This window comes from Solanum dulcamara, chromosome 4 (assembly GCF_947179165.1).
Source record: "Solanum dulcamara chromosome 4, daSolDulc1.2, whole genome shotgun sequence".
In the NCBI taxonomy this organism is placed as follows: Eukaryota; Viridiplantae; Streptophyta; class Magnoliopsida; order Solanales; family Solanaceae; genus Solanum; species Solanum dulcamara.
Genome location: NC_077240.1, coordinates 17,644,813 through 17,705,760, shown reverse-complemented (window position 1 = coordinate 17,705,760; position 60,948 = coordinate 17,644,813). Strand labels below are relative to the sequence as shown.

The 60,948-nt window shown below is 33.0% G+C and overlaps 3 protein-coding genes and 1 non-coding gene across 4 annotated transcripts; 3 read left to right on the top strand and 1 right to left on the bottom strand.

Annotated features, from left to right (window-relative positions):
- The first annotated feature begins 2,490 nt into the window (after positions 1–2,490).
- LOC129886720 (uncharacterized) lies at positions 2,491–30,741 on the top strand. Its single transcript, XM_055961532.1, has 51 exons — positions 2,491–2,702; positions 8,495–8,792; positions 8,944–9,169; positions 9,269–9,608; positions 9,704–9,817; positions 10,212–10,340; positions 10,421–10,612; positions 10,700–10,894; positions 12,275–12,412; positions 12,553–12,672; positions 12,754–13,010; positions 13,513–13,616; positions 14,851–14,945; positions 15,018–15,257; positions 15,435–15,638; positions 15,730–15,811; positions 15,910–15,977; positions 16,344–16,489; positions 16,647–16,755; positions 16,849–16,995; positions 17,064–17,111; positions 17,223–17,351; positions 17,429–17,668; positions 17,746–17,877; positions 17,972–18,057; positions 18,157–18,262; positions 18,377–18,472; positions 18,609–18,761; positions 21,970–22,152; positions 22,235–22,464; positions 22,583–22,715; positions 22,961–23,086; positions 23,441–23,485; positions 23,947–24,024; positions 24,109–24,225; positions 25,530–25,656; positions 25,730–25,830; positions 25,929–26,066; positions 26,921–27,004; positions 27,159–27,305; positions 27,389–27,514; positions 27,604–27,651; positions 27,735–27,881; positions 27,961–28,022; positions 28,299–28,452; positions 28,546–28,737; positions 28,819–28,923; positions 29,075–29,209; positions 29,466–29,702; positions 30,262–30,363; positions 30,443–30,741. Exons 1-51 carry the CDS (start codon positions 2,604–2,606, stop codon positions 30,587–30,589), a joined length of 7,257 nt encoding a protein of 2,418 aa, XP_055817507.1. The 5' UTR covers positions 2,491–2,603; the 3' UTR covers positions 30,590–30,741.
- A 2,308-nt stretch (positions 30,742–33,049) lies between these two features.
- On the top strand, positions 33,050–33,122 carry TRNAF-GAA (transfer RNA phenylalanine (anticodon GAA)). The gene has a single exon. It is a non-coding gene; the product is annotated as a tRNA-Phe (tRNA).
- Positions 33,123–39,552: 6,430 nt separating this feature from the next.
- LOC129884055 (uncharacterized) lies at positions 39,553–41,878 on the top strand. The gene is made up of 6 exons (XM_055958431.1): positions 39,553–39,667; positions 39,726–39,856; positions 40,062–40,268; positions 40,425–40,616; positions 40,905–41,490; positions 41,535–41,878. Exons 1-6 carry the CDS (start codon positions 39,553–39,555, stop codon positions 41,876–41,878), a joined length of 1,575 nt encoding a protein of 524 aa, XP_055814406.1.
- Positions 41,879–47,203: 5,325 nt separating this feature from the next.
- LOC129886719 (transcription factor UNE10-like) lies at positions 47,204–52,621 on the bottom strand. Its single transcript, XM_055961531.1, has 6 exons — positions 52,259–52,621; positions 51,492–52,140; positions 51,020–51,127; positions 50,625–50,690; positions 47,884–48,267; positions 47,204–47,483 (listed from the first exon to the last, which is right to left on the bottom strand). Exons 1-6 carry the CDS (start codon positions 52,357–52,359, stop codon positions 47,397–47,399), a joined length of 1,395 nt encoding a protein of 464 aa, XP_055817506.1. The 5' UTR covers positions 52,360–52,621; the 3' UTR covers positions 47,204–47,396.
- Between the last annotated feature and the right edge of the window lie 8,327 nt (positions 52,622–60,948).

The following is a 60,948-nucleotide window of genomic DNA, read 5'->3' as shown; positions in this document are numbered from 1 at the left end:
GAACCCAACACTCCTCATGACAGTTTCTATAATTATATTAAATCGATAAATATCTTCTGATTGAAATTCCATACTAAGTTAATTGTAGATTCAATGGCTATGAAAGGAATCCCTAAAACACTTTGATTCAACTGAACATTTATATTCCCCCTTCCCCTCTATCTGTCTTAAAAGATACATAAATAACAAGATTAATTAATAAGATATTACTTTATTATTTGTCTAATTATTATTAAATATATTTATTTTAAGAATCTATACATTTAAAATCTTAGATCCGTCTCTAAATGTTTAAACATTAATTTTCTTCTGAAAGTACATGGCATCGTTATAAGAATTATCCCGAATATTGAATCTATGGGAACTCTCGATTAGGCAAAGAAGGTGAACTCTCACCAGTTCGAAACCTAAATTTTATATTCAATGAACTTTTATGGACTCGTAATAACAAGTTCAAGACAATAAATGTTACATTTATATATCTCCTCAACAAAAAGTGTTTATAGCCATAAAAATGTTATGGCATATTTACAAACACAATTTTTTAAAAATACTTTCATATTGAACGCATCACCAAGACAAATAATGACTAACAAAATAAGATAGACTAACATTTACACAAAAAGAATATAAGAAATTGACTATGCATTGCACCTTGACAATTGAAAGAGGACAAGAAAGGTCAATTTGCTCCGTGCGTCGAGAAAAATTAATACAAATTTTTAATCCCACAATCTTAAATTTCAAAATTGAAATTGTTAAGTGCACACATACGCAACTCGTATTCTTTATGCTACTTCAATAAATATTATGGCATATTTACAAACACAATTAAAAAAAGTAAAAAAATTTCTATATTAAACGTATTACCAAAATAAATAAAATAGAGTAACGTTTACACAAGAAGAATATCAGAATTTGACTATGCATTACACCATGACAATTGGGAGGACAAGAAAGGCCAATTTCCCCTCCGCATTAAGAAAAAATAATAGAGATTTTTAATCCCACATTCTTAAATTTCAAAATTGAAACTGTTAAGTTGCACACATATAAAACTCGTGTTCTTTATGTTGCTTCAATTTTTTCCTTTATTTATATAATATATGTTGTAATATAAATTTTATATTTGTTTGATTCAATTAAAATGAGAAGTCAATACTTATATATTATTATTGTATTTAATAATCTATACTATATTAAAAGTGTGAAGATCCTTAATAATGTCGTTTGAACTTTTTGATATTCATTAAAAGCATTTATTTTAGATAAAATCGTCTTTTTATCACTTTACTTTGATTATTATACCATTATTTTAATACTATATATTAAATATTGATGTTAATAAACATAAATCATAACTATATGAGGATATATGTATATAAGGTAGTTTATTGACTATAATAAACATAAATCCTACCTATATGAGGATATACACGTTACTAAATGTTAATCCTAACTATATGAGGATACATGTATGCGTGTAGTTTATTTTAAAGAATCCTAAAATAATGCTAAGAGGAAAATATATACTAAGAATGAGTAGTAGAATCAATAATTAAGGAGTTTTAAATATATGGTAAGAGATTAAAAGTAAAATATATTTTAAAAATAAAAGATATAACATAATATTAAGGACGGTTTTGAGCAAAAGTAATACTAAGAAAATTTTGAGATAGATATTAAGGTAACAACAATACATGGTATTAAATTTTTTTACTTTTAAACTCTTAATATTTATAATAATTTAAAAATAATTATTTTTGGCAAAGTAAACAACAATAGGACTCCTACCACTTCGTACTTATTAGTTTTGGCCAAGTAAACAATATTAGGAATCTTATTCCTAACACTGGAGTTTTAGCAAAATAATAGCTATAATAAATCTTTCAAATCAGTCACACTTTTGTCCACTCCAAATTATAATTATTAAATTTTTATTTATTTTTAATAAATAAGAACTCCTAATTTAGTCTTGAATTTATATAAGGAGATTATTCACATTTAGAAAAAGAAATAATTTTAGTTGAAAAAATAATAATAGAACAATGCAAAAAAAATCGATTTGCGTACAAAGAGGACTCAACTTGACTTTACTATTATAAAACTATGAAAAATTTGATAAAATAGACATTTAAAATAATAATTGACATACGAGGGTGAGAATATCGTATGTTCAAAGTTCAGGAGTCAGTTTAATTTTTGACACAAAGTTAAGGGTGTAAATAATTTTGATATTTTTCAACATAATTTACACGTACAAAATACATAGTCTAAACTAGTTTAAAAAATGCATCATAATATTTATATATCTTTTTTGATAATTTGAGGTGTGTAACTGAAAGTTATGACAACTTTAGGGGCTGATAAAGAAAAGAACAAAAGGGCAATTTGGGTAACTCAGATTTTATAGATGTCCAACCCGTGCTGGTAACTATTAGCCGGGCACACCGAAATCATATAAAAACCCTTGCCAAGTAGACCATTTGCTCTCACCCTTCTTTTCGATCATTCAGCAAATCTCTCGCTTTCTCAGACTACCTCGCTCTCTGCTTTTCTCTGCTCGTTGAAAAACCCTAGTGTTTACTGCTGCTCTCTTCGCGATGATTCCATTCGGCTCCGCTGCTTCTACACAGATTCGGTTTCTGTTCCAGAGCTTGAACGGTTCTAATTCTGACACTGTTTTCCATGAGCTCCGTCAGGTACAGTTAACCCTCCTAACCCCAATCCTGTTTTTGGATTATACGGACAGCCTTGAATGTGTGGTTATATGCGTATCTAGAGTCAATTCTTGGTTGTTTCTTTCACAGATTGGAATAATCTTGGAAAGAACGATTTTCAAGATTATGTAGTTGTTATTAATTCAGCTTCAAATACCCAAAATTGTTTCGTTTTTGTTTATTAGCCACTACTATTAGTAAAAATTATTTATTTAGATTTCACTTATAATTCACAAGATAGGAACCAATCTAGACGTTGTACACTCATTTATAGTCGGATTCTTTAGTTGGTTATTTCACAGATTGTATTTTTGTTTCCTCTATGTAACTTCTTGTATAGTAATGTTTGTAGTAGTGCTGTGGGTAATTAATTGTTAATTAGAAGGCATCTTCATGGTGTCTGAATTGTCCTTCTTTGTAATTTTTTTGTTTGAATATCCACTATTAGAATTTAATGGGGCTTCATGCAGCCTTTTTAATGAATATAATCTGTCAAAATTGCTGCCATGTGACCATGATGTCACGTTTTCAAGCCTTGGAAACAGCCTCCGGCAGAAATGCAAGGTAAGGCTGCGTATAATAGACCCTTGTGGTCAGGCTTTTCCCCGGATCCCGCATATAGCGGGAGCTTTAGTGCACCGAACTGTCCTTTATAATCTGTCAAAATTCCATAAATTGTGTTGCCTAGGTCTGTCTTATAACGAAAAGTGAATTAACTCTTCAGATGCTCTCTTCCCATGGCTGGTTAGGTTAGGTAATGCCATCAGTTGGCTTGGTACGGGGCTTTATTTATGGGTGTAGTGGGACTTTATTAAGATAAGGAATGATTGATAGAATCAACATTTTATAGAAGGAAGATGTAGTTTATAAAATCCTTTCATACTTGCACATGTGGCTGGATATATGAAGAAGGTTACACACTTCAAATACTTTTAATAATTTTACTTAAGTGGACGATGTGCATAATCCAGATATAGTAATCCGTGATTGTGAGTATACATACATTTATCGGAAATTTCACGGTTGTTTCTATCAAATATTGGATTTTTGTTTCGTCTTTGTAGTTCTGTTGTTGCATTGTAATAGATATGCTTGCGCTGGGGTAGTGAGTGAGTATGTAGTTACTAGAGCAATGACCATCAAGATTATGTAGTTGCTTAAATTGTCCTTCTTGAGTAGTGGGCTTTGCTTCAAATATCCAAAATTGGAATTTTCATTTGCAAATTCTGCAAGTAAATTTATGCTGAGGAATACAAGAAGTTACCAATTTCAAAGTAAAATAAAATATTGCAAGTAAATTTACGTAATTGAACTTTATGTATTTTTATGCATCAGATGGGAGAGAACAATAGAAAACACTATCTGTAGTTGCGCTAAATCGACTACATGTTTGGATTTCAATCGTGAAAATTGTTATTAAAATTTACGTAATTTGACTACATGTAGCATAGCAATTTGACCCTTTTTGTGAATTGCGTGCGAGATAACTGTTGGTGATTTCTAGCGTGTGGTTGTGCAAAATTGTCCCCCTTGAGTAATTGTTTTTCTGCCAGATATTCCTTAATATTTTAATTGGATTATATGTAATTTGTTTTAGGGGAAATAAAAGTACCTTTATATAGGGGTTGCATAAATTTTTACAAATCTGGTGCAAGATAATTGTTGGTGATTAAAAAGCATGAAATTTGGTTATTGGATAAAAGGATTACTAAATTTTTGGTAACTTAGTGTAGTTTCAATAGGGATGCAGATGCATTTGACCACCATGAAGGGTTCTTTTGCTGTTAAACCTCGAATCGATTGGGATAGTATTGGTAACTGACATGACATCCTTTTGGTTTGGGTAATTAGAAAGAGGATTTGTATTATAAAAGAATAAGAAATAAGGATTCAAAATGGTCTTGCCTATCCAGAAGATATTTAAACATTTCTAGCATAAATGAATAGTGGATTCCTTTTCCTTTATTAAGTGATATTATTCATGAGGATCACTGTAGTTTGTATATAGAGTATAAATATGAGATTTGATTCCCAATTGTGTTTCCCCCCCTACATTTTATTTTTTGATTGGTGAAATAAGAGATTAATATGTTTCCTGATTTTATATATGGTGTGTCAGTGCATGCTTCTTCCCTTTTGGGTAATAATAAGAAGGGGAAATCAAGTATAAGCTAACTACTAAATCTGGACACCTGTCTCAGAATGCTTCTTAGATAATTGTACAATAATCAAGAATATAACTTTTGAAATGGGAGATGCATTGGTGGAAAAATTGTAAAATTGTCCTTTTTAGTCTGTATCATTAGTTTTTTTTCCCTTGTCTTTCTTGGACTAGGTTCCTTTGATTCACTGATCATATACCATGCATCATGCTGTGGTATCATTGTTGCCCTAAACTATTAGAGCTGTTCTTTGTTATCACAACAAGCTTGAGGTGCTTAATGCTCAGAAGTTGGATGCAATATAGGCTAGATGTTTCCTCAATGCTTTAAATAAGGATCAAGATACTGAGGTGCACACTTGATCCCTGAAATTGGTATAATTCAGACTGGTGACTTAGTCTTGTTAAGTGGTGCTACTGTGCTGACATGAAGCCACTAAAGCGTGTGCCTCATGCTCATTGAGTGTCTTGAAGAGGGTGGCAATAAACGACCACATCATTGTCTAAGAGAAGTATTAACTCCAATTATAAAATGTTCAGATAGATGTGTTAAAAAGTATGCCAGTGATTATCAATATAGTATAAGAAAATTAGTAACTGAATTTGAAGTTTTTAACTAACAATCAGAACTAGATCTTTGCATCTGAATCAAATTTTTAAACGGATTTGAATTTGATTGGTCTGATTTTACTCCATATATTTCACTTACTTGCAATTTTCATTTTCCTTTGTTTATTTTTTTTTTGTGTGTGTGGGGGGTCATTACATTTATGCCTTTTTCCCAATAAAGCGCCTGTTTTAATTGTACCTTGCACTTAAATTTCTAGCAGAAGCCTGTTTCCTTCGACAACACTTGGTTAGGTGTCACTATCCTTTCTGGTTTCAGACCCAAGCAATCTATTTACTATATGTATGATATGAAACCTTCTATAGATTGCTCTTACGTAATGGTGTCTTTGGAATGTAAAGATGGCGTAATTTCCAAAACTCAACTTAAACGAGATATGATAGCTTCTCTATGATCTGGCATTCTTGCCAATACATTATCTTCATTTTGCTCTGGATTATACTATTTGATGAAGAATAGAGCTCCATGAGAAAAACCGAGCATTCTTCTTTCCTGATAACCTGATAGGTTTAAGGTGATACTTTTATATATGATTTATAAAAGCCTACAGAAGTATTGGATAAATTAGTGAAATTATTTGGAAGATACATCATAATTTCACTCGATATGTTGTTGTATTTGGGAAATACATCATAATTTCCACCTCGAATGAATATTTGCCTGATACACTGCATTTCAAAATCTGAGTCACTACTATTCATCTTAAGGTGGCTTTTGGTTGTATACTTTTTTCTTAGATCTTGCTAAAAGTCTTTCCAAAATATGTCTCAAACTTTTTTTTCCTTTCAAAAAGTTTCTCCAAAAAAGTTTATAATGTCAAAGACGGTTTTTTTTTTTAAAATTCAATAAAATCAGTTAAAAGAACTACATCTATCCAAACACAACTTTTTGCTCAAACATTTCTCTCCAAAGTATGTTCTTAATTTCTTCTCTCGAAGTGTTTCAAACGACTCTTATGAGAACTGTGTATTGCATTCTTTCCGGAATGCCTATTAAGTGAATGCATGATTGCTTTTGTTTTTCTGGATGAGGTTACATCAATAGTAGCGTCAGTGTTTTCTGTAAACGCAAAAACTGCAAAGAAGAGTAAGGTTCATGGACGTTGAATTGGAAAGCAAGACTGAATCGCACAATAAATTACAAAATTTAAATAGCAAGCATATATTAGTACTATAATATTCAAACTGCAATTTAAATAACTAATCAACATCCAACGTTGACTATTAATTCAATTCCTCAAAGTTGAGATTAAATAACTACTTCTCAATGGAATCACTTCGGGCGTCATTGTTTGTAGCTCACACTTCTCTAAAGTGTAATGCGAAGAATTGATAGGTGTTAATAGCATTGAGTGCAACATAGTAATGAATTGAGTAAGACATAAGCCAAATATTTTGAGCAGTTTCAATTATGAAACTGGCAATTGACAGACCCATTCGTTCTAAAGGTAATAGCTATTTGCCAACCCTCTTACGTGTCATCTCTATTAGATTAACTTCCAAATTGGGAATCACACCAGAATTCCCACATGCAGAGGTACAATTGATTTTCCAATTGCTTTATTGGGAAAATGCAAGTTGTCTTTGAAACTATGCTGTTGATATTTCAGTATGAAATTGTCTTATTCTCTCCTCAGCACAGTTATAATGCTTCAAGTGCTTTCACTTTTTGTTCTTTCCTTTTAAAAGAAAGAATAACCCTTTAGTTTTGAAATTCCTGTTAAAATAAGCCTTACTGTTTAAATCCCCATTACTGCTTGATACAATCAGAAACAGAGTTGTTTTCGAAATGGTCTACTTTGACTTTGTCACTTGACGGCGTTTCACTTTTTTTTTGGGATAGAGTGGAAGATTATGTGATTTTTTTTTTGACATAATCCATTAAGGAACTGGGCTGTTTCATTTATCTTTCATTCTCAATGTTATAAGATGTGAATTTTGCTCTTTGCTGACGTTCTTCAGTTAATGCTTTTCTCTCGGAAGTTATCCCTCTCTCTTCTCGACGTTACTGTAATCCATAAGCAGATAAGGTCAGGTGAAGGTAGTAAGCTAGCAATTGAGATTGCATCTTGGGTTCTCTTCTTCACCTTCTGTGGCATGCTACCAAGATCTACCTGGGTGCTCTAGTTCCATCTGTTACTCCATAGCACAGAGGGTAGGGCAGGAGAAGTAGATTTTCTTAAGAGAGAATTCCCAAGTATATCTATCTGATCTTTTATTTTATTTTCCCCAACCATTGTTGAACTGAGCGTCTAGACCTAACCTCTAAATGATGTTCAATTTTTTGGTTGCTTTGGAGCATTTGTTTTGGTGTTCTACTATTTATCTTAGCGGAAGCGCTTTTCTTTTTTCTCTCCATGTTCCTTCATCTTTGTTGGGGAAGTATGTTGTTGACATTAAACTGGTATCTTCTTTTTGTTACTGCATGGAAAGCAGGTTGAATTTTGACTGGTATTGCAACTTACTAAAATGATGTTTATAGTTATAAATTTGGGATACATAATTGGGAAGCCAACAAGCATTAGGCTCCTACTTCTGCTTTGCATTTGTAGGAGTAAATTTTTTATTGAAACTTACTTTTATAAATGGCTTAAGTTGATCTCCTGGAATGTGTAGTTTTTTTGATCTCGTAATTGACCATATAGTGGTATTTTAGAAGTTATAACTTTCCAATTTAGGGATGCTATTTTTTTTTTGGGTCTTTTGGGCTCTACCCAATTGTTAAGACTATTCTGCACGGTTTTAATGCTCCGTGCTAAAACTTGAGATTGTTTGTGGGTATTGCAATCCTCAGCTATATTTGAGTTGAATGAAAAACATTATCTTTAGGATATAAGCAGGTAATACTGTTGCAATCAGAGACTGTTTTGATATGTTGTAACTAGATGGATATCAATATTTGTCAATTGTCAGTCCCAGGGAAAAAATATTAAAATAGCACCTCTATCCTCTCATTTTGTTTTCTTTGACATTTTTCTCCTTGCAGTATCTGTCATATGGAGTTGAAAGGAGCATATTGCTGCTTCGGACCTGCATCGATCATCTGAATGTTTATGGGAAAGACTCGAAGAACACACAGCTGGATCCTGTATATGCGTCCATTTTCAGATGCATCCTGGACAAGCCAAATTTCAGCACTGTTTTTTCTGAGTCCCTCAAGGACACTGTAATCAGTGAGGAGTTTTTAGTGAATCTATCAAATGCTTTGCACTTGGCAATATCTGAAAAAATTGGAGTTGGCCTTGCATTGTTAGACTCCGAAAATGTTGATGTCAAGAAATGTGGTAAGCCCATCTTTTTCCTACAAATGCTGTTAATAGTACTTGGGTCCTGATTTGATCTTTCATGTGGTGGAAGAAAGGAGGTAAAAAATATGTGTGTTAAATTGCTGTATTTCCTTTATCCAGATGTGTTTTTGTTGCTTCTATTTTGCAGGAACCAACTATTGCATGGGTCAGATTGCGGAGTTATGTTCCACCAACTCTTCTTTAGATGATGTCAAGCAAATTCAGAATGTCCTTTTGTTTCTGGATCAATCTGAAGGTCTCTCTAAGCATGTGGACTTGTTTATGCATATGCTATCACTCGTCCAGTCAAAAGAAACCCAGTTCATTTTAACTCCATTGCTCTCTGACGAACTTCGCGAAGCTAATTTTTTGAGGTATGATTATTTAAATTTAGTTGTAGTTCTTACATCTCTTTTGTCTAGAAACTTGTGCATTAACGTAAGCATGACCTGACCCTGTCTTTTTTGTGGCAGGAACTTAGATTTCTTAAATGACGACGGTGAAGATGATTTTGATGCTCTTTTGGCAGAAATGGAGAAAGAAATGAGCATAGCGGACATAATGAAGGAACTGGGTTATGGATGCACTGCTACTATCTTGCAATGCAAAGAAATGTTATCCTTATTTTTACCGCTGACTGAAGTGACTGTTGCTAGGATACTTGGTATGGTTGTACGTACCCGTTCAGGCGTCGAGGATAACCTTAACATGTTCTCAACGTTTCGTACTTCTCTTGGTAGCATCTCTGCAGCTGATCCATCACCATTGAGTTCCTGGAATGTCGACGTCCTTATTGATGCAATTAAGCAACTTGTGAGTTCCATCACCTTAAATATTTACTAGTTAGTATTTTTTTGAATAGCTTGATGACAGGGAACATTACTAACTTTCAATCTCTTTGTGTGCAGGCTCCTGGACTAAACTGGGTAACTGTTTTAGAAAACCTAGATCATGAGGGTTTCTATATTCCCGACGGGGCCGCCTTTTCCTTTTTGATGTCCATTTACAAACATGCCTGTCAGGTACCTCCCTTCTTCCCTCTATACAATGCATGCATCTGTGAGGCTTTTTTTAGTGTCTTTAAAAAAAGGGCACATGGAAGAAGGAAAAAAATTTGGTGGAAACATTTCTAGACTCGAAACAGGGGGATTTGCACATATTTTGTGTAATGGAACATGCAATTTAATTCAGTTACTTATCCATTTCCTCGTTTCTAAGTAGGATAATTTGTTCTGCTAGATTTTTCTTTGGAACTTACGGTTTACGGTTCTGTTTTTGTTGTTTGATGCGTTTATTTCTTGCTCTCTCGTTCTTGTTAAAGTATGCTCTTTCAATGGACCACTTACATTGTACCATGATCAACAATTTTTTTTTTCTCCTTGACATATTTTTGTTGTATATCATGCCGGACTGTAGGATCCTTTTCCTCTTGGAGCTATTTGTGGTTCTATCTGGAAGAATGTTGAGGGTCAGCTTTCCTTACTCAAGTATGCTGTGTCAGTGCCTCCTGAAGTATTTAACTTCGCGCATTCTGGGAGGCAACTGGTATGATGCTTTTAACATTTAGCTTATCTACAACCTCATATCTTTTATGATTGGTCTGAAAAGACGCTGTGTTGGAGCAGGAGTATGTTGATGCAGTGAATGACCATAAAATCCAAAATGGACATGCAAATCATGCATGGTTGTGTCTTGACCTTCTCGAAGTTCTTTGCCAGCTGGCTGAGAGAGGTTATGCAAGCTCTGTGCGATCCATTCTGGAGCACCCTCTGAAGCACTGTCCAGAAGTCTTGCTTCTTGGGATGGCCCACATTAATGTACCGAGCATGGACACTGATTATGAATCTTTCCTTTTTCTTAGTTTATCATCTTTATTAATCAAAATGCCTTTGAATATTTTGTAGACTGCATATAATCTCGTCCAGCATGAAGTTGCCACTGCTGCTTTTCCTGTTATGCTAAAAAATGCTGCTGCTAGTGGTATGATTCTTCATTTGTGGCATGTTAATACTAGCATCTTGTGTTGGGGTCTTGTAGAAGCATTGAACGTTGATCTGGACAACATGCACAAAGTTTTGGATGCCTGTCAAGAGCTTAAGGTTGGATTATTTCCTAAATTAAGTATTTAACAGTGATGCAGAAAATAGATACCATTAGTGTGTTATTTGAAATGATCCATTGTTGTATTCAGTTCTGAGCATTTTCACTTGAGTTTGTAACCAGTCATAGTTGTGGATAGGAAGGAAGACTTCTAGTATGTTAATTTCTTCTGTTACATGCATCAGGATATAGTAGGCCAATAGTAATATGGTAAAGAATGTCCTTTTGCATAGTTATCTGTTGCAGTCAGTATGAGATGAAGCAATGCAAAGTGAGTTGTCATCGATTAGTGGATTCAGCGATGTACTTCACAGACAATGAGGCACAAAGTGATTCCACTGAGAAGCGGTCGATTTCTTTGACTATCAATGTAGAAGATAAAAAAGCAAAAGAGAAAAAGAAGGGGAAAATAACATTGGGCTATTTGAATATTAAATTTTGTCTCCACATATGCTTCAACATTCTCTTTGTTGTCCTTATCTTCTTTGTCTTCTCGATTTTGTTATGCCTATTTTTGAACCACCTTGTATTTCTTAATTACTTTTGATATACTCTTTTTTTTTCCTCTTTCAAAGAAATGGATTTCCTTTTTATTTTATCCAAGTCCTCTTAACCTGCTATTCCTGATCTTCTTTTCTTCTTCTCTTTTTCTTTTTTAGTACACTTGCTAAAATGATCAAATATGAAATCGAGTGTTGCAGATAGTTCTTTTTCTGGTTGATTAGTTGAAAATGGAAAAATGTTTTGTGATTGAAGTTTTCATTTGATGGTCTTGCTGAAATTGTATTAGTGTTTACTTAAGGAGCTGGGTTAATATTATATTGGATACTAAGTTAGTAGTTTTAGTGCGCTTTGATTATTAATTTATATGTAATGAATCCATATATGTAAGTGGTATCTTATTTTCTGGAAATAGTGTGCTTCATTTCCACGGAAATCTGGGCTTCATTTCTCACTTATCATTTAGCCTGTGTAGATCTTATCACTTTTTTGCACTTTATGCTTTAAGAAACCCTGGTTGCAGTTTAAATATATTCTGGATGATTCTAGTATGCCAGGTCCTTAACCCCCAAAAAAGTTCTAGTGTGGCAGGCGTAATGGCTGAATAATATTTGTAAGTTTGTTGTTCAAAGAAATAGAAGTATGATTTTGTTTCATAGTTAATTCTTCTATTTCTTTTATTATATATTATTTATTTGAGGAATGGGTGGCATTAAGACCTTCCATTCTCCTTGCTTATTCGAGGAATTTCTTGTACTGTACCCAGTGGTTGATTGAAATATATATTGATCTCTTCATGTAAATCTTCCCCTGTTTTGCATATTCTACCATTGGTCATCTTTCCAGTATGTGAACTCATGATTTTTTGTGTGTTGCAGATTCTATCATCAGTACTGGATAGGATTCCTTATGCTTTCGGCATCAGACTTGCTGCCCTTGCTTCCCGCAAAGAACTCTTGGATTTAGAGAAATGGTTGAGCAATAACTTAAACTCATATAAAGATATCTTCTATGAGGTTTGTTTTATCTACAAATTATAATTTCAAAGGTTCTACATTGTTGCTGTTCTTAACATTTAGTCGGTGTTCACAATGTTGGAGAAAATTTTACTCTGCCTTGTGTTAAGTGTCGTGCTGAACTCTATATGTATTTGCAGGCATGCCTAAAGTTCTTGAGGGAGATTCATCTCGCTGCTCAAGATGTTACTTCCAACCATTTTGATCCTCCCAATGCCCTTTGGACTATTTATTCAGAAACTTGTCCTACCTTTTTAAAGGTCCACTTTTGAGATTGATTAGTTTTGGACAACATGCACTTTAAATTTCATGTTTGCTCATCTTTGAATCTTGTTGGGCAGGTCCTTAAGTCTCATTCTGGCTTAGTTTCTTCCCGCCACTTATCTGAGGAGCTGGACAAGTTGCACATAACATACATGGATGCTAATTCAAGGCTTAAAAGTGTTGGTGGTGCTGATTCATCCATTTCTGATGGTGGTGGTTCTGATGATATTGAAGCGGAAGCAAACATATACTTCCATCAAATGTTCTCTGGTCAGCTGACTAATGAAGCAACAGTTCAAATGCTTGCTCGTTTCAAAGAATCAACTGAAAAGAGGTCAATTTTGCAAAAATCCACTTATACTTTTTTTAAATTGCCTGCACTGGGAAAGTGGGTCATGCATTTGCTTTTCGCTTCTCTGCTTCTTTAGTGCTGACAGAGTTGCAGTTGCTTTTCCGTTGGCATTTTGCTCTTTATGCTCTAAAAGCCCACGTGGCTGTTAATACTTGTCATTCTTCAATGTGTTATGGAAGGTGGCATGTGATCATTGTTGGGTGAAGTGAGAATTCATCTATTTCCCTCATTTTTCTCTATAGTTTAGTTTGGTATGCTCAAAGTATTGAGAGTTCCCATCCTAAACACAGATTCTTATCTTATTAATATTGTTATATTGCAGAAAAGAAGTAAGATTTGGTTCTATCAATTTAATTTTTTCAAGTTGGCGTGAAAACTGATGAAATGGCTCTAGTTATTCCACTCAGTTGTTTTAGTCTACAATCATGATTCATTAATACTTTATAATTTTAAGAGATATTGAAGTGATCGTTGAAATTTGCAGGGAGCAAGCAATTTTCGAGTGCATGATCGGTAATCTGTTTGAAGAATACAAATTCCTCTCCAAGTACCCAGAAAGGCAGCTCAAAATTGCAGCTGTTCTATTTGGTGGGTTTCTTAGAGTTCATCTTTCAATTTGTCCAATTTTCAGTTAGATTTGCGATAAATTCTGCTAGACTTTAAGGTGTTTTCAAGTGTGCTTTGTTACCTATACACCATGCACTTTTTATTTAATTTTAAAAAAATATAAATCTCTTTTGGTTGTTTAATTAAATATGAAAAGTTATATTACCCTAGTAAGTTCATAAAGATGTTAGTTGTGCTCTTATGTCCTTTGAGGCGAGTTATCTTTGTTTTCTAGTTTGCATCCAGTATCCTTATCCTTCAGTTTTCTGGTACTGACTAAGAAGGTGTTAGGTATTTGTAGCCTAATGGGTTCTGTTGCAGCTAATAGCAGCAATAAGAGGTCATTTTAACTGCATATGCAAGAGGAGGGTTAAAAAAGAATCGGATTATGTAACTGTTGGAATTGAATATCCACGGTCAATTTCTTCATATGAACTACCTTGATCATAGTCAAAGCCCAATGGTCTGGGGGTTGTTTATCAAGAGAAGGTAAACAGTTGTCAGTTCTGATGGCTTGTTCATCAGAGTGTAGTTGGGTTTGACTTGATTCTCTGTGGATTATTATACACGAGAAGAAAAAAGCACTAGTCAAGGTCACATTAAATATGTTGATACTCTTATTTGGTGACCTAATTAGATGTTACACTTTTTAAGTCTTAAGTCGTCTAGACATCACAAAATGAAACAAAGAGCTATAGTATCCCAGATGAAACACTTGGGGAACATCTTAATATGGAGGCAATACTCATTTTAACTTGATACAAGAGTAGCTTTGATTTTTACTTTATAATGTGGATTCTCTGTTAACCCACAAATTCTTGTTTTAGATTATTTTAAAATGAACCATACAATAGTTTTCTTCTTTGATTCAGTTGAACAGAGCGATACTGTTGAAACTTTTATCTTTCTACAGTAACTTTGAGATTGAGCTAAAACAGATGATTTATTGGTGGTCAAGCCAAGGGTCCGTTGTAATTTCAATAAAAGAACTACATGATTTTGTTCTCTCTTATACTGCATTGAAAAAAATGAGATTCTAGATGGTGGCCCCCAGAAATAGCTTTTGAAATTTAGTACACGATTGATGAAAGGATGGTATTAGTATTACAAGGTCCAGCGACAACTACATTCCCAGTGTAGTCACACAAGTGGTGGTTGGGGAATTATCTTCCTAGTTGGTTATAATTCTTGTTGTGGTGTGTATTTGCTTTTGCAGGGTCACTTATTAAGAATCAGCTGGTAACTCATCTTGCACTTGGTATTGCCTTGCGAGCTGTCTTGGATGCATTGCGCAAGCCTGCTGATTCAAAGGTTTATTTTCAGTGATTACCCTTCTTAAATGAGATTTCTGGTTCATAGTATTGATAGCTTTTCTGCATGCAGATGTTTGTTTTTGGGATTATGGCACTTGAACAGTTCGTTGATCGTCTGATTGAATGGCCGCAATACTGTAACCATATCTTGCAAATATCTCATCTCCGAGCAACTCATTCAGATCTTGTTGCATTCATTGAACGGGCACTTGCTAGGTTATCACTGGCACATTCTGAATCAGAGGTAGGCCACAGTCCTGCTGTTGATCAATTCCATGGTCCTATCCCATCTTCCCCAATGAATACCGAGGTAAGTTATTATTCTGGTCTGATTATTATTCATTTTAAAAAGATTTTAGAAAAAAACATTTTGCCCAATGGATAAAGGTTTAGTGCTTTGTTTTGTAGGTGTTGTTTCAGAGTGTAGTTTTATGACTATCCTGGGCTAATCAAATCACTTTTCAATTTATTTTTTTAACTTCTTCAGGGTCCAACATTTCCAGTGGTTGGACAGGGTGGCTTGCAGCAAAGTATGCAAGGACCCTCTTCAAGTCAGCTTCCTCAGAGGCAACAAAGCTCCTTAGAGGAGAGGAAACCCTCTGCTGCTCTCTCTAGCTACTTGAAGCCAGCTTTATCACCTGCAGTGCAACCTGCTACAGTTCCTTCAAGTGATAATGCTGGCATTCAGAAGGTATACAATGAGCTTGCGTGACGTGTCTTTGGCCATATTATGATTAGTCTGTTGCAGGTTATGAAGTGACTCTTTTCTTGTTAAATTGTAGCCACAAGGTCCAAGCAGTACTTCAGCAGTACTGACATCTTCCCCTGGTTTTCTTCGCCCGTCTGGAGCCATTACCTCTGCAAGTAATACTTGGCCTGTCATAGACTCATTTTTATTTTTTATTTTCCCTGCTGCTGTTGTAGATAGAGGCGCTGATGGATGTGACACTGATTTGTTATAGGGTTTGGTTCTGCATTGAATATTGAAACACTTGTTGCTGCTGCAGAGAGAAGAGAAACACCCATAGAGGTATTCTTGTTTCTTATCCCTTTGGTGACACTGCATGTTTCTTGTACCACCATGTTTTAAATGGGTTAATGTCCATGTTATTGCATCAAAATATGTGTTGCTCTATTGTGAGCATATCCCTATCAATTGGTTCTAGGATATACTATTTTTGTTTTCTATTTTGGTCAAGACACACGTGACATCCTGATGTCTTTACAATGGAATAAGTGACTTTTTCCTTGTACATATCATGAAGTTTGGTAGCTGTGTCTAGATGTATCGGCGAGTCTTTTGGATTACAGATGGCATGGTTAAGCTGAAGGGACTAAGCTAGGTCCTTGTAATATCGTCTGTCAATTTTTAAGTGAAGTTTCATTATTTTCACAGGCTCCTGCACAAGAGATACAGGATAAGATTTCATTTATTATAAATAACTTATCTGCGGCAAATATTGAGGCTAAGGCAAAAGAGTTTACTGAAGTTTTGAAAGAGCAGTACTACCCGTGGTTTGCTCAGTATATGGTGATGAAAAGGTTAGTTTACGTTATATTTCTTGTGTTTAATATATTTATTTTTCGATGAAGAAAGATCATGATAGTGGGCCCGGCTTTATTTTGTAATTTGAATTTGCACTTTTTCCTTCCCCCTAACTTTGATTGCTCCTTTATGCCTTTGCTTATTCTTTGACAGAGCAAGCATTGAGCCAAATTTTCATGACTTGTACCTGAAGTTCTTAGACAAAGCAAATTCAAAATCTCTGTTCAAAGAGATTGTTCAAGCAACCTACGAGAATTGCAAGGTCTTATAGCTACTGCTCGTTACTTGAGTCAGTGCTGCTGAAGCCTGAAAGTGATATTCATTTGCTTCATATCTGGTTTCGATTTTCTTTCAGGTTCTTTTAGGGTCAGAGTTGATAAAGTCAAGTTCAGAAGAGCGTTCTTTGCTAAAAAACCTTGGAAGCTGGCTAGGCAAAATCACAATTGGAAAGAATCAAGTCTTGAGGGCGCGGGAGATCGATCCGAAGTCATTGATTATAGAGGTTTGTTCAGGTTGTGAATTAATGCATCTTTATCTTATGATTATTTATTTATTCTCTTTCTTATGCAGGCATATGAAAAAGGTTTGATGATTGCAGTTATTCCTTTCACGTCGAAGGTTGTCTTACTTGACATATCTTTTTGTACCCCCCTCCCCCTACCCAGTCCCCCTCTTCCTAACGACTTCTTTGGATTTTTGGTGACATTGAGTTTGCGTTGTGAGCTGCAGATTCTGGAACCATGCCAAAGCAGTCTAGCATACCAACCACCTAACCCATGGACCATGGGCATTCTTGGATTACTTGCTGAGATTTATGCAATGCCAAATCTTAAAATGAATCTCAAATTTGACATTGAGGTTTGTGTTTTAACTTGTGGCTTGTGACCTTTCTGTTCTGTAGTTAAAGAAGTATTACCTATTTATTCACTTTCCAGGTCCTGTTCAAAAATCTTGGTGTGGATCTAAAAGAGGTAGTTCCAACTTCTCTTCTTAAAGACAGAGTGAGAGAAGTGGAAGGAAATCCCGACTTCTCAAACAAGGATGTTGGTGGATCTTCCCAACCACAGATTGTGGCTGATACCAAATCTGGCATTATATCTTCACTAAACCAGGTTGAACTACCACTTGAGGTTGCCAGTCCTCATCCTAGTGGTCCTTCGCGAATTTTAACTCAGGTTTGGGCTTTATTTGGTTTGTCGTGTCAGAATGTATGATAATTAAGTTTCCTGAATTGATTATGTGGTGGATTCAGTATGCTGCTCCGCTTCATCTTCCATCTGCTCCAATGACGGAGGATGAGAAGCTCGCAGCACTTGGGCTGTCTGATCAGCTTCCTTCTGCTCAAGGTCTTTTACAAGGGCAATCACCATTCTCTGTCAGTCAGGTTTGTTGGCAGTGGTAGTGTTTTACTTATTTGACAATTTTTTTTGAAATGGTTCTTGGATAACTTCTTCTAACTTATAATTGTTCTCTTATAGCTTCCTGCAACTGCATCTAATATAGAGCAGCAAGTTATTGTCAATCCTAAGCTTCATGCTCTGGGTCTGCAGTTGCATTTTCAGAGGTTCGAAACTGTAATAGCAGTTGTTGCCCTCTTGGGGGTTGGTTCATAACTTACCAATTTTATTGTAACCCTCTTATCATGTTTGATTCCTTTCTGCAGTGTACTTCCTATTGCTATGGATAGAGCTATCAAAGAGATAGTGTCCAGCATTGTGCAGCGCAGTGTTTCTATAGCAACTCAGACTACAAAGGAACTTGTTTTGAAGGTTTTTTCTTCTGATACATCCCTTACATAATTTTGCACCTGCTTCAAAAAAGAAAGGAAAAATAAACAGAAAAGTTCAATTGTTTTGTTACCTGATTAAGATGACACATGACAGGACTATGCCATGGAATCGGATGAGACCCGCATACGTAATGCTGCGCATTTGATGGTCGCTAGCCTGTCAGGAAGTCTTGCTCATGTGACATGCAAGGTAGATGGATACATTTTTACCATTCTCAGTGTCTGATTTAGACATCAGATCTTTCTGATGATATCTTGATACTGCGGAATTTCCTAATTTTTCTTCTTTTTCTATTGGGTACAATTGTGAATTCTTTTTGTTTCAGGAACCTTTACGTGGTTCAATATCAGTTCAGCTTCGCAATTTACTTCAGGGATTGGGCATTAATAGTGATCTCCTTGATCAAGCCCTTCAGCTTGTTACTAATGACAATCTCGATCTTGGCTGTGCCATGATTGAACAAGCAGCAACAGAGAAGGTATGTTTCTGAATCTGCCTTTTCTTATGTCTAGGAATTTGATGGTAAAATGCCATCCAGGACTCGACATTCTGTGTTTTGTTAAAGTTCTGGTAAATCTTTGTTGTGTCATTTCTAACACTCAACAATCCTGAACCTTGTCCAATGATTGTTTGCTTCATGTCATTTTACTTCAGTTGCTTTTCTTTTCCGGATCCAGTGTCTCACAGATTGGGCTTGTAGGTGATGTGAGTTGTTGGTCGTTCCATTTGGAAAGCATGGAATAGAATCTCAGTGGTTAACTACGTTTCTCCATTTAATTATTAGGCTTTTGTCAGTGCCCATGTTTGGACCTTGACGTGTACCTGTACCACACATCATGTGCTACACTCTCACCACTTGATCAAAGCCCTGGGGGCACTTCTTCCACCTATCCTCTACCTTCTAATTTCATTAGTTGCGGCTACTGAATATGGGAAGGATGAATCCCTTGTGAGATAATGATGATTAAGCAGAATACATTTAGAGATTGCATGGGGGCAGGGTGAAACTTTTTTTTTTTGGGTGTGTTGTGCACGGAACCTAACTTTAGAAAAAATATGTATTGTGGCATGAGCAGGGCTGTTGGTTATTAAGTGAGTTTCAAGCCAACCATTCAATTTTGTATGGCAGGTCAGCCAGTTTAGTTCTTTTACTTTTGAGTCTCCCGGCTTTATCTATAATATGAAATCATGTCTGTGAAAGAATAGGAGGGTATCTGAGTGGTTCTGGTTGTTGGAAGAATTGATAGAGAGGATAAAGTCCACGTGATTGATACAACTCTTTCGATGGAAAAAAAAAGATGCTTCCAATCCCATCAAAAACATTGATGTGATTTTGTTCATTTTTTCTTTCATTAAAATTTCTGCAATTAGACCTGAAAGATCAGGATGTCGTTGGACTTGCTACTTGCTATTGCGGATCCGATGTTAATTTTTAATCCGTGTTTAGATTGTAAATAAAATGAAAAAGCTTAAAAAGAAAATGCTGGATTCTAAGAAAAAAATGGAAAAAAAGAAAAGAATAGGGCTGGTGGTAAAATGGTAAGGTGGGCAGGGCTTGGCTGGTTTGCCGCATATATCTATACATGAACTATTTTTTTATCGCACATAGTTGGCAGTTGTAGTGATCTTAGTAAGACTAATCTATAATATGGATCACAAATTTTGCATTAGAAAGCACGCTTGAAGCGCTCTTAAGCCTAAGAGTCGGGGCGATCGCTGGTACTTCCCTTAGCTTATGAGGCGTTTAGTGAAGATGCCAATATGTTCTGCGCCTTGGCAAAAATCAACTTTAGATTAGATTAATTTGTAAGGTATATAGGCTCGATCCTTTCTTTCCGTTTTTTTAATAGGTAGGTCAACATGCTCTATATTGAAAATGGTGGCACCAAACAAGAATAACTGGTTAAGTGATGGACTAATTGATGCTCAAACTTTATGAAAAAATATGTTGGTGACGAGTTATACACAGAGCCTTAAACACAAATGTATTTCTTTGCTAGCCTTTTGGTGCAATATGGCCTTTGTAAATGTAGATTACATGTTAGATATGTTTGGGGCTTTAAACACTTTGTAACTTTTACTTCACTGTCTTAATGCTGTTATACCATTTATGAAATATCATCACTTGGAGTAACTGGTAAAGTTGCTGTCATGTGACCAGGAGGTCACATGTTCAAGCCTTGAAAATAGCCTCTGGCAGAAATGCAAGGTAAGGTTGCGTACAATAGACCCTTGTGGTCGGGCCCTTCCCCGGACCCTGCGCATAGCGGGAGCTTAAGTCCACCGGGCTGCCCTCCATCACTTTTTAAAAAATAGATATTAAAGAGCTTATTACGTATTATAAATTATTTTTTCAATAGTTAAAATGATATAGGAAATAGTTGGAGACACTGTAGGAAAAGAGCTGTTGATTCATCAAATAATGAAAGTGCCAACCCAAATTGGGATATTGGACTAATCATTATACCCGAGCTAGAATCTTAAATTTGTATCTTCACATTAAATTAGAAATCTAAAATTGTTTTTGAGGTGATACATTGTTTTTACTTTTCATAATTAAAGTTAATATTACGATTTTGCTACCCATATTATTGTTGTTTATGTTTGTATTCATGTTCTGCTTGCTTGTCTTCATTTATTTCTTCAATTTTGAGCCATCTCTTTATATAGCTCATGCTTTAATTGGGCTTTGCACTTGAATCTCATAAAACTTGGTCTCATATGGTTTTTACAACATCGGATAATAATTGATTTCCAGATGTCTAATTACATCTATAATACATAATTCCTAAATTATCATCCCTTTCTTTGGATAGTGCATGAGGCATGATTCATGCCTGGTTGAGAAGTTACGTTTTTCAGTTGTTTTAAATTGACTAGTTTTACACTGTTTGTCAACCTGTGACAACCCCCTTCCTCTATCCTGACTGGGACTGGTAGCGTGAGCATGCTCTCACAGGCGAAGTTGTGTGGTTTGCTTCAAAAGATTCTTTTATCTGCTGAAGATGAGCACCTGCTAATTTAAAGATAATGTACAGAGAAGATTTGGATTCTCTACAGTGGCCCATGAACTTTAATCCATCTGGTTTGCTATTCAACTTGCTTTTCATGCAGTTTCAAGCAGTCGGTCTCGAGATGTAGTTGTACGCTTACTTGATGGTTTTGATTTAATATGGTTAGCGATACAAGATGCCGGGTTTTGTTTAGTTGCCTTGCTTCTTTCTTTGACACACAGCATGTCTCCCATGGTTAACAGTTGACTGCAACATCACATTTTCATTGTTTTGATGTTTTGATTGTTGATGTTAACACCCTTGATAAAAGGGAAATATTAGCACCATGTGATAGATTTTGGATTGGAAGTTGGACTCTTTTGTATCATGGAGATATCATGCAACTTGCTATTGTCTTTGTTTACTGTATACTTCTAAGTGCTGGAAAAGGTGTTAGTTGATATTAAACATAATGCTAATCCTAATCATGAATCTAGTTTTGACAGGACTTTTGGTTAGTGATTCAATATTTGATAAACTGCAGCCAATATAATCTGTATAACTCATGTATTTACAGTGCTAGTAATTTCCTTGAGTATAAAAATTTGATTGTGCTTCTGCTGGGTCTAAGTTCACTAATCCTCTCTGAACCATTTTCCATGTCTTGTTTTTGTCTGGGTAATGCATTTGCAGGCTATACAGACTATTGATGGAGAAATAGCTCAACAGCTTGCCATAAGGAGGAAACATAGAGAGGGTGTCGGTGCCTCATTCTTTGATGCAAGCCTTTATACACAAGGACATATGGGTGGGTTACCAGAAGCTCTTCGCCCTAAGCCTGGCCGCTTATCCCATTCTCAGCAACGCGTTTATGAGGTGCTTGTTTTCTGTTGCTTCCTCTGTAAGAGGTTGGCTGATTAACGTGGACACATAAACTCACCTTCGACTTGTCTCACAGGATTTCGTCCGCTTACCTTGGCAAAATCAATCAAGCCAAAGCTCAAATGCTGTGCCTGCTGGTCCTTCAACTTCTTCCAGCAGTGGTGGTGTCTCCAGGGCGTATATGTCAGGAACTGGACAAATGAACCCCAACCTTTACTCGTCTGGCCTTATGAATGCAGGAATAAGTGCTGTTCCGCAGCCACTGGAAATATCAGAAGAGATAGATACTTCGTCTCAACTTAATAGGTCTTTTCCCTTTTCTTGTTGATGGCTTCTTCATTTACTTGTCTCTTAAATACTCTTCCACAACTAACATGGTAATTTTGGATTTCTTGTTCCTATCCTCCTGTCTGTTATATCTCAGTGCTTCCTCTCCTCATCTTGGGATGGGTGATAATGTCACTTCTAGCAGTTTTGAAACTGAGGCTATTGCTGAACCATTCACATCGGTCTCAGCTCCTGAATTGCATCCAGTGGAACCATCAAGTCTTGCAAAGGTTGGTTATGGTTTTTTCCCTTTGTATGCCGTAGGCTCATGTTCTTTTCCTGTGTATTGGAATGAAAAGCCCCCAAGTTGAGAGGAATGGATATTGAGGATTCAGCCAAACACACTAGATTTAGTGCACCGGGCTGCCCTTTTTAGCCAAACACACTAGATTGGGATTAGTGGTTCTAGTTGTGTAATGCATTTTGGCGATTTAACAACCTCCGTGATCAACATTTTTTTAATTATTTCTTACAGGATTCGGGAGCTTCCTTACAGCCATCAAATGCAACAGCTATCTCTGAACGTGTTGGAAATAGTATCTCCGAGCCATTGCTGACTACTGGTGATGCGTTGGATAAGTACCAGATTATCTCTGAAAAGGTTCGAGACCCATTCTTCTGTTCTTAATCTGTTTCATGTTTCTAGAAATCAAACCCACTGTGTTGATGACAGAGGTTTGTTTGTTTCCCTACAAATTCTTGAAGACTATTGTCAGGATATGTCTTGTCTTTGGAGTTATGCTGATAGCTTGGTTGTGCATAATGCTATTTATGTATTTCTGTATCATCTTTGTGTCCTTATAGTTGCCTTCTTATTTCCTCTCTTATCATTTGATACTTTAGGCTCATTCAGTTCTTGGTATAATTCCTTCTGATTGTTTCCTGCAGATATGTTCTCATTTTTGTTTCATGCTAATGTACTATAGCTAATATATCTTGTTTGGTACTTGTACAGCTTGAAAGCCTGGTGAGTGAAGAAGCTGAAGAGGCAGAAATTCAGGTATCCTCTTTTGTTTTGTGAAGAAACCTTGAATGCTGTTACATTGGGTGATTTTGCACTTATTATCCCTGTGTTCTTTATATTAGAAGTATTCTCGGCAAAAAACTTGGTACTTAAGTTGTTTTTAAAGAACTATGGGGGGGGGGGGGGAATTCCCATATGTTCATCTGGTTTGAGCCTTATGCCAAGTGAACTAAGATTAGTATCTAAGTGGAGAAGGTTAGAGGGGTGGGCCCATCATCCTGAGTTTCGAAGGCTGCAGTTGGTCCTAGGGTTGGCTCCAGACAGATCTCTGTATAAAGAAAATCCCTGTAGTTGGAGCTAGGAGGGAGCTATGACTTGAGATTTTTTTTTTATAGACTGTGAAGATGGCCTAAGTTCAGCCTTTTTGCTACACATGTATTATTGGTACCATTCTCAAAAGTAATTAAAATCTCATGTGTTCACATGTTTGTTTGCAGGCACTTATTGCTGAAGTTCCGGCAATAATCCTCAAATGTATTAGTAGAGATGAGGCCGCCTTGGCAGTGGCCCAGAAGGTTAATCTTCATCTGAATTGTATGGAAATAATCTCTAGATCATCATGATTTCGTTTCTAAAGTTAAAAAGTGTTCTTTCTGCAGGCTTTCAAGGGATTGTATGAGAATGCTACAAATAGTGCACATGTTGGTGCTCATCTTGCTATTCTGTCTTCAATCCGTGATGTTAGCAAGCTTTTTGTTAAGGAGCTAACTAGTTGGGTACGGAACTGACCCCAAGTTTGATTTTTCGTATTTATTAATTTGTTATAGTCTCCTCGGTATGTATGGTTTGATAATTAAGTTAAGAGTGTATTTTCTCCTCTTTATATGCAGTTTGAAGGTTTGCTTGCACTCTAGTTATAATCATATCTCTTCAGGACTCTATTTATTGTTCAATTTCTTCATCTGCTGTGCTGTGTTTACTTGGTATAACAATGTCATCTAGTTTTGGTCGTTGGAATCTAATGGTAGTTTAAAATGAAGTTTAAGAATATGTTCTTTATACTTTGAAAAGTCCTTTGTGCAAGCAACTCCTAGTAATTTGGAAACTCAAGCATTTGAATGACACTTCTGTTTCTTCTGGAAGCAGTCATCTCCTTAGAAGTTGTAGCCATGTATAGTTGAATGGTTCACAAGGAAAAGAACAGTATATTTGAATGAGTTCTGCCTCTGGATAGTGATCCATAACGTTTTTTTTTTGACACCAAGAGTTGGAGGTTTCAACTCTAATTGTTTTCTTTTTTAGGCGGTTTTTAACTGCTGCCATGGGTTGTGGGGGGTAGAAGTTGGGTCCTTCAAATTTATCAAGTTCTGTTATATGTTTGAAAGTGCATTAGAATAAAATATTGAAGGTCCACATGACACATCAAAATATTCTAGTACTTACCCTGCAAAATTGTGGGAAGTTGGAGTACGACAGACAGTGATGGCAATAATGGCTAGGCAGGTTAATTTAATTTCTAGAAAGTATGAGGTTTCTGAAGTATGTCAAATGTTGGATGCAGGTCTTGAAAAGTGAATTTTCGTTAACACATTATATGTGTGAACTTTCTCTTTAAAATGAGATATAAATCTATGAGATCAATACTTGCTACAATATCATGTTCCTCATTGGAAAGAATAACTATTAATTATTTTCCTTAACTTGCCATGTCATAGTGTTATGCATGGGTATCACTGCAGACTTAGTTAAAGATGTGGCATAATGGAAGGAAAAGATCCATATAGCTGATAACCACCACGAGTCGAGGATATGTTTCTGGACATATACTGTTATTTAGTATGATAATGATGGAATGAGCTTAAATGAAGAAGTGAGGATTCATATAGCTGGCCCAACTTGTTTGAGACTGACGCGTATTTGTTGTTTGTTATGCCGTAATGTTAATGTTGGACAGGTCGTTATCTTTAGTTTAACTCATGCAGGTTGCTGACCCTTCCATTAAATGAATATGCACCGATAAAGTTGATTGTTTGGAAGCTGACCTTTTTCATCACTACATTTGATTACTATTTTTTGGCAGGTAATTTACTCTGATGAAGAACGGAAGTTCAACAAAGACATTACAGTTGGTTTGATACGCAGTGAACTGCTAAACCTTGCCGAGTATAATGTGCACATGGCTAAATTACTTGATGCTGGCAGAAACAGTATGTAACTTGTCTTTCAATTGATGTTCAGTTGAGTGTACAAAACACTAATTCTTTTTTGTCTGACATGCAGAGTCTGCTACTGAATTTGCCGTATCTCTTATTCAAACGCTGGTGACAAGTGATTCTAGAGTCATATCAGAGCTACAAAACCTTGTTGATGCACTTGCTAAGGTACATGTCCTTTATCTTCTCTTTCGTCTTGCCTTTTTTACTCCCATCTTTTTCTTTTTTTCGGAGGTAGGTTGTTACCTATATTTATCATGGTGCAGATTGCAGCCAGACCAGGTTCTCCTGAGTCTCTACAACAACTAGTGGAGATTGCTAAGAACCCTGGTGCTAATGCTGCTGCGCTGTCTAGTGTTACTTTTGGGAAGGAGGATAGCAACAAGCAATCTAGAGACAAAAAGGTTTCTCAAAATCCCCCCTTTGACAATATTGATTGTGCAATATTGATTTGTGTACCAACTGATCATAGAAGATCAAATTGGTTAGAAAATGGCCAGCTTTTGTACTTGTTAGAAATTGAACAGATCTTTTTATTTATTTGTGTCTTCAAACAAATAATCTAAGTGTGCCCGCTGGCCCTCGAGGATTTTTCAGTTATCAAAAATATTATGATGAATAGTAGTGAGTCTTACACCAACAACCTGTGCATACCACATGCCTTGTTGCATTGTGTGTACTGTTTCATTTAAAAGATTAAATTATTATAGAAGAATACCTTATTTACTTCACTATTTCCTTAATATGTAAAAATTTGCAGTTATGTCTTTTCTAGTTTGAGATCTTGCTAAACTTTATCTGCTAAGGAAAAAAAAAACTCTCCAGAAGAGAACTGTGAACAACCCCAGCAATAAAACAATATTTTGGTTACCTATATTTGCAGAACACATTCATAAGGTGTGTAAGGCCCCTTTCTCCCTTCAATCTCGAGAAACTTTTGTATGATTCTGCATCTATCTATTTATGTAATTTTTGTATCTCTCTTAATTTTCTATCTGAATGGGAATCATGTTGTCAGTGATAAGTATATGTTGTATATAAACAATAGGAAGTACAAATATGTATTTTAAAGAATATTACTGGTTTATTTGTCAAAAAAAGATACAGGGTCAGTTAAATGATTGTAGCAAATGGTGCAACCAACCTTTTGAACTAACCATTAGACCCAGATGATTTGTACACTATGACTTAAAAAGTAAAACAGGCATGTCCACCTCTGCTTTACATACATTCTGATTTCATGTCAATATTTGAGCAGATTGTTGTGACTGCTACTGGTACCAGAGAAGATTATGGTGTTTCTGAATGTGTTGAACCAGATACTGCAAGTTTCCGTGAGCAGGTATTTCCTTTTATTATTTAATGTGTTTTGCTGCTTTTCCCCAAGGGCTCGTTTGGTTGGGGAGCAAGTTATCCTGGGATTAATTATAAAGAGGTAGTTTTCATCTGTTCCTTTCAGTCTCTTTCTTAAGCTGTTGGATCACTGACATTTGTAGGTCTCTATGTTGTTTGCCGAGTGGTACCGTATTTGTGAAATTCCTGGAGCGAATGATGCAACTCATGCTCATTATATCTTGCAATTAAACCAGAGTGGCCTATTAAAAGGCGATGAAACTTCAGATCGTTTTTTCCGCAGACTCACGGTAATTTTTACCTATTCCATTAGTCAAACTCTATTGATCAAGTTTTTAAGCTTTTATTGCAAGTTAATTATTTGATTATTCAGGAACTTTCTGTTTCGCATTGCCTTTCGTCTGAGGTGATGAGTTCCACCCCTCAATCTCACCAAGCTCAACCTCTATCGTTCCTTGCAATCGATATCTATGCCAAATTAGTGTTCTCAATTTTGAAGGTTGGTATATATTTCTGAAGAACTTTCTATTTTCCTCCCGTAGATTAGAATAGGAGTTGTTGCCTGATTGCTATGTGTCTTCTTTCTAGTTTTATCCTGTGGATCAAGGATCTAGTAAATTATTGCTGCTGCCAAAGGTATGTGAATGATCTGTAATTTCTTGTAGGTTAGTGCTTCTTATCTGGTCTCTAGGCTTATTGAACTTTTCTTTCTCTGACAGGTTCTCGCTGTCACTGTAAGATTCATCCAGAGGGACGCTGATGATAAGAAGATGATCTTTAATCCTAGACCGTATTTTAGGCTTTTCATTAATTGGTTAGTGGATCTCAGTTCCCTGGACCCTGTTTTTGATGGTGCAAATTTTCAGGTAAATTCTTATTTTTCCCTGTATATGTTCATGACTAGATCTTCAGTTACAAAACTGATCTCCACTGGGGCCCTTTCAGGTTTTAACAGCTTTAGCCAATGCTTTCCATGCCCTTCAGCCCCTCAAAGTTCCAGGATTCAGGTACAATGTTTCTGGTTGGTATAGTATCAATGTTTCTGTAAACGGATCGGTTAAGTATTGCTGCATTTTCCAGACAGATAATTGTATATACTGTATTAATTATCCTCTCCAGAGATGATATGTATCTAATTTTGTTTGGACATTAATTTGTTACACTAAAGAAACCAGAGTGTGTTGTAATAGGATTAGTTATTGGGTTTTTTCTTTGATGTGTAATCTACTATAAGGTACATTTGTGTGCTTGTCTGAGTGACTAACTTAATGAGTTTCTTTCAGCTTTGCATGGCTTGAACTTGCAAGTCACCGAAGTTTTATGCCAAAACTACTTGCTGGAAATGCTCAGAAGGGGTGGCCTTACTTTCAGCGACTATTGGTGGATCTCTTCCAGTTTATGGAGCCTTTTCTGAGGAATGCTGAGCTAGGAGAACCGGTTGGTTTCGAAAAATTTTGAGTTTTTTTTTTCCTGTCGTGTGTTGTTGCTTAAAATCTGGATATCAATTTATGTTCTTTCTTCACCTTCTAGGTCCAGTTTCTGTATAAAGGGACTCTCAGGGTTTTGTTGGTTCTCCTCCATGATTTTCCGGAGTTCCTCTGTGACTACCATTTCAGCTTCTGTGATGTTATTCCTCCAAGCTGCATACAGATGCGAAATATAATTTTAAGTGCATTTCCTCGCAACATGAGGCTTCCTGATCCATCAACTCCCAACTTGAAGGTAATTAGTTTTGTGATACTTATTCATATTTTTCTTTACCGTTGTCAAGTTTGACAATGAACTCTTTTTTGGTGTCCATAGATTGATCTACTCGCAGAAATTAGTCAATCCCCTCGCATTCTTTCTGAAGTTGATGCAGCTCTTAAATCAAAGCAGATGAAGGGTGATGTGGATGAATACCTGAAGGTAATCGTAACATAATGAAAATCTTGTTTCTTCGCTGTACATAGCATGTGTATAGGTGTGGGGTGAGAGGACTAGGAGAATGAACTACACTATATACATATGGCTTTTTCTGTCTGCTCATCTTGTTTTATACTGTCCTGAATGATCACAGACAAGGCAACAGGGGTCTCCATTCTTGAGTGAATTGAAGCAGAAGTTGCTGCTCTCTCCAAGTGAAGCTGCTAAGGCTGGGACGCGCTACAATGTACCCCTTATCAATTCCCTTGTACTCTATGTTGGAATGCAGGTAAAGTCTTGATTCAACTGCTTTCTTCCCTTGTCCTTACTCGTATGATGGTACCCCATAAATATTCTCGCGGAAAATTTGTGTGCTAGTGAAATCAAATTGAGTGCTCTGTCATTACATTTTAATTTATTCCAGGTTTGTTTGATTTTCCTATCCGCTTTTTGCTAAGCTTTTCCTCTTCTGTAATTGCATTGCATGTTTTTCTTTGGTTCATTTTCATTACCCTGTATTTATTAGATTTGATGGGTTGCTGTAGGCTATCCAGCAGCTGCAGGCAAAGACTCCCCATGCACAGTCGATGCCCAGTAGTGTTCCATTTGCAGTATTCTTGGTTGGTGCTGCTCTAGATGTTTTCCAGACTTTGATAATGGACTTGGACACCGAGGGGCGTTACTTGTTTTTGAATGCAGTCGCTAACCAATTGCGATACCCAAATAATCACACACATTACTTTTCCTTTATTCTGCTCTACCTATTTGCGGAATCAAACCAGGTGCTCAAGTGCTTTCTTTTAGTTTTCCGATTTATATTTGTGGTTGTCACTTGTTTTTTTTTTTGTTTTTTTTTTATTTATAATTGTTGCTTTCAATTGTTCAATGATGATGTTCATCTTGATTAGGTGGTCCTCTATATGATTTAAGAGGGTCAAAGTGTTTATATATGTGTACGCACAAACTCTTCCCCTCCCCCTCTCCTTTCCTTATTGGAGGCTTCAAAGTAAGAGGGTCAAAATACATATTTTTTTTGATTTTTGATACATTTTTCATGTTTTTGAAATGAAATTTACATATTTGAGAACTGCAAAGTGATAGGCTACAATAGTTAATTAATGAAAATACCCAGGGTGTGTTTGATTTGGTTGCATTCCTTGTCTATTGGCCTTATCCTTATTTTACACAACTTAGCAATTATTTTCTGCAATGCTGAATGAGTACTTACTATAATTATATTATATTTATAATTATGCTCTGTGTGAAGACAGGTTAGATATTTGATTTGTTTAGTTATATTTTGGATTGTTCTAAGTTACTAATTTTACTGAAAATGGGCAGGAAATGATCCAAGAACAGATAACCAGAGTCCTATTAGAACGCCTGATTGTAAATCGACCTCATCCATGGGGTCTTCTGATCACATTCATTGAGCTGATAAAGGTATTTTGTGTATATTTATGCTCATGCAATCTTCATTCCATTTAGTATCTTCTCAACAGTGTATTTCGTTGTTCAACAGAATCCAAGGTACAATTTTTGGAGTCGGCCATTTACAAGATGTGCCCCAGAGATCGAGAAGCTGTTTGAATCCGTCTCAAGATCATGTGGTGGCCCTAAACCTGTGGATGAGAACGTGGTGTCAGGTGGAATACCTGATATCCATTAGATAAATTTTGTTGCTTGGTAGTACTACTCCATTTGTAATTTGCTGAATCTCTTTTCTCTGACCTGTTTATAGTGTCTGCATAAATAATTTGAATGCTGTTGTACTGAAATAATGTGATGCTACTGTTAGTCTCCATGGATATTTGACCAGAAGTTTCTCCTTTTTGATCTCTCTTTTTTGGTAACTGGCGGATTATATTTGTTACCAAGTCAAAATAACAAAACAAGTGTGGTCATTATACAACCTGCTACTCAATAGGGAACACCCCAATTGAACTATATAAAGAGGTTGGTGTTGAACATGGAATGTTTCAGTCTCTGTTGCAAACTCCTTGGGGCTCTAACACAGTTGCAGGTAGTCTCCTTTGCTACATGATCTCCTTGTGTCACCTTCCCTTTAAAGATCCTTTGAGTTTCTTTCTTTCCAAATACCAAAGACAAATTCTGCATTGGTATTTGGTATTGATAGAGTTCATTAATTTGGTAAGTTTCAAGTAATATTTAAGAATACTGTTACCTGGGTAAGATACCCTGTCAAGTTGCTTGGTGTATCTTGCTTAGCCTGGGTAGACTCGGGCCAAAGATCAGAAGGTTATCAACTGGTCCTATTTTGGTCTGAATTCATAAAAATATGTAATAGGCAGAAATTCCTCCTAGAAGTTGTACTGAAAAGTTAGTTATACACTTAAATTATCATGGTGGTTTATTACACACCTAAACTACGTAAGAGTGAAACTATTATCCCTCTACAACTGACGTGACAAAAAAAAGCGCATTAAATTTTTTGTAAAGTAAAAAAAAAATTAAAAAAAATCACTTCACCCCCACACCCTTTCTTCTTCACACCCACCTATCCTCTTCTTCACATTCACTTCCACTTACTCCCATTTTGAATCTTGATTTTTTTTCTTTAAAAATCCATTAAAGTAAAAAAATTTTAAAAACAAAATCACCTCATCCCACATCCTTTCTTCTTCACACTCACCTCTATTTACTCCCCATTTTGAATCTTGATTTTTTTTCCTTTCAAAATCTATTAAGAAGAAGAGGAATTCTTCTCCCCATTTTGGTGGAGAAGACGATTGGGGTTTGGGCGGGGGGGGGGGGGGGATCGGATGGGTGGTTAATAATTAATTAAGAGTTAATTAGTTTAAAATATAGTTAATAAAAAAAAAGTTAATTAATAAAGAAAAGAAAAAAAATTATAAAAAATTGGATGGGTAGTTATTAATTAATTAGGTGTTAATTAGTATAAAATATAGTTAATAAAAGAAAAGAAATATAAAAAATCGGATGGGCGGTTAATAATTGATGGGTAGTTAATAATTACTTAGGATTTAATTCGTATAAAATATAATTAATAAAAAAAAGTTAATTAATAAAGAAAAGAAAAAAATAGAAATATAAAAAATCGGATGGGTGGTTAATAATTAATTAGGAGATAATTAGTATAAAATATAGTTAATAAAAGAAAAGTTAATTATTAAATAAAAGAAAAGAAAAAAATAAAAAATTATAATTTCTGACGTGGCGATGATGTGGCGTCATGTGGTAGTGAGTGTAATACACCACATACTATGAGAGTGATGTTATGCGTTCAGGTATGTAATAGTTTCAGTTTTAAATAGTTTAGATGTGTAATAGGTCATCATGATAGTTTAACTGTGTAACTGACTTTTCGGTACAACTTTATGCATTTTCCCTAAAAATATTGATTTGAAAACATGACATGCTATTGAAATTACCTTTTTTAAAATAAAATAAAAAATAAAATGAATACTGTAATCAAGAACTCAATGTGGAGTTGATCCATTATGACCAACTAGAGTCTTGGAAATCCAGGGAAGATGTAGGGTTAAAACATATGGCCGAAACTTCAAATCCCTCGGCTTTTAAAATGGTTAAGATGTATGGTTATCCTCTAAATCCAATTCTTTTTAAAATGGTTCGGATACGTTATGGTCCCTAGTTGATTTTTATCATGATATTTGAATTATATTTAATTCATAATATTCAGCATTAAGCAAATTTCAAACAAAAGTTTTACCCCTTTGCCCTCTTATCCTCATCCTTTGTTGCCCTACAACGATGGATTAACAACTTTAATATTGCATTTTTGTATGTATAATACAATCTTCCTTTAATACATATGTAAGTTATTTATATGTCTTTATCGGATTTGAAAGACTTATGTTTACATGTAATGGCTTTAGTACAATCTTTACCAATTTTAAACTTGTTTGCAAATTTTACAGATCTTCATTACTTGTCTTTATTGATTTATTTTTCATATATTTATATACATATAAGTATTTCCTGATTGATAAATTTTGCGTATGTTGGCTCACTTATATTCTTTTCTTCTTTAACCCTTTGACATTGAGCTTCCAAAACAGTGAAATTAGAAACTTATGAGTGATACCAAAAACTATTAATTAATTAACTGATAGTGTATCGTCAAGCGGGGATAGCTCAGTTGGGAGAGCGTCAGACTGAAGATCTGAAGGTCACGTGTTCGATCCACGTTCACCGCAATTTGTTTTAATTATTTTTTTACATTTTTCCCAATTATTTATGGATTTTTTCTTTAACTTTTACATGAATAACACAATTTATTAGGAATTGGATTATCTAATTTGATCTCAAATTTTTTTATTTAATCAACATTTAATAAGATAAGAGTCAAATTTGTGGAGATCAAACTTGAGCACCAATTGGAAAGTAAAATTACGTTGAGCTACTAAAGAAAACAATTAGTATTAGAATCAAAATGGTTCGACAAAAAAAGACATGGTTAAGAAGTTATAGAAAATAGTTGAATAAATTTAATCCCTATGTGAAAAGGAGATTGTCTTTTCTTTTCTTTTTTTAATTTAAAAAAATATAAATTATTCCTGGACCCTGGTTGAGGGACAATATATGGATAAATATACAAAAGTTTTGGGGACTCACTTGTTCCTCATCGAATATGAACAAAGAATTTTAAGTATAAAAGAATCGAATATTCGTATATATCTTGTGACTCCTTTTTTTGGGAACAAACTCATAAAGTTATAAAGAGAATAATATATATTATATTCTAAGTTGGTGGAAAAGTATTTAAGGGACAACAAACATCAAAAAAGATATTAGTAGAGTATCATAAATTTAAAGAGGAGCAAAATATCTAACTATAATCAATAGTGGTCGTTTAGTTGCTGGTTAGACAAGAATTCATGTATTAAAATTACTATAATTTTATGTATTGTTTAATTATTAAAATAGGGAAAAATAATCTTCACTTTTAATCTAGCATAAGTTATAATACAATATTGATTTTTTCTCTTTTTTTTTGTACATAAAATATATATAACATTGCTAATACGATATTTAGTTCATTGTTTTCATTTTTGTTTATATATATATATATATATATATATATAAATTATGAGTAAATTTATGTATTATTTTATACATGATAGAAGAAGGAATAATTAATACTCTCTCCGTCTCAACTTTCGTGACACCGTTTGATTTGACTCAATTTTTTTAAATAAAAGAAGAATTTTGAAATATATGGTATAAAACACTCATTGATATGTATGTTGCTATAAATTATTTCATTAAAAATAAAATAAAATTTTAAAATTAAGTTATTTTTAATTACAAATAAATAATATTCATTTTTAATTAATTTTTTTTTTTTAAATAGACTAAAAAAAATATCTCACATAAATTGCGGTGAAAAGAGTACATGGGTAACAAAACTTTTCATCACTACTATCAACATAAATATTCATTACTTTATTAATATATACATATGTAATCTCTATTTTACTAATATTTATGTAACTCTAAGTTAGACAACTCGGTAACCCCTTTTAATTCTTGTTTTCTCTTTTTGTTCATTTAGTAATTGAAGTAGTACTACTTTTTTCAATAGTTGAATGTTGGAACAGTCCAATCAAAGAAGAATTAGAAGCATGGCAATAAAACATGGAGGATGTGGATAAGTTTGATATAGTAGTTGTATTCATTATTTTTTTTGATTTTCCACCTAATGTTCAGAATTCGTATTAAGAATGCCGATTAAATTCAGATCGTGCATATAGAATTCATTCAGGAGTAACACTCTCAATAAAAAAAAATTATATCTAGGACTCGAATCCGAAACTTCTAATTAATGATGAAACAATTTCACCATGCACCAAAACTCACGTTGTTATATAGTTGTTGTATTAGTAATACAGTATTACTCTTATAGTGAGTGAAACGACATAACCAACAAGAGATGGCAATTAGATGGAGAGATTATTAATAAGGAATATGTGGTAATGCCGCAGACCAAGCGTTCCTACATTCTCCGCTCATTTGAAAATTGAAATAGCCAATGGTGGAAGTAGCATAAATTTTACAGCCTCTGTCACGATCTAAAATGGGCCGTGAGAGGCACCCACACTTAACTTCCTAGGTGGAAGAACCAACGATACAAACCTCAACTTACATTAACGAATCAATTTATAAATCACGACAATATTGCGGAAGCTCAATCTTATTAAAGTCAGAAATAACAAAAGTCACTAAAATCTATTACTTGACGTTCCCCAAAATCTGAAAGTCATCGAATGAAGGACATCTAAATTTTAAAACTAAGTCTGCAAATATCAAACACCAGAATGAATAAATAACAAAATGTGTCCGAAAACTAAAGACACCATGCCATAACCGAGAGAATCCATCATGAGCTAGAAGGATATCTCACCCTGAAATTCGATGATCTTGAGACTGACTAGAGCTGAGGTTGACTCGAAGTCTGTGGAACACTCGCTGCACTCCACAGAATAAAACAAGAAAAGATACAAGTAGAGGTCAGTACAGGACAACATGTACTGAGTAGGTATCATCGGTCGACTCAAAATAGAAATCAACATGCATAAAGTAATAGCGAAAAATCAACAACAACACTTAACAGGTGACAACCAATGAACAATTACATAACCAGTCAACAACATCAAGATCACACATGAGGACTCAACCCTCCACATCACACTCTTTTAAAAAATGAGTTTTGGAGATTGGGCAGTATTAAGTCATTTTAATTTATTTTCCTTTAATATTACCGTGCCGGACGTGACACCCGATCCAAATAGACCGTGTCGGAATGTGACATCCGATCCAAATATACCATATCGGAACGTGACACCCGATCCAAATATAATTAATTTATCATTCTTCATGATTACATTTCACTTCATTAACAGTATTTTATCAAACCTTCTTTATTGAAGGCACCATTTTTGATAGGAAAAGTTCAAGATTATGGCTATCATGACCTCAAAATTTCAGACCAATCACAACAACATATCAACCATCCAAACCACAATAATTAAATGCATAGTAAACTTCACACATTACTCAATGAATATCAATCACAATTAAAAGTCTATCTATGATATAGAATAAAACCATAACATACCTCCACCGAAGAACCAAAGTTAAGCAAGTTAATTCACCGGTGATTTCTCTTTCTTCGATGCCTCAAAACGTTTCCAATCTATCAAGTATACTATATTTATAAGTAAACGAGTTCGTAGACATCCATACTATATATATGTTTAACCTAGACCCAACAACTCACCAAATTCTATTATCAATTCCCTAAAACTCAAGCATAGGGTTAAGTTTTAATTCCTCCAAATAATAAAACTTTGATGAATTTCATATAAACACTATACCTAATATTTAATTACATATCTCAATATGTCAAAACTTGATTTATAATGTAAAACAATATAGTAATAATTAAAATTGAAGCCACTGGTTACAAAATCAGTGGCAACAACACGCCAAATTCCTATTGAAGTTCACATATTACATTCCTATTACTTTCATAATTTCATATGATAATAATAATAAAATAATACTAATATGAACCCAATTATTTTGATAATCAGCACATGCTAATGTTCCCTGGTTTTTCAATATTCTAATTAGCATTCTTTATATTTTGGCCTAGCATTAGTTAGAATGGTGATATAGTATTGTAATTGTTAGTTTGATAACTATAATTCTATATCCTCACGCCTAATCATTAAGAATTCATTGGTAAATTCTTGGCCCTCCAATTGTCTTCCCATTAACAATGTATCATTATATTATAATCCTAACAATTTGTTAAACATTCAACAACTTGACAATTATGAAGCTCTTACCTGATTGTGCAGACGCTTCTTGTGACGCCGCAGGTAATTTTTTTTCTTTTTTTTCTTTTCTAAAACCCTTATGTATTGAAGTGATAAAACCTATTAACTTATTTTAATGAATATAGAATAAGTGGTATAGGGTATTGAATATATTATTACTTTAGCCCATTAACTAAATATGTTATCTAAATTCATAGTTATGGAAAAATCCAAAATACCCAATTAAAAATTTACGGGATGAGTGTTTTATGAACTAAAAATCCTAATACTCAAAACGACCTAATGGGTTGTTACAGCCTCAATAAAATTCAGTTTATTTTAAGTAGCGATATATATATAAATTAATATATTCTTACATTATAATTTATGTATTTCTGTTGTTTTTTTTTAAAAAAATCTTTTCAATTTTACTTTTGATATTTTGTAATTACGTAATTTTGACATTTTGCATAACATGCTCATGAATATAAGATTCTAATTTAAGACATAAGATTTAAATTTTTTTCCTTATTTACTTAAATTTCATGTTCATTAAATTAAGACATTAAATAAAACAGAGGGATTAAGAGTGCATTCGGCCTTATAAATTGATCAAACTAATTTGTAAGCATTTTTTTTAGCTTATTTAACATTTTGGTAAATATCTGAAATGCTTATAAATCAAATATTTATAAATCAAAGTCAATAAAAAAAATTATAAATCAGTCATTTTCAATTTTTGACTTTTTAGCTTATAAGTGACCTTTTGACTTGAACAAATTTTTATAATTTTATCCTCAACATTTTTTCTTATTCCCAAAACAAAATTACGAACCTCCTCTTGAGTCTTGACCGCATATCCACCGTTCCTCCTTTTTTATTACAAATATACTTTTAAATTTATACTTTTGATAAAAATATGAAAGTAATTTTAGTCACTTTTTTAATAGAAAAGCAACTTATCAACACTTTTTTCTCAAAACATTTTTTTTATTTCCAGTTTCTGCATATTTATCCAAACAAATAATTGCTTATTTATAAGTTAATTTCACACTTTAAAATATTTTTCGACACTTGAAATTTATATAACTATTTTCTCTGTTCACTTTTACTTGTCTTCTATTTTGAAAATAAATTTTCACTTTTATTTGTCACTATTAACCTATCAAGTAAAGACATTTATTCTTTTATATTTTAACCTCAATAATAATTACTTATTCCTTCAAATCATTTCACAAGACCTTAAAGCATACATCAAGTAATATGAGTATTGTGATAAACTACTCATTTAACCATTATATTTTAAGGGACATGCATAGTTCAAAGTGGACAAATAAAAATAAATGGATGAAATAATATAAATTGTATATGTTATACAAGAGCACAACGTACAAAATCATCATAATATAATTAAGTTGTATATGTTATACAAGAGCACAACGTACAAAATCTTGAATACTTTGTCAAGAGTGACATGTTATGTCCCTTCACTTGCAAATATCAAGTACAAAATCTTTATTAAGTTTGGCACAATAATGTTACATAATTGTAATGATTTTAACATTATATATATGTTGAAACATCACAATCACCACTTCATCAAGCAATTTCAAAATTGGAAGGAAAATCTTAAGTTCTAGGTGTTGAGATGTAAAGGAAGTTGTTAAAGGAGTTAGAAAAATCAGTTAGAAATAAGGGCATTATGGTCATTTTAGTTAGTTACATAGTTAGAACTAACTAACTAATTTGTTAGTCAGTTAAGTCAATGTAATTAGCTATATATACACATATAGCAACTATGTACTATTAAGACAATGGACATTTGTCACAGATTAGCCCTAAAATAAAATCTTCTTCCTTCTCTCTTCCTCATTTTCTTCATCTCCAGATTCTTCATGGCTGATCAGTGAAGAATCAGAGCTCAACTAAGCTCATGGTATCAGAGCATTGGTCACTGAAAGAGGTAACATAGCTGAGTCAAAGACTCGAAGATCAGAGTCAAAGAATCAGTTAAAGTAGTTAGCTTGTAGTTTGCAGATTTGAGCTCTGTCGAAGCTAAAACTGCAACCAACACTAACTTCCGCAACAAAGAGCTCAAAAGGTTAAAGAAATGACAGGTGAAGCCACAGATTCAGCTCAACGAGTGGGTATACCAAGTTCAGCAAGCTCGGCAGGTAACAATGGACAAGGTATTGACTATAATCATCCCCTATTTCTTAGCCCCACAAATGTGAGTGGTATACGCATCATCTCGTTCCAGTTGCAAGGTATTGAAAACAACACCTTGTGGAATCGGTCAATCAAATTAGCATTGTTAGGTAGAAACAAATTAGGGCTTGTGGATGGAACGTGCAGGAAAGAAATGTATGGTGAAGAACTGTGGGGCCGATGGGAAAGAGCATATGCAATTGTGTTGTCATGGCTTATGAATTCAGTCTCGAAGAGTTTGTTGAGTGGAATTGCGTTTGCATCGAATGCTTCGAGTGTATGGACTGACCTGTAAGAGAGGTTCGATAGAGTTGATGGATCAAGAACTTATAGCCTACACAAAGAAATACCTACCTTACAACAAGGAACAACCTCTGTATCAGCATATTATACAAGGCTGAAAGCGTTGTGGGATGAGTTTGAAGTGTTAGTGCCCTCACCTTGCTGCAATTGTGAGAAGTCTAGAGGTTTTATAGCCCACATGAATAAACAAAAGTTGTATCAATTTCTAATGGGACTGAATGACACATATCATCAAACTAGAAGTCGAATCCTCATGATAGATCCCTTACCTACTATCAATCAAGCGTATGCTATGATAGTAGGAGATGAGAGTCAAAAGACTTTGGTTACAGGAATCAACAATTTGGGACTATATGCATCAACTTCTGAGTTAGTGGCTATGTACTCGAGAATTGGAAACAGTTCAGGTATGAGCAATAGGTTCAAGAAAAATACATCCTTAATCTGTGATTTTTGTAAGTGTAGGGGGCACACCAAAGAATCCTGCTACAAGGTGGTGGGGTATCCTCCAGATTTCAAGTAAAAAAGAAAGGCTCAGAGTGCAAACATGGTCTATGCAGACACCAATAGCCTTACAAATCAATCTCAGCAGTCAGGTCAGGCTAACTATCTTATGGCTTGAACACAAATGTGACTGATGAAGCTTTGTGGAGTAGGAATAGCACAGTACAGCACACTGCAGACAAATCACCAACCACTAATTCTAACAAGACAGCTGAGAGAGAGATCAAACAACTACTTTAGGATTGTACATTTACAAAATATCAATATAAACAAATTCTTATGATGATGAATCAACAGTCTGGTTCAAGAGCCAATGCACCTGATTACAATAAGGCAAACAATGCAGGTAAGGCTCTATGTGTAACTGAAAATAGTGATGTGTGGATAGTGGATACAGGGGCAACAAACCATATGGTGTCTAAACTGCAGATGCTATTAAAGGAATCTGTCCTTCAACTTAACACTCCTAAGGATGTGTGCTTACCAAATTGTGGTATCACTAAAGTAACTCATATTGGTTCTTGTAGTCTACCATCTAAAAGTTTGATTACTAATGTGTTTCATATTCCAGAATTCAAGTATAACTTGATGTCTGTCAGCAAAATAACCAAGGAATTGGGCTGCTCTGTCTCCTTCTTCCCTGATTTCTGTGTTTTCTAGGAACTCTACACTGGGAAGGTGAAGGAAGTTGGTAGAGAAGAGGGGGGTATGTATCTGCTATGGAATCAATTCACTCAAAGTGATGCAAGTAAGGCTAAGGAATCTGCATATTCTGTTGATGCTGGTTCTTTCACAGACAAGAAATCAGATATAGAGCTGTGGCATAAAAGGCTAGGACATGTGTCTTCAACTGTACTGGCCAAGATGTTCAATATGAATAAAGTTAATATGTGTAAGGTGTCTAAATGCTTAGTGTGTCCATTTGCAAAATAAACTAGACCTGTATTTCCTTCTAGTATCATCAAAAGCAATAGCTGCTTTGATTTGATACATGTTGATCTTTGGGGACCTTATAATACAACTACATTTGATGGCAATAAGTATTTTCTTAAAATAGTTGATGACTTTTCAAGAATGACTTGGATATTCTTACTTAAACACAAATCAGATGTGTGTGTGTCTCTTAAACTGTTCTTGCAGTATACTAAGAATCAGTTTGACAAGGTGGTCAAGGTCTTAAGGTCTGATAATGGTACTGAATTTGTGAATTCAGTATGTGATAATATATTCAAAACACTAGGTATTATCTATCAAAGGTCTTGTCCTTACACTCCTCAACAAAATAGAGTGACTGAGAGGAAACACAGACATCTACTAGAAGTAACCAGAGCCCTCAAGTTTCAAGCAAAAATACCTATCAGATTTTGGGGTCATTGTGTCCTAGCAGCTGCTTACCTGATCAATAGACTGCCTAGCAGTGTGCTTCAGTTCCAATCTCCATATGAAAGATTGTACGGCAAAAAACCAGGTTTATCTCATTTGAGAACCATTGGGTGCCTAGCTCTAGCCAAGAATCTCACTGAACATGACAAACTCATGCCCAGATCAAAGTCAGCTGTGCACATGGGGTACTCTAAAGTGCAGAAAGGCTATATCCTGTTTGACTTGCACAATAACTCATTCTTTGTCAGGAGGGATGTTCAGTTTAGAGAAGCCATATTTCCATTTGCCAAGGCTGATGACCCAGCCACCCAGCAACTATTTGTAGATAACCTACAAGGTCTAGGTGAGACAGGTCCACAGCTTCAACTATCCCAGTCATAATACCAGGTACTGCTCCATATGTACCTTCTGAAGAGGCTACATGTGGGCATCCAGATGCTGGTGAACAAGAGTGTGTGTCTACACAAACACACCCTATTGTAAGTGATACTGACGTGTCTGGGCCACCTCTTACTAGAAGATCTACCAGGTCCAAACATCCTCCCATATGGCTGAAGGATTTTGTCTCTCTGAATGCTAAACAGGATGTTCAATATCCTCTATCCAACTATGTAAGCTACTCTCATCTGTCACATTCTCATCAGTGCTTTATTGCAGCTACATCTTCTGTGATAGAACCTACCAGCTATACTGAAGCAGTCAAAGACCCAAGATGGGTTGAAGCTATGTAGACAAAGATCTAGGCCTTAGAAAACAACAATACCTAGGAAGTCACTTCTTTACCTGCAGGGAAGAAACCTATTGGTTGCAAATGGATCTATAAGGTTAAATACAAATCCACAGGTGAAATAGAGAGGTTTAAAGCCAGGCTAGTAGCAAAAGGATACAACCAACAAGAAGGGATTGATTACAAAGAAATATTTTCTCCTGTTGTGAAGATGGTGACTGTCAGGGCTGTTCTTGCCATGACAGCTTCCAAGAACTGGCACATCCATCAGATGGATGTCTTCAATGCTTTTCTACATGGAGACCTAGAGGATGAAATATATATGCAGCTGCCTCAGGGATTTGTCAGTCAAGGGGAGAATGTATGTAGACTAACAAAGTCCCTTTATGGACTCAAACAAGCTCCAAGGCAGTGGAATCACAAACTTACTGAGGCTCTTATTTCTCTCAAGTTCAAACAAAGCCAATATGATTATTCCCTATTCATTAACAAGTCAACAGAAGGTATTGTCATTGTACTTGTATATGTAGATGACATATTAGTTACTGGCAGCAGCCTAAAGCTGATAGAAGAGACAAAGAAAGCTCTACAAAGTGCATTCAAGATGAAAGACTTAGGGGAGCTCAAATATTTTCTGGAAATTGAATTTGCAAGATCCACAACAGGAATACTCATGCATCAGAAGAAGTACACTCTTGATCTGATAGCAAAAGTAGGAATGACTGTAGTTAAGCCAGCAGCAACACCAATGGATGTCAACATCAAGCTCACATCAAAGCTCTATGATGATCATGTGAACTCAAAGCAAGAAGAGCTACATGATCCTCTAATAGATCAGGCAGCCTATCAAAAACTTATAGGTAAACTTCTGTATCTCAACATGACAAGGCCAGATATAGCCTTCAGTACTCAGACATTAAGTTAGTTTCTAAACCAGCCAAAGAAGTCCCATATGAATGCAGCCCTAAGAGTAGTCAAATATTTGAAGAGACAACCTGGACAAGGTATACTACTATCCAGTCAACCAGACAACCAAATTACAGCTTTCTGTGATGCAAACTGGGCAGCATGTGCACTCACAAGGAAATCTGTCATAGGATACTTGATCAAGATGGGAAAATCACTAATATCTTGGAAAGCCAAGAAACAAACTATAGTGTCTAGAAGTTTAGCTGAAGCTGAATATAGAAGTATGGCATCTACTGTTTCAGAACTTGTGTGGCTACTGGGAATGCTGAAGGAGGTTGAGGCTGATATGAAGGTACCAGTGCAGGTGTATAGTGATAGCAAAGCTGCAATTCAAATTGCAGCCAATTCAGTTTATCACGAAAGAACAAAACATATAGAGATAGATTGTCATTTCATTAGAGAAAGACTACAACAAGGCATAATCAAAGTTGACTACTTACCAACCCAAGAACAACCAGCTGATATACTGATAAAGAGATTGTCTAGAGGTCAACATGAGCACCTTCTATCCAAGCTAGGAGCTTTGAATATTTTTGCACCTCCTAGCTTGAAGGGGAGTGTTGAGATGTAAAGAAAGTTGTTAAAGGAGTTAGAAAAATCAGTTAGAAATAAGGGCATTATGGTCATTTTAGTTAGTTACATAGTTAGAACTAACTAACTAATTTGTTAGTCAGTTAAGTCAATGTAATTAGCTATATATACACATATAGCAACTATGTACTATTAAGACAATGGACATTTGTCACAGATTAGCCCTAAAATAAAATCTTCTTCCTTCTCTCTAACTTCTCTCTTCCTCATTTTCTTCATCTCCAGATTCTTCAGGGCTGATCAGTGAAGAATCAGAGCTCAACTAAGCTCACTAGGAAATGTGCTTATTAATTAGGTGAACGGGCTTTAAGAATCATTAACCAACTACACCTCCATTATGGAGTTTGATTAAGATGGAACTCTCTTAATTAATGGATCAAGTGACTCGATGAAATTAAGGAATTGATCAGGCTTAAAGAGCTTACAAGCTTCAACCTTGGGCAGTGAAGAATCGATGGTGCTATTATATTCAAATCCTGTTATAGTGATAATATTTGGATAAAAATTTATGGCTACTATCTTGAGGGGTTGGTGTTGTTATATACACAGACTGACAATTGGCGTTTGATTTTATTTAGCTATGGAAAAGAATTAGCTTAATAATTTGTATATTAAGAAAAGGATCAATAAACAGAAAAAGTGTGAATGTAAGAAAATAAGAATCAATAGTCTTCCCTTTGAAATTGTGTCCATAACCAATCAGTACTATATAAAAAAATAATACTATAAAAAATTAACTATCTTAATAACATAAGTGCTTTAATACTTTATCAATTATAACAAGGTTTAATCATTCGAATAAAAAGGAAAACATAAAGCAGCAAAAGCGACAAGTCATATAGATTCCTCCCAGAAATTTGTGGTTCCAAAGCAGTCCTCAAACATGTAGGACCAATAAATATCTTTGGCTCTATTCCCATTTTTTTTTACTTAAATAAATATAGTGGATATAATTTTAAAAAATAAAAAGTAATTTATTATTTATACGTATTTTACTTTTATTAGGGTTAAATATTATTCATTTTTTAATAAGGAAGATAACTTACAACAGTTTTTATTATTATTTCTTAAAAGTTTAAAAAGTTAAACATAAAAATTACATTGAAGTTAGTTAGTTTTATATCTCCTGTTTAAAAATCTTTGATCTTTTGTTATTTTTCATTTTATTTATTTTGTGAGGAGATGTTATCATCTATATATGCATGATAATATATAATGATCACTTTTTCTTTAACTTGTGGTGAGCTAACCGTTAACCTGAGTTTGACACGACGTAAATCCAATCATTTCGATGTATTACTTTTACCCAACATTGCATGCTTAATGTGTCGATCTCCTATCTTATGAAAATCGAAAAGCTTTAGGTCAAATACAGCAAGTATGACTGCTCAGGTTTATCCTAGTTGATCCTTAACTTTTTATTTTAGAAAAAAAAAAAAAACTAGCAGGAGACACAAAGGAAAAAGTGATACTATATACTAGATAAAATAAAAAAGAAGAAATTTTACCAAAGATATTAAAGTAAAATTGTCTTCTTATATTATACTTATATATATGTATAAAAGTTTAATTGCTTCACCGAAAACGATTCAATTGAACCCTTTCAGTAGTGACTCCTCCGCTGCTTATAACATCATAGGACTCCTATAGATTCAGAGGCGAAGTTAAGATTTATAATTTATACATATACAATAAATATACGTACCATCGACCCAAAATATTTGTCGTGAATAAAAAATTTAGTAATCAGGACGTTACAATTTGAATAGGTGATATCGAATATTAATTGTAATATTTGTTATCACTTTTTTTGTCAACTATGTGGAAAAGAAGAACAGATTCAACACGTCTAAATTTTGGAAAAAAATATATACCTATTTCCAACAAATTTTCATAGTGCTGAAAATTAACTGCAATCAAAATAAACAAATAAAAAATTAATTTTATTAATGAATCTTTAATGAGTACAATTCCGTTGTTCTCTTAATTTTTCTCTCCTAATACGTTTTCGTAATTCGAGGGCCGGCAGTAGCGTATTTCTTGAATGTAGAATGATGCAAACCTCCGTGAGATGTGTTTGATCTCTAAAAACGTCGAAAAGCACTTCGTTATTTCAAGTCGATCTTCGGGAAGAACTTCGTTGACCACTCCTTCGAAGAACTTTGTAGTTAATGTTATAGCTTTTTCCCAATGCTTGCAAAATGTCCCTAGAAAATTATGTAACCCTCCTATTTATAGTTGTAGAAGAGAGGCAGTCCAAATGTGGATGAACTATTTTGCCTTCTTTTGATTGGTTGTTAAATTTTGACAAGGATTGCCACATTATTTGAACACGTGGCATCCTTTTGATGGTCTTCAGCTTGACAAGGATTGTCAAGTCACCTTAACATGTGACATGAGCTTGGACCTTAAAATGAAATGAACCTTGAACTTAAATTAATAAAATAGACTTATTCATTTGTGAAGTCTAAATTAATTATTCAATCCAAATGAACTTAAATTTAATCCAAATTTTATATAAATTAAAGCAAATAAAATTTACGTCTACAATAATCTTGAGACAAAATCTGCGGGTCCTCTATTTGATTGAAAAATATTTCATGAAAGTCGATAAAAGAATAGTTGGGAAAATAATCCAACCACCAAGTGGATCAATTGTCAGGGGGTTTTTCTTGTACTCTAGCTAATACACTGATTTGCTTCGTTTTCAGCACAATAATGAGTGGATCCTTTATTACTCCAATGTCTATTTTTATTTGTTTCTATGTTACAAATAGATATCTATTTTTTACTTATTCAATTTTGAAAATCAAGGAAATAATGCCTTAATTATATGATACTTTTCGAATTTTGAAATATAAATAAATTTATTTTTAACTGTAATTTTTTTAAAAAAAATATTTGAAATTGTGATTTATTCTAATTTATAGTATTTTTTATTTAGTTTTTGAATATATAAATTTTATTTTAAATTTTTTTAAAGATTCCACATCCAAATTCACAGTCAAAATTAAATTATTTGACTCTCGAAAATTGAAAAGTGCCACATAAATTGAAACAAAAAGAGTATTATTTAGTATTTCACAATTTACGCTTATTATTAATTATATTTTCCAAAATAGTCATGAACTTTCATTTATTGCTCTTTTAAAAGGGTGCCAAATTAATATTGGAAAATGGAGAGAAAGAGTTATTAACACTAGCATGAATGAAAACATAAAAAGAAATTAAGTGAAAGTAAAATTTATTGGCTAAGAAAAAACAAATTAGAAAATATATATCTCCCTCTTAATAAGTCTTATAATTCCTCTCTCTCTTTTTTCTTTTTGTTCCCCGTCAATTTCAGGAACCTCTTATCCATTCTAATAACGACGATAGAAAGCAAATTTAACCCATTTTTTTTAAAAAATACTTACTTTATTTCGTCGTGTTACATTTTGTTTATTCAAATCTTTGAAATCAGTGCCCTCTCATAAAGTCATAATATAATGTTAATAAGACTAATTAAGAAGTAATGATTCTTACTAAGAAATAAGGAATAAATAAAATTAAAAAAAGGAGGGCCCTAAGATGACTTAAATGTGGAATGTGTTTTTCTTAGTTTTTCAAACGATAAAAGGTACGAAACCACTTGCTCATTATACTAGCAATGAAGTATAAAATAAAGATCACAAATTTTCAAACCTCCAAATAACTACTAAAAACAATGAAGAAAAAAAGAGCTCAATATTATTTACATATATACTTCTCCACTTCACGAAAGCAACAATCAATTCAACTTTTGATCTGATATTTGAAATACAGAGTTCTAACAAGGTTACATGTTTAGTTTCCAAAGTCGAAAGTATAAAAGCAGAAATGACCATTATAACAAGTACAAGAGATCTCTCACATCATTCCGACGGAATAAATAACTAAAAGAACTTTACAAAAATGATAACTAGTATATGGTATATATCCTATCAATTTTTAGGGCCAGAGCCTGTTGGTGGCTGTTGGAATTGCTGGTACAATGCTGCCATCCTACTATACGCATCCATGTTAATTGGCTGCAAATTCAGATTACAAAATCTTTTTTATTACAATCCATTCTTTATAAGGAAACCATTCAAAATAAAATAGAAATAAATTAAATCACCATCCAAAAAAATGTTTTATTTTCAAACCCCCCTACATCCTAAGATTAAGGCAGAGGGTTTAGAAAATCAGTTTAATTTAATATGTTATAAAGGATTATTTGCATTATCTTAGAACTTACTAATCTCATATAAATTTCTTTTAACCGTCAGAATATAAAAGTTAAACTCTTTAGAATTAGTGGATTATTTAATTTGCCCAATATTTGATTGTGAGTACGTATTAACTAAAATCATGATTAAATGTATATGAAAATCATGAAATTATTTATCTCGTATAAAAGGTGAAATAATTAATTCCTTAGTATTTTACCTGTGATTGGCAAGCGAGTAAGGCAGCTAAAGGATCAGGCATAGCAGCAGCAGCAGGAGGAGGAGGGGCAGCAGGGGCGGCGTTGGAGTTATCCCAGGCGGTCATAGGTTGCATGAAGGCGGCGGTGGCAGCAGAAGGGTGGAGAAAGGAAGGAAGTCCGGGAATATTAGGGCGGTTAAGGCTGTTAGTATCAAAAACTCCGGCAACTCCCATGCCCATACCCATACCCATACCCATGCCTATCATAGACATTTGTAATTGTTGTTGCATAGCCAGTGGTAACATCATGGCTGGTGACATGTTCATCCTACTCATCATATGAACTTGAGCTTGAAGTTGCTTCAAATATTCTATCACCTCATCAAGCATTGATGCTTTATCTGTCTGCAACACAAACACAGAATTCAAAATTTGAAATTTATTATATGTAAATATATTCAATCGAATCATCAATAAATATATAAAGTTGGACCAAAACTATTATAGTCAATCGATTGAATTCGTACTTTTCATGTTAGCTTCACCCCTAACATCAGATCAACCTCTTAAGAGGAAAACAGTCGTCTAAGTAGGGATAAAAATAAAAAAAATCAACCATCCCACCGTGACAGCTTTTAATTGTGGCACAAATTCTATTTCCTACCAAACATCATGACAAGTATGAAAATGATTGCTAATAGATTTACAAAACCATAGAGAAATAACATAATGAGATATATATATATCCACCCCAAATAAAGTGCAAGAGCATATGTACATATGAAGGCTAGGATACATTGTTTGGTTTTGGTAGTTTCTATTTATTTTATCGAAGTAAATTTCTTTTAGTTGTAGTTGTTTCACTTTTTCAAAGGAATACTATTATTTGTACTTTTTTAAAAAAAATATTTATAGAAATTTTCAGAGCCAAAGATGGCCATATACACATTCAAAAATCAAACGATCAAGAGTTAATAGTGAAAAGAATATGATTTCTTCATCTTTATTATTTAGAGTTCTGAGTTCTAATTTTAAAATGAAAAAATGTTGATGGAAAACATTTTCTCTTTTTAAATGAACCTAACGCAATAGAAATTTGAATTAGTTAAAATCCAAAAGGGATAACATAATATCTAAGTTGAAAATAAAAGAAGTAAATGTAGAAAGCTCAGCATAAATGATTGAAGTCAAGATAACCACAAAGAGGGTTTGTACTATCTGTTTAAGGCCCCCCTACGTTAGATTTATGTGGTTAAATCAGATTGTCTTCTCAACCAACAAACCTTTGTCGATTTGTCTCCTTCACCACAATATTATATATGTGGACTTAGATCATTAGAATTTAGTTCCTTCCCAAATATTCACTTTCATATTTAATGTCTTTTCATAAAGTTTTGGACCACTTTCCACTAAATTGTCTCCAACTCCCATTATTTGAAGACCTCTACTGTTGTACCTTCTTGTTTTCTTTCTTAAAGCTGCTCACTTATAGCCTATCTTCACTGACACTTCCATTAAAATAGTTGAGTTTTTGGTTGCTTTGAATTCCCATTTTCCCCCTAAGGGGTAATAAAGACATTTCCACCGGTACAATTTATACTTCAACCGAAAAATGAGAAATTAAGATTTCTTGATTATTTATAAGATGAATATAAGAAAATAATTTTTTTTCAATTTTTGTGATGCATACTCTATACACTAACAGGTAATGTTAGTACTGGATTGAGAGGATCTTTAATTTTTAGCCTTTTCTTTGTTTTATGTTTTGTCATGCGAATAACTCGAGGCAATCGAGAATGAGTATGTTCAAATTTTAGAGTTCCAAAGGATCCAAAACAATACTCCCTCCATTTTTATTTAATTGTCAAATATTTCTTAATTTAATTTTCATTTTTACTTGTCAAATTTGATAAATCAAGAAAGGACAATTTTTTTATTTTTATTATAACTCAATTTATTAATATTGAGTTAATATCTTTAAAAAATGTAATGAGTAAATACGTTTAAAACTTTATCAATTAAGAGAGGTAAAATGATAAAGTCACTATATCAATCATTTTTTTCTTAAATGATGTGTCAAGTCAAAATTTAACAAGTAAATAAAAACAGCGAGTATAAATCACATGTACTTCTTAAGTTTATTTTGACTTATTCATTTTGGACTGTATACACCTCATTGCTAAAATATGTTCAGTACCTATGTTCACGAATATTTTAATTGAATTGGTGATAAAAAAAAATATAATAGTGTCTTCACGTAAAAAAAAAGTTAGAAAACTTTTTAATATTTTAGTGAGAATCTATTTTTCACTTTTAATTTTCACAATAAACTAGTTTGATCGAAAATAGATGGTAAAATCATGTTATATAATACAAATTTTTCATTGACTCGTGATGAAAAAAATTCTATTTTTATTAGTGCCTCTTAAAAAATAATTATTAATATGCGTATTTTACTATAATATTCATATTAAATGATGTTTAGTCTTGGATTGTGAGAAATAATTTGTAAAATAAATAATTAATATTGACAATTAAACATGAAAAATATATATTATACTTTTCGTTTAATATGTTAAAAATGATAAGTAAAAATAAAAATATATTATTAGTATTATGGACATGTAAAAATGAATGAATGAAGTAGACTAATTAGATGAGAATTAAACTTTATTCTAGCTACCTACACTAGAATATTCAATTTACGCAAAAAGAAGTAGTAACACACGTGAAAAGATTTATAATCTCTAAATTCCCATTACCTTACTCGAATTTGGAACCAACTTCTGTAGTGTCTTCATCCTTTGATTAATTTTGTCTCTTCTTTTCTAGATATAAAAAAACACAATTAATTCATAATTAATTTGTATTTTATATATATATATATATATATAGTAAAAAGGACCGGAGAGAGAGATTTTCGGTAGGCGTTTGGACATGAAGTAAGTGCTAATTTTTTTTTAAAAAAATAGTTCTTGAAATATTAAAATGATATTAAAAATTTTAAGTTATTTTTAGATATGTATTTCATTAAAAGTTTTAAAGTTTTGTGAGCTAAAAAGAAAAATCAGTTTACCAATTTTTCTAGCATTTTCAAAATCTAACTATACTGTATTTTTGGAAAAAAAAGAAAATTCATGTCCAAACGGGCCCTTACTCGTTCAGACTGGTTGTGGATGGCAGCCGCCCTCTTCCTCTTTGTGGAAGATGAGGAGTTTTTCGACTCTTTTTGGTTATTACCATCCTCATCATCACCTGCCTCCCTCTGTCGGTTAATAAATAATCACAAAAAAAAACAAATAATATTATATAACTTTTAAAAAAAATTGTCACGTCTCAACTGAAAAAACTTGCCTTTCGTAATTTCTAAATATTATTCATTATAAAAAATAATATAAAATGTTGTATGACTTCTATTACTATATAAAAATAATAATCATATTGTTAGATTACATTTACCTGTTGTAAAGGTAAATTAACATGTCACATATTCAAAATTATAAATCTTATAAATAGGCTAGTGTATAAATATCTTTTGGAGAACGTGATATTGTAGGTATAATTTAAATTCATAAAAATAGCGTGCAAAATCACACAATAAAAATATGCACAAATTAAATATATTTTGCCTGATCTCTGCTGTGGCAAACAGAATCGTGGTCGTCCCCCGTCCTATTGGTGCACTGCTTATCGGAGCTGGTGTTTTCCGGTGACCCCATCGACGTAGAAGTGTACATCGTCGTACCAAATTCTCTATCAAGTGTGTCAACCGTTAATTGACGGCTATCTCCCCCACACGTGGCACTTCCACTTACACTGATCATATCCGCACGGCTACTCCACTCGTGTTGCCTGGGCCGTACTTTCATGCGTGGCGCAATCATCCAGTTTTTACTGGTTGTGGCGCCACTGCATGACCCCACATGTGCGGAGCCATTAAGACCCGGCACATGTACGGATCGGTGGTTGTCAGAATTCGAGGGCACCAACGCATCCTTAGTCATGGTGACTAAACCGGTTACCGGAGGAGCGTAGGCAACCGCGTTGTGGTTGTTGAACCAAGGAACAACCTCATCTCCACCGTGTTTGTTCCCGTCCACGGCGGATTTACCGTGGAGATGAGGAGGGACGTCGATGCATCCGGTGGCTTGGTTGACTATCGATTCAAGGGTGCCACCGTAGCTTGATATGGGCTTATTAGGGGCCCGTGGAGGCCCTAACCCATGCATTGCTAACTGCCCATTTTCCCACGTTAGCTCCGCCACTTCATAATCCAAGCTGCGAATTCAGAATTTTGAGTCAATAAATATAAAATATTGTATTAGTCATTAATTTGACAAAAAATAAATTAAAAATAGTAACAACATATTATGAAAGAGTAATATAGAGTGCGTACGAGGGGACATCAACAGCTAATGAATTGGATTGAGTTTGTAGAGTATTTTTTGGAGGAACGGTGGAGTCATCGAGGTCCCAACTAGGTACACACTGATTCATATCAAAGTCGATAAAAGGAAGGTGTTCTTCTGGTTGACGAATTAACAAAACAACAATATATTATTTTTTTGCATCAAGTGTTGAAGTGTTTGAATTATAATTTTGGTCTTGGAGAGAAGATAATGGATGAAATAAGGGTAGATATAAGAAAATTAAATGTGTTTGACAGTTGGCTATAGCTTTAAGTCATATTCAACATATATATTATGTGGGTGAGGAGGAGGGAGACTTTTAAGACATGAAAAACAGAAGAGAGAGAGAGAAAGAGATATGGTATAAAAAATTTAATGCATATATTTATTTATTTATTAATATAGAGATAAGAAGATAGTGAATTTGAAAGAGAAAGAGGTCCATGAATGAGAAGGAAAGAAGAGTTTTTGATTGGAAGATTGTATAGAATGGGGATCTTTTAAAGTCATTTTTGTGGGCGGAGGGTATTTTGCTAGATTAAAAGTGAAAAGTACCACACATAAAAAAAGTCATATTATATCGCACAATCATTAGATGCCTTAACTAATTATCATCAACTTTATCCTGTGTGTTCTTCACATTCTCTCTTGTATATACAAGTGGACGTACGTAACTATGCCATGTATGTCAAAATTATATGATTCTTCCACGAATTTTACAACTACTATTATATACTCCTACATATTTTTAAAAATTTATAGTATGGTAAATCATTGAATCGGATAATTCTATTCGTCAAGATTTGATTGTACAAATAAAAAATAATTATTTAGAGTAGTATTTTTGTTTGTATTCGTTGAAAATTAAATTTAAAATGTTGTGAGTTTCTACACAGGACTTCATTGATTACTAAATTAATCTTTGAATGCATAATGACATTAAAATTATTTCAAATTACAATATATTTATGGGTTATTTTATTTATGTAATATTTTCAAAAGACATGTTATTATGAGTAGATACTTGTTACATGTCAATTTAGAGTCCGTTTGGATGAGCTTAAAAAAATAATTTTTATGTATAAAGTGTTTTTAGAACTTTGCAGTGCTGAAAGTTATTTTTATAAATAAGCAGTTGAGTGTTTGGATAAAAGTGCTTAAATGAGGAAAATGATGTGATTTTTAGGGTGAAAAGAATAAAAAGGGTAGTTTGAGAATTTAGTTAAAATATAAGGGATATAAAAGTAATTTCCATGGTCAAAGAAAATGACTTTAAGCACTTAGAAAAAAAGAGTTAAGAATCTTAACTTTTCATTTTTGACTGACTTTAAGAAATTTATGGCTTAAAGTTAGCATTAGGCAAACACGTCCAAAAGCTAAAAATAGGCTTTAAGTTGATCATCCAAACGGGCTCTTAGTCTACTGATATAGAATATTTATATATTATCAGAAAGAAAATTAAAAAGAACATGAAAATCTGGGATATCTGATCTTTTAACTTTTACCACTGGCATTTGTACATCCTTTTCATTTTATTGGTCTATAACTTTTTCCCTTTAAATTAACCTATAACTTTTTGAGAAAATAATTTTAAGTAGTTTATTTAGGAAATTAATATTATTAATTATATATGATTTGAAAAATTAATTTAACTGTTAGTACATTATGTAATTATACAATGATAAGAATATTATTGAAAAGAAATAATAAATTTCTTTTGATTTATTCAAATGAATAAGTAAAAAATAATAACATTTTTAATATAAGAGTTGAACAAAACAAAAAGAAGAGCGCACAAGGAAGTCACTTGGGATTAGGTAGTACACGTGTTTAGTTCTCCTTGACTTAATTTTGAATTTTGTAGGTTTAATTATCTATTTTTAACATTCAAGTAACAAAATGAAACTTGATATTCTGTATCCAAATTGATTATTTGATTTTAGATTTCATGTCATAATTAACATATTAACTACGGAGTACTAATCTTGATCAATATTAAGAGTTAACCCTCTAAAAAGCAAACTGTTATATATCATACAATTAATTAGGATTGAGGAATGTTTTAATCATACAAGTATCTTGTTCTTTCTTATTATTTCAATTCCTCATTTCTACATCAAAAAAGTTAACTTTTGGGATTAATTGACATTAAATAAAAAATAATTTTTTTACTATAAACCTTACACAGTTAATTTGTCTCACTTGAGATTTTAAATAGTATCTCAAAAAAATTCTTATTGCTATGATTTCACCACGAAAAGTTAAAATATCAATATATAACATACTTGGAATCTGGTATACAATCGAACCTTTATATAACCTTTATATAGTGATATTGTTTGTCTGAATATTTTATGGCTTCTATAATAAAGTGTTGTTATATTTATATAATGACATTTTACATTTAAATTATATTTAATTATTGTAAATAAAAATATGTAAAAAATAATTTAATAATTTTGTGTATCAAAATTAAGGAATGTATTTCTTAATCAATTTAATCAAAATAATATAAAGAATATGAATCTAAAAGGAAAAAGAAAAGCAAACATCAGTAGTATTTTTTCGTAAAATTCATAACGGATGGGTACCACTAAAAATTATTTTTCTTTTTAAATATATGTACTTAAAATTTATTATGGACGTGACATGAATTTTAAAAAATATCTTATTTTATACCTAATGTATATTGTTATATCTATACTATATTAAAAGCATAAAGACCCTTAAAATGTTGATTGAACTTTTTTCCCTTCATTAAAAAAACTTCGCTTTAGACAAAATCGTCTTTTCACCACTTTTTTCAAATTACTATTTAATTATTTTTATAATATTGACTAGACTCCGAAAATATATGAGAAGAAAAATTAAGTAGTTTTCTTTTACTAAACTCCTAAAATATATGAGAAAAAAATGACTTCAAAATCAATTAGGTTTTATATATTAAATTCTTTCCTATTTAAACTATATGATCACTTTTCATTCCTTTTAATAAGCAAACACTTACGGGATTATTTTTTTCCCAAAAGAAAATTTTAATCACTTTTTATTGGGCTTTAAATATATTTTAAATAGTATTCTTTAGATATATATGTTAAGTAACAACTAAAAATACTGAATTCTTTAATCTATTTAAGAATAGTAATTTATTTTTTTCTTTTCTTAATATTTAGAATTTTAAAATCAACTAAATATTGTGTATTAATTATTTTCTTATTTGTATGAAAAAAGTAATATTATAGTAGACCACGGCAAGAAGAATTCTAATTTGCCATGTGTTCTAAGGGATAGAATCTATATATATGGCCTTTATAAAAATAAAAATAAAAAATAAGAAAATCTTGAATATGATTTATTGTTAGGTGATTTGCTCTATTTTTCTTTTGAAGCTTTTACCTCTGTATTATAACTTACATTCTTTATCTTTTTCGTGTTTTGTATTTTTCTTTTTTTAATTCTGTGATTTTGATTTATATTATTGTGGTTTATGGCATAACTAATGAACTCTACCTTTTTGAAAAAATTCAGAAAAGAGTTGATTGTGACAATTGATTATTTATCAAAAGCTGCAACAATTTTTCAATATCTTACTGGTGGGTAATGTCATTCATTTTTTATATTCTATTTGAATTAGATGTATTTATCATTGAAATATTCACATGTACCTTACTACAAGTAATTTAATTTTTTTAGTAACTTTACTTAAATTTTCTGTCAACAATTAATTTTATATATCTAATTCAAAGACAATTAATTTTATATATCTAATTCAAAGACAATAAGAAAGTAACACACAGAGAAGAGAAGACATTAATTCGGAACAACATTGATGCTTGAAGAGAGTAAGCAACATTCAATATCAATTTATTATTTTCACTTATAACTAACCTATTTTCGAAAGCTGATTGCACAATAAATCAATAATTTTTAGAAAATAAAATTTTATTTCTAATATTAGACTCCTAAAATAACAATAAGTCGAGAAATATATGTAAGTGTTTCATATATATTTTTTCCAGCTTTTCATTCATTCATTACAATTTTGTAATTGTTAGAATAGATATACTAAAATAATCATAAAAAATAGTTTAATAGTTTGCCGGGAAAAGCTACGGATCAGTATCAATGTAAAAATTTATATGAAAATAAATTTTATTCCTAATATTAGAGTACTAGAAATAACAATAAGTAGGTAAGTACATGTAACTATTCATATATATATTTTTATTTTTGAATTATCATGTTCATCTTTAAGTATATTTTTTACCTTAAAAATTTTACGCTATCTTCTTTAAAAAGTTTTACATTTAATAATATAACATGCTTATAATGATTTTTTTAAATATATATTTATTATTAATTAATACGATACACACCTACAACACATATACTTAACTAGCATCCCAAAAAGGCTAATCCAAGTGTCAATTTGTGGATCAAGTCCATAGTTGTATGGTATCTTTATTGGGGATAAACTGACAATCTAATTCACCTCATATTATTATAATTACTTCAAGCACAATATAATTTTTCTTTCAAGTAAACCCTAGAAGAATTAATAAACTCGGTGTAATTATAGTTAATATGCCTGAGATTTTGTAATAAAATAGTCTTGATAGGTAATTCAAGAAGAAATTACAAAGAAAAGGGATCTATTTATATTGGCTATACAATTTATCTACATAAAACCTTATAATATGATCGTCGCATTGTGTTGGGTGTTTATATATATATATATATATATATTCTGAAAGCAATAGGAGAATCGACTACTATAAAAGAAAGTTTTTGGCATAAAATATTCCTTCAAATGATATAAGGCCATTAATATATACACGTACCCATACATTGGAATCATATAAACAAAATGAGATTCCAATATTCATTGCTTCTCAAGATTACATTATAATAAAAATAAAATGTATATATCAGATACTCTATCATTCGTGGTTCTTCTGGATTTGGTTTCATTTCATTGTTTTGAATTTTAATGAATAACAGATTTGAATAGATGACTTATAAATAGGGTGGTTTAAAATTGAATCAAATTCACTAATTTGAATTGAAAAAAAAAAGTTATTGATTTAGAGGTGCTGATAATAATTTGATTCTTTTTATTGAATAAAGGTCCGATTACGCGTATTCCTAATCCTAAATGGAATGTAACGATGTAGGGATAATCGATTTTAACGATTAGAGATTTTTCCTAACGGTTAATCTATATAATTTGATAGTTAATTAATAAATTATATATTTATATTCTTCAGTATATAAAGTCTTTGATTACGGGTTTAGTTTCATATTTCTATTTATGATTTTCGCAAACTCTCGATTATTCCGTATGGTGCGAATCTATCAACTCATGTTTGTCAATTAGTCATCAAGGGTATATTGGTCTTCCACAGTTCCATTAATTAGTTAAGTAGGTTGTTAAGCTAGTTAATGATTGATTAGTTAGTTAACTCATGTTTGACAATTAGTCATTAAGGGTATATTGGTCTTCCATAGTTCCATTAGTTAGGTAAGTAGGTTGTTAGCTTGTTAAGCTAGTTAATGATTGATTAGTTAGGTAACAAATCTTATGACCTAAGCTCTTTATAAGGAGCAGCTTGTACAAATTATAATTCACTTTTCAATATACAATACTCCCAATCTCTTTTCTTCTTCCTCTAATCATCTTCATTCTCTCATCTCTCTTAATAGATCATCAATGGTGATCTAATGAAGTTCAGTTTGTGACCTTGTTTTTAAGTGATTTTTAAAATAAGTGATTTTCAATTTTAAAAGAACATGTAAAATATTAACTGTTAAAACGATAACGATAAATAATCGAATAAGCCGATATATTAATAATTCTATAATAATTTAACATGTCTATAAATCAATAATTAATAAATCGAACCAACAAATTTTAAAATCAAACTGAATCAATTGATACGCAACTCTATTTTTAAAATTTAACAAGGTCCACTATAAGAATCTTAAGCATCAAATCCATCACTCAATTTATTTCGATCTGCCTATGTCACTAATTATAATAAAGTTTTGTAAATTAACATTTTGATGTAGTTAAAAAAGTGCTAAAAAGAAAGAGTATCAATTAAATTAAATTTCTTTACTTATGAAAATGCAAAACAATATTTCAAAAACCATAAAACCAATCCTGGAATTGGAATATAGGCCTGGCAATAACCAAAGACCACAAACATTTTGACTTTTAAAAATCAAAGAATCTTATAGTATTTGATTGAAAAAACGCACACCACTAAAAAATTTGACCAGTTTTTATAGACTCAGGAAACAGAAGGTTGTACTTTTATGTGTTTTATTTGTATTACGCCAAATCATGTCAGATTATTATGATTATTACACTCTTCGCTCAAATTAGTTGTTATTTTTGGTTGTTCAAAAGTTGAAATATGTGGATTTGATCAATATTTTAAAATACATTAAATTGATATGAGTAAAATTAAAATTTGTATTACTTCTCATATTAATTTTCGAATATCTATATATAAATTCATAGATTCAACTTAAAAAATTAATCAAATTGACGCACAAACAATAAAATACGACAATTACATTTAGATAGATGGAAGTAATAATCAAATAATGATTATGTATAATTTACTTAGGATTCATTTGGCCATTGAGATGAAATCATGATATAAAATTATATGAAACGAAGTTGAAGTTTTGTTTAGACATATAATTTGGATTTTTAAGTTATATTTTTTGCTAAATAAATATACAAACTTCATAAGTTGTGAAAACTATCAAAATTGCTCTATTCTTTATACAATCTTACCAAATAAGCAAAAGTTTATAACAAAATATAATAAACTATCACAAAATTATTCTAAAAAAAATACAACATTTATTAATCAAACTTTTGTTCAATAAAAAAGTACAATTGAGGGTAAGTTATAGTGTACTATTCTTTAATATAATCCTCCCATATAGAAGGCGTTGATTTGAAGTAATAATAAACTTGGTTGGTAAGAGTAATAGTTATATTCTATGTAAATGATTTAAATATTGATAAGACTAATAATATCAATTATAAATTTTGTTTACATATAAATTAAATAATTGATAAATATAAAATGGTGCATATTTTATTTATAATTTATTAACTTATGAATTAATTTTCGTATTTAAAAATTATAAAATTATGATTAAAAAAATTCAAATCAATCTTTTTGAAAAATTTAAAATTTTATCTGATCATTTAAAATCATAGAATGAAGTTACATATTCAAACATTAATATACTTATCTAGTAATTGGAAATATCTAGTGGGGATAGCAAGATTTTTGGAATGTGGTGCATGTGGAAGGAAATGAGGTGAGATAAAGACACGTGTAAATGCATGCTAAATTTTTTAGCTCAAACAGACACGCCAGAAGTAGGGGTGTTCATGGTTCGATTTAGGTCGGTTATTGATTAAAATCATAACCAAACCAATTTAATCGGTTATTAAATATTTAAAACCATAATCAAACCAAGTAAAATAATAACCACGGGTTTGGTTATTGTCGGTTTGGTTCGGTTTGATTCGGTTATTCGGTTTATGACTAGCCGAGATAATTCAAATATTCTCTCTCTACATTCTTCAAATTCTTATGAAGCTCTTTTTTCCTCATGACCCACAGAGGTTCAAAACAGAAAATGAAACAACTTAAACATTCGGAAAAAAAAAACAACTTAAAATCAATTTAAAATTTGAAAAACTCCTTACAAACCTTCTCAAAATTTGACAATCTTATACTTGGGGTTGAGGAGTTGGGGTTGCTCTTGAGCCTTCACTGTTAGTCTATGATTGTGAGTCTGTGACTTTGTGAAAAACCAACTTGAGAGGAACAAAAATGTAAAAGGAAAACAGATAGGTTTTAAAGTTTTAACTTTTACTTTATGTTGCTGCTTGCTGCTTAAGTGCTTAGTGCTTATTAGAAATTTAGGATTTAGAATTGGGCTAATGGGTTTGGATTGTTGGACTTGGACCGCTGTTTAGTGTTTATTAGAATTTATAATTGGGCTTGAGAGTTGGGTTTGGATTGTTGGGCCTTAAAAATAAGTATATTAATATTAAATTAATAATTAAAACGTATAAAATATCTTTAATTATTTATGAAAAACTAATATTATAAATATAAATAATTATAAATTTTAAGTATATAATTATCGGTTTGGTTCAGTTATTTATTCGGTTATTTTTTTCTATAACCATAACCAAACCAAACCAAACCAAACTGAATGTCGGTTTTTTTATTCGGTTTGGTTAAATTTTCGATTTGGTTTTGGTTTTAACCAAAACTGTGAACAGCCCTAGCCAGAAGTTGGGAATCTGAATTCAGTGGCGTAGTCATGTAGTGAAAGGTGATCAATTAAATATTCTTTTTCAAAAAAATTATATTATGTATATTAAAAATCATTAAAAATATACAAATCACAAATTATTGGAGTCAGGCGGGTCTACACTTTTTTTTTACCCCTCAATTTGGAGGATTTATAGTATTTCCACACTTTCCCTCCAGTGTGACTCGAATCCAGAACTTACCGATTGTGGATGGAGGTGCTTAACCAACTGAGCAAGCCTCACTTGTCGGGTCTACACTTTTGGAGTCCATTAATCTAGGGTTCGGATCGGTTATGGGCTGGTTATTGAGCTGGGCAA

Coding starts and splice junctions, on each gene's coding strand:
- LOC129886720 (XM_055961532.1), top strand. CDS start 2,604: ATGATTCCATTCGGCTCCGCTGCTTCTACACAGATTCGGTTTCTGTTC. Junction 8,793..8,943: donor TGTTGATGTCAAGAAATGTG/GTAAGCCCATCT, acceptor TCTATTTTGCAG/GAACCAACTATTGCATGGGT. Junction 15,812..15,909: donor TGGAGCCATTACCTCTGCAA/GTAATACTTGGC, acceptor GATTTGTTATAG/GGTTTGGTTCTGCATTGAAT.
- LOC129884055 (XM_055958431.1), top strand. CDS start 39,553: ATGATAGTAGGAGATGAGAGTCAAAAGACTTTGGTTACAGGAATCAAC. Junction 39,857..40,061: donor AAATCAATCTCAGCAGTCAG/GTCAGGCTAACT, acceptor ATGAATCAACAG/TCTGGTTCAAGAGCCAATGC. Junction 40,269..40,424: donor CAAATTGTGGTATCACTAAA/GTAACTCATATT, acceptor TGTGTTTTCTAG/GAACTCTACACTGGGAAGGT.
- LOC129886719 (XM_055961531.1), bottom strand. CDS start 52,359: ATGAATCAGTGTGTACCTAGTTGGGACCTCGATGACTCCACCGTTCCT. Junction 51,128..51,491: donor TTTGCCACAGCAGAGATCAG/GCAAAATATATT, acceptor ATTAACCGACAG/AGGGAGGCAGGTGATGATGA. Junction 47,484..47,883: donor TACTCGCTTGCCAATCACAG/GTAAAATACTAA, acceptor CTGAATTTGCAG/CCAATTAACATGGATGCGTA.